The sequence below is a fragment of the Dendropsophus ebraccatus genome, chromosome 14, assembly GCF_027789765.1.
Source record: "Dendropsophus ebraccatus isolate aDenEbr1 chromosome 14, aDenEbr1.pat, whole genome shotgun sequence".
Lineage (NCBI taxonomy): Eukaryota > Metazoa > Chordata > Amphibia > Anura > Hylidae > Dendropsophus > Dendropsophus ebraccatus.
In genome coordinates, this window is record NC_091467.1 from 20,352,706 (window position 1) to 20,424,794 (window position 72,089).

A 72,089-nucleotide genomic window follows, 5' to 3' on the forward strand; every position below is an offset into this window, starting at 1 on the left:
AAGGGGGTGAGAAGTAAACCTTAAGTGGGTGAGTAGTTAACCTTAGAGGGTGAGTAGTTAACCTTAGGGGGGTGAGTAGTTAACCTTAGAGGGTGAGTAGTTAACCTTAGGGCGTGAGTAGTTAACCATAGGGGTGAGTAGTTAACCATAGGGGTGAGTAGTTGACCTTAAGCAGCCGGTGAGTATTTAACCTTAAGGAGGTTAGTAGTTGACCTTAAGGGGGATGAGTACTTGATCTAAGCGTCATCAGCCACAGACCATTTGTCCTGCATGGCAAAAATCAGGCACTATAATGGGGGTTCATCTTGATCTTTTTTATAAGGCTCTTCTATGTATACCACTGCATATGACCTATTACCTATTAGACACATGTATTATTTTTTTTTACACAGATTTCCAACACAAGGCTGGCCACATCGCAACTGGCTAGGCAGACATGGCACTCTCCATTGTTCATAGACATTCCAGTATTAGCGTCTTCACTACCATCAAATTTGTAACAGCATTTTTTGAGAGAGTGTTTTTGTGATTTTTTTTTATGTACATACAACCACAATGTTCTTTACAATGCAACAGTCTGAGTGCCAAAATATAAGAAAATTAAGGAAATGAGTATAGGGGTAGATGGTTGCTCTAGTGCAGGGATATGGAAACTTTGGCCCTATAGCTGTTGCAAAACTACAATTACCATCATGCTTGGACGGTCTAGCATAGGGTTCAAGGCATGATGGAAATTGTAGTTTTGCAACAGGTGAAGGGCTGAGGTTCCCCATCCCTTGTCTAGGACATTCTTGGTTGAGAACAGGATTTCTATCATCCAACTTGAGTAAAATGAATGTAAAAGAAAGTCCAGATGATGCTTGGTAAATATTAACCTAAAAGCCAAGTCTGATGGATACACATGAAACTATATGACCACTTCTTTGCTACATATCATAAAAGGATCATTGTAATTGAACAGCTCATTCCATTTTCTTGGTGGTTCATCGGGAATAAATCTTTGTCCCAAGCTCCATAAAAAAACATAGAGAAAATTAGAGAAGACCTGGACAAGAATGAGGAGCATTGGAATATGTATAATCAGACAGAGCACCTATTCACAAGAAATTGGGGTATGCCTATACATATCAGAATTGTATATTGTGTTTTCTACATGAAAGCAATCCCAGGCTTCTGGCAGAAGTACAGATTTGATTGACGCAGGTACAAGCCGGGGCTAATCCCCTGGATTTCCCATGCGGGATCTGAAGGAATAAATTGCATGTTACTTATTTTTGCAATAATGTTTGCACAAGGACATTTTCAGCAGAATGTGGACAAGATGAGAGCAAGCTCGAGTCTGATTGTTAAACATTTGACTGACGGTGGCTGAAGAAGAAGTTGGATGGAGCCCTAGGAGATCCGGGAAACAATGGATACAGTCTATGGCCTATAACTGTATCCATGTTTTCCAGGACTCCCTAGGGCTGCATCCAACTTCTGCAGCCACCGGTAATCAAATGCCGGACATTCAGACTCGAGCATGCTCCAGTTGTGCTTCTCTAATAGGATGCAAACGTACCTTTGTCTGGGATTTCATTGTAAAGTCTACAGTGTGTTATACTAAAATACCCCCAATTGCAAACCCTTAGGGTCCTATTACATGGACTGATGGGGGCCCAATGAATACTGGTAGATCGGCGCTCGTTTACTGGGCCTATTACACGGCCTGATAATCATTTAGCAAGGGCTGCATGGGCATCATTACCGATGTCCTTGCAGCCCTTGCCTGAAGCTGGTATCCAGTGCTACAAGAACATGGCCACTTTCTTTCCGAGACAATACGACTCTTGTCTCCAGTTCAGGTGCGATTTGCAATTAAGCTCCATTCACTTCAATGAAACTGAGTAGTTTAGGCTACATACAATAAACAATACACACTAGAAAGAAAACCAGGTGATCTAGTAACCGTCCATCTTAGATAACATGCAAAGAACACACACGTAAGGCAAGTCCTTCCATTTATAGGGTCATCAGGAAGCCTAGAAACAATGCTCTGTAAGTCCATGTGCCGTCGATATGTTGCCATACTCTATATAGATTTCCGTCTGACTCTAAAGTGATTTGTGTAGCTCTGGTTCTCTGGAGAAAAAATGCTGTCGGGAGAAGAGAAGCCGGTGTTGTCTCGGGTGCTCAGTGAAATTTCATCTATTTTGAACGAGATTGAGTTGTAATATACTGGGTTGGTGTGGCAGCTTAATGCCTCATGATGGGATATGGCTGGGCTGTCACAAAAAGGGGATCGATAGCACATACATGTGCAAAAAGATCCCGCTCTTGAGGTTGCATTGGAAGAACGGCGTCTTCCCCTATCGGGATCATCCTGCATGAGAGGTATGAGGTTAATCTGGCTTGTCCGATCTCCTATGGGAAGGTAAATAGAACTCCGACTGCGGGCGTCCATCTTGGACTGTAGAGAGAAGCTATTCTGCGCCCTTCGCAGAGAAGCCCTCTCTTCTGCATCTCTTCTTTCATCTTCAGAGTTCATGGTCAAGAAGCGGAGGACCACTAAGTTGAGAAAGGCTCCGATTACCGTCAGTCCCACCAGGATATACATAAAGCTAAAAGCAACATATGGCGGCTTCTTCTGCAAAGCTTCGTTTTTTTGAAGGGCAACAAAGTCTCCAAACCCTATGGTTGTAAGTGTGATAAAGCAGTAATAGTACGAGTGAAAGAAGGTCCAACCTTCGAAGTACGAGAAGGCAGCTGCGCCAATGCCCAGTGTGCCAATGCAAGATAAGAAACCCACTAACACCATATTCTCCATGGACACCTCCGTCTTCCTCATGCGGAAACATTTCTTCAGCTTTTTTAATAAGAACCTGACAAATGTGTTCATGCGTTCTCCCAGGCTTTGGAACATGACCAGGGTGAGAGGAATCCCAAGGACGGCGTAGAACATACAGAACACTTTCCCAGCATCGGTTCCTGGAGCAGCATGACCATAACCTGCAAGAGGAAACAGAAGGGTTAACAAGGGAATATTGTGGGAATACACCAAACATGGTCACCACGATTGGTCACTTGAGTAGGGATAAGCTGCAATACCCTCCACACACAACTCCCTAGGTGGCTGCAAACCTGCTGGTGCTGGTACTAGTGCCGGCTGTCTGGAGCAGTTATCGGTAAAGGGTGCTCGGGAACTGACAACTGCGGCAGGAGAGGTAAGTATACCTTACTTTCATGTCCCCCACAGCCCCAGCAGTAAGGCTAGTTAAGCATTTATCCCAGACAACCCCTTTAAGTTTTAGGTTTTCAAATTAACTTTTGTCTTTTTTTTTTTCTTCAGGCAATTTTTTTTTAACAAAGCAGAAAATAAACGTTTAAACAATAATGACATTTAATGTATAAAATGTAGTAAATGCATTTTTTTTTATAATTCTCACTTAAAGCGTAAAAACCCTAAAGTGATCCCATGATCTTTGAGCCCTATGTAGCCAGCGGATGTGCCACTGCCTCTATTGTTTTCACAGTCAGGATAAAATATAATGTCTACCTTCCTTCGTGGCATCTAGGCGCCTAACCCACAATGCCACAGTCTCTTGTGTGGCCATTATTTTTGAGATCAACATAAAAATGTGGGGCGCTAAAATAAAGGCCCTTTTAAAGGGGTTATTTAGGATTTAAAAAAAGTATAGTTGCTCTCTCCAAAAACAGCACCACCCTCAGGTTGTGTGTGGTATTGCAACTCGTCTTCATTCAATTTAGTAGAACTGAGCTACAACTTCACAGACAGAGGACAAGAGTAGTGCTATTTCTGAAAGAAATCAGCTATGTATTTCTAATTCTGGATAACCACTTTAACAACAGCTGTAAAAATATGTATTTGCTGTTATTATGTGTTTAAGGGAGTACTCCGGCAAAAATCTTTTTCTTTCAAATCAACTGGTTTCAGAAAGTTATACAGATTTGTAATTTATTTCTATTTCAAAATCTCCAGTCTTATCAGCTGCTGTATGTCCTGCAGGAAGTGGTGTATTCCAGTCTGACACAGTGCTCTCTGCTGCCACCTCTGTCCATGTCAGGAACTGTCCAGAGCAGTAGCAAATAGAAAACCTCTTCTGCTCTGGACAGCTCCTGACATGGACAGAGGTGGCAGACTGGAGAGAAAACACCTCTTCCTGCAGGACATACAGCAGCTGATTAGTACTGGAAGACTGGAGACTTTTAAATAGAAGTAAATTACAATTCTGTATAACTTTCTGAAACCAGTTGATTTGAAAGAAAAAAGATGTTCACTGGGGCATCCCCTTTAAGGTAAGCTCCATTTGGATGGAAGCTGGCTATACCTTTTTTTTACAGAGAAAATTTAGTATTACAAGCTGGCCATTGAAATAAATGGGTGGCTGTATAGAACATCCTCATGAGACAACCCCTTGTAAGTAAGGATCACAAACAGTCAAATAAAAGTAAAATCTGACCGTAAAATAGGTATAAAATGGAAACATGTCAGTCTGCGCATACAATGTAAAATGTGTATATTTTCTACAAGTTGTGCACAGACGGCTGTTTTCTCCATAGACTTTAATGTAATACAGGAGAAAACATCTCCCAGGTTATTGTGATCACAAAGCACAATGCATAATTTATTCAATGCAAAAAAAAAAGAAAAAAAAATTATACAATCTGCCAGGTAACATTTCAGACATACAATGCCTATGGATATCACAGATGCCCAAAATACACTGACTACACAGAAATAGCTCCAGCAAGGAAGCCACCATGTAACGTGTGAACACTTAGCTCTACACATTGATGCCACGTGCTTCCCTTTCCTTCCAGACTGAACGTTTGATGACACCTAATACAGGAGCTCATGTTGGTGCTATTTATGGAGCTCTAGTAGGTAGGTGTGAAACTAGTTTCTCAGATTCATTTGATGTGATCACCATGGCGTCGTGCCTCAAACTGCTACCTCCGTCAACAAGTTTCAAATACAAAAAGCGTTTTATAGCTATACACAGTTTTCCTACCTTACTTTATTATAGACTTCTTTATGCTTGGTCCAATGAAAAATGCTTTTTATTGTAGTGATTTGTGCCATCTGGGCGGGGCTTCAGGTCTGCAGTGCCACTTAGCCCCGCCCACATTGGTGGTGTAGGCCCTGTCCCTCTGTGACATCATCAGCGTCCACTCTGCGGCCATTGGAATGGGTTGACCTAGAGGCGGTGGGGCCTAGACCTCTAGGTCGCCCATTTCCAATGGCTGCCAAGGGGCCTAGACGCCAATGTGGGTGGGGCCAAGTGGTGCTGCGGGCGTGAAGCCCCACCCAGGTGGCACAAACCACCAATGATAAAAAGCATTTTTTACTGGACCAAGCACGAAGAAATCTATAATAAAGTAAGGTATGAAAACTGCAGCTCTACAGCTGTGTACAGAAGTCCTCATACATAAAGGGAGTGACAGTATCACTTTAAAGAGACTCTGTCAGTAGGTTTATGGGGGAGTTTTATCAAACATGGTGTAAAGTGAAACTGGCTCAGTTGCCCCTAGCAACCAATCAGATTCCACCTTTCATTTTCCAAAAAATCTTCTGATTGGTTGCTAGGGGCAACTGAGCCAGTTTCACTTTACATCATGTGTGATAAATCTCCCCCATGGTGTCCTATCTCAGGGAAGCATAAAATAGATACAGAGAAGCTGAACAGAATGAGGTATCACTTTCATTGTTCTCTGCAGCTAATTCACAGATCTCCTGAATAACATGGACAATAAGTAGTCCTCGCCATTATGTGCATGAGCTTAGTAGTTCTAGATATTCATGAGAAGCAGAAAACTCTGCCCACAAGCTGTTAATTGTCAGTTATTTATCCATGCTGTGCATAGACAGTGAGCTGTCAATCAGCAGCTGAAGGGCGGGGGAGGGGTGTGGCAAGAATCTGCCACTGCCCCAGGTCTGCAACCTCTCCTTCCTTCCTTCCCACCCTCCTCATCATTATGAACACCCCTAAGCAGGATTACTAATCATCGCTCGTCTGAGCTGCTGAGCTGTTCCTAATGATGAGAAGGGTAAATAGAGGCGTCACAGACCTAGGGCAAAGACATACCAGTTTGACACATCGCTGCAGATTTAGGCTGGGTTCACACACTGTATACTTCAGGCAGTATTTTGGCCTCAAGTCAGGTCCTCATAGCAACCAAAACCAGGAGTGGATTGAAAACACAGAAAGGCTCTGTTCACACAATGTTGAAATTGAGTGGATGGCCGTCATATAACGGTAAATAACTGCCATTATTTCAATATAACAGCCGTTGTTTTAAAATAACAGCAAAAATTTGCCATTAAATGACGGCCATCCACTCAATTACAACATTATGTGAACATAGCCTTTCTGTGTTTTCAATCCACTCCTGGTTTTGGTTGCTATACAGCCTCACAAATACAGCCTCAAATATACATAGTGTGAACCCAGCCTAAGGCTGGGTTCACACTACGTAAAAAACATGGCCGTATTTCATAACAAAGGCCGTAATTGCGCAAACAATGGCCGTTATTTGCAAAATAACAGCTGTTGTGTGTGCAAATACGGCCGTTGTTATGAAATACGGCCATGTTTTTTACATGTGAACATAGCCTAAATGATTATTTTTTTGTTCTATCTAAGGCACCAGGAACATTTTAAAAGACAACCAGTAAGGATTTACTCTCATCAAATGGATGGTACTAGCAGTTTGGTGGGGCGGGCTGGTGGATACAGAGTCACTTTAAGCTTAGTGAGACCAGGATGTAACAAGGAAGTAAGGGTGAGTCTTAGCTAGTGCTATGTGCCAGAGAGACAGCAACTAAGCCTGGACTGAGTAAGTGCTAGCAGAGCATGTCTGCCTCCTCCAGATGATCCTTGATGTGAATGAAAGGTAAATCAAGGCTTTCCTCTCATCTCTCACTACTCATAACTTGAGGACAGCTGTATGTGCTCTTACTATTGTATGTACACAGTGCTGCCTTCTAAATGTTTAGTGCTTAGTGTAACCCCTTCCTTGCCATGATGCTGCTGTTTCTTTCATTACCACTCACATACCAGTGCATCAGTAACCCTTTCTTCCTCCACAGGCCAATTATAGTAATGCACTGCAAATCATCCCCCAGTACATTTCAGTGCACATTTGCTATGAATTGCAGTAAGGAGTAAGTGCTGTGCTGTCAGTGGCCAGACAAGTATGGAAAAGGAGATTGTACTACTGGAAAACAGCCCAGCTCTGGTCTCGCCCTCTAAAATGTAGAAAATGATCAAACACATAAAGATTTAAAATATACAGTGGTGCCTTGGATTACGAGCATAATTCGTTTCGGGACTGTGCTTGTAATCCAAATCCACTCTTATACCAAAGCAAATTTTCCCATAAGAAATCATTGTAATGCAGACAACTGGTTCCAAACCCCCAAAATAATGATTTCTTTTCTGAATAACATGTAGAACAGATGAAACAAACATTTAGAAACAGCAGAATATGTGATATTATAAGTTACTGTACAGTATAGCAATCAGCATGGGGAGTATAATGGATAGTAAGTGAATAACCCTGAAAAAACATCAGCAGTTTGTAGATACAGGATGGAACCGCAGATCCCCATGATGCAGTAGTGTAGTACAACAGGCTAGAGAAGCAGGGCTGCTGTCAGAGGTCTGTGTGGTCACATGACAGCAATGGGGAAGGGGCGTGTGATCAGCATGGACCAATCCAGAAGTAAGAATCACAGAGCTGTGCAGGAGGACAGTGACAGAAACTTTATATACAGCAGTGTGAGTGGTTGAGTGTAAGTGCAGGCACATTATAGCAACAGTGTGAATGGCTGAGTGTGAGTGCAGGCACATTATAGAAGCAGTGTGAATGCAGGCACATGAGAAACACAAGGGATGACAGAGACTTCAGGGAGTATGAAGGAATGAGCAGGGCATACGTGGACACATACATGCAGCACTCTCTGTCCGGGGAGAGAGGGGTTACAGCTATGAAGAGATTACTTCCACAGTCCTGTCCCCTGATGAAAGCCCCAGCCTGAAGTGGATCTGCCATGATTTGGAAGGTGAGGGAGACTTCCTGGGTCAGAGTACAGTGCTGTAGACCACACTATGCAGACCATGCCCCTCCCCCACCCCCCTCCCACTCAGTACAGGGAGCTCTTAAACCAAAGCAATGCTCTTAAACTTAGTTACAATTTTGAGAAACTGTGAGCTCTTCTTGCAAAACGCTCTCAATTCACGTTACTCTTAAACCATGGTACCACTGTATATTTATATTTACAGATTTGTAGGGCTGCATCAAACATCTCCAGACGCCAGGATTCAAATGCTGAGGACAATAGTTGCAGACCCAAACGTTCGGCATATTCGCCTTGACACCCTTTTTGCTATTTAATGGAGTACATAGAAATTACAGATGAGCGAATCTGCTGAGGTTCGGGTTCGTATGAACCTGAACTCTCGGCTTCTGACTGCCGCTGTCTGCCTGTTCCGTGGAGAGGGTGGATACAGCCGGAGGACCGCCTGGAAAACTGGGATAAAGCCATAGCCATAGGCTGTATTCCAGTTTTCCAGGCGGTCCTCCGGCTGTATCCACGCTCTCCATGGAGCGGACAGTCAGAAGCCGAGAGTTCAGGTTCATACGAACCCGAACCTTGGCAGGTTCGCTCATCTCTAATAGAAATGCTGGCTATGTTAAAAAATCAGCTCCACCCTGTCAGCACTTTAGGTGATAGGATCCGCCCTATTGGCACTTGCCATATATATGAAAAAAATGGGGTGGTTCAGCCCCTTTCCAGTGGAGACCACTGTTTACGAATGTGGCTTTAGAATGATACTGCAGTATGGAAGTCATATTCAAGTTTTCCAACAAAAGACTTTGAGGACTTTATTCACTCCATAAACTACCCATAATCCTCATCACCGACAGTCATGATCATCCCTAGGTGTAAGAGGAAGCGTCTTTGTGCATACATGAGACGTGCCTATGGGGAATATGATGGAGCGCTCTGCCCCTGCTTAGTCTGAAGAGACATGACAAAGAGAGCTGACTCCTAACATGAAAGAGAACGTGGTTGAGTGCTAATTACCATTCTCCCGGACGTAGAATTACATTGTGAGTGCCATCGTCTGGCTTTATTATAAGTACTCGGCGTGAGCGCCAAGCAGAGGAGATAAGTGGCCTGTGTTTAGAGGAAATTATCTCTGCTTTTAACCTCCTATTACTTAAAATGCAAATGGGAAAACATTTCCTATAAATCTCTCGCAGAGCATTTCTGTTTAATGCATAATGAATGCCGTTGTTAAATATTACTGAAATATGTGAGCAGAGCTTCATTCATTATTTACAGGCAACTTTTTCTCCCAGTCAACATTTTTGAGGGTGCTCGAATCCTGGGAATTAAAAGGGAATATGGCAGTGAAAGTCAAAAATGGAGAGAACATAAGCTGGGCTGTTAAAGGAGAACTCCACTTTTATTAGAGGTTATATCCGATATGACTCTCTTTAAGTTTTGTATCTGAATAGGCCTTTATTGAAACCTAATAACCATAAGAAGTTAATGGCTCCTATCGATGATGATGAATCGCAACGTTAAAGGGAATCTGTCACTAGGTTTATGCTGCCTTAAATGAGGGCAGTATAAACTAGTGACAGAAATACTGAACAGATTGGTGTATTACTTACTTCATTCTGTTCAGCCGTTCTCCTAATATGCAGGAGGATAGGATTCTTGCCGCAACTCTACCTCTACTTACTTCATTCTGTTCAGCCGTTCTCCTAATATGCAGGAGAATAGGATTCTTGCCGCAACTCTACCTCTACTTACTTCATTCTGCTCAGCCGTTCTCCTAATATGCAGGAAAATATGATTCTTGCAGCAACTCTACCTCTTCCCTCCAGCTGCTGATTGGCAGGTGACTGCCTATACACAGCATCAATAGATAACTGCCAATCAGCAGCTAGTGGGCGGAGTTTTCTGCTTCTCATGAATATCCAGGACTACTGGGCTCATGCACATAAAGAAGAGGACTACTTATTGTCCAGGTTATTCTCTGGATCAGCTTCACAGAACAATGTAAGTTATACATCTTTCTCTACAGCTTCTCTGTAACCAGTTAATGCCACTCATTTATGGGACATCATAAATCTACTGACAGAGCCTAATGGCCCCTATCGGTGATGATGGATCAAAACATTAAGAATTCCTAGCAACGTCACCTTTGTTAGATGATGTAACTGTATGCTTCTTAATCCTACAGTATTGGTCTCTAGTTTCATAAAGCTGCTAGGCCTCATACCCACCAATGAAAATCCATCTTTTGACTTAATTACATTCAAAGTAAAATTAGGAATAGTCAGCCAAATGATATAATGATTAGGTCATAATGTTGAAAGAAAAAAAAAAAAAAAAAAGAGTTGCCCTTTTAAGTTTCATTTCACAGTTATGCAAAACCTTAGAGGGTCAATAACCTTTTAACAAACTTTACACTAATCAACAGTACAAGCGAATCTGAGAAATTTACCCATATATCCTATTAGAGAAAAAAGGCCTCATTCTGAACTTATCAGGCTCCTTCGCTATTAGGGGCCTATTCCACTGAGCGATAATCGGCCGAATCAGCCCGATTCGGCCGATTATCGCTCCGTAGAATAGAGAGAGCGATCAGCCGATGATCGTGTCATCGGCAGATCGTTCATTTAGGTTCAAACCTAAAATCATCGGTCACCACCTGCGCATCGCTACGTGGAATAGCGGTGCATGGCGGGCCACCGACGATTTCAAAACATCATACTTTACCTGTCCAGGCGCAGGTCTTCTCCTTCTCCCTGTACTGCACCGTAACAGCTTCGGAGCCGCCTGTCTGAGCTGAGTGATTGGCTGAGCGGTCTGTCAGTTCAGACAGGCCGCTCCTGAAGCTGCTGCGGCACGGGACCGGGAGAAGGAGAAGACCTGCGTCTGGACAGGTAAATTATGAAACTAGGGCTGCAAGGACATCGGTAACAATGTCCTTGCAACCCTCGCTAAATGATTGTCGGGCCGTGGAATAGGCCCAGTAAACGAGCGCCGATCGCTACAATACTAGCGAAGTGAAGCGCTTTCCTAGGCTTGGCGGTCGCCTTGTCAGCCGGCTGCCTTTGAACTCTGTGCCGCTCCATGCCACTCCTCTCCAGGTACCTGGAAAAGATGGATCCGGTCCTGGGAAACTGGGAGAAGTTCCCCAGAACTGGATCCAGCTTTTCCAGGCACCAGAAGCAGAGCAACATGGAGCGGCACAGAGTTTAAAGGCAGCCGGCTGACAAGCCGACCATCGAGCCTTCACTTTGTTAATACTGTAAATTCGCTCAGCCACAATTTTGACACTTTTTGGGCAGTGAATGGCCAAATCTGTCCCAATGGCTAGTAGTCGTTTTTGGTCTATGGTTTTTACTCAAAAAAAAAAAAAAGTTGGGAAAATATAACCATTAGAAATGAGTGCAACTCAAGCACGCTGGAGTACCATGGCTAAAGAAGTTAGATGCAGCCCTAGGAAGTTTGAGAAAAGATGGATACAGCCTAGGGCCTATGGCTGTATTCATGTTTTCCAGGACTCCCTAGGGCTGCATCCGACTTCTTCAGCCACAGGCAATCAAATGCCGAACGCCTGGACTCGATCATGCTACAGTTGCGCTCATCTCCAGTAACCACGATTATCATCAGTTCTGTCCTATACGGCAGCAGTCAACAGTCTGTGGCCTAAATAGTAATTTCTCATCGGCTTACACCCCGCACTGTACAGCGTTCCATCTCATACCGGAATCAGTACTGTTTGGTCTGTAGAATCTGTAAGGCAAGCAGAATTATTCTGTATTTGTAGACTCAGCCACAAGCTAAATATAGAGGCCAGCGGCTGAGATGTCAGATATGAATGTTATCGCTGTTATTCCTTTCATGCTTTTACTGGAAAGCTCCACGTTTCCACTCACTGATTCTGTTTATACTTTTGGCGTCAGGCTTCGGTTTCCTTGTGGAAATGTTAATATTGGGAGAAAGTTTTTATTTTTTCAGCAACAGGAAAGTAAAAATCCCACGTGAACTGGAAGCTGAACTGTGTACCTTTCTCTCCTCTCCATGCCTGTCACAGCCTATTTGCTTATTTCTCAAGTTATTTTGGTCTTTTAACTCAGTGAGCAATGGATGCAGGCAGAATATTGGGACAGGCTGTCCCGAAAAGGGATTAAAGGATCACTTAGGGATTGCTACAGTAAAATACATCAAATAAAATTTGAAAAAATAAAATGCCAATTTTTGCCAAATATTTAGCATGTTAAAAAACACCATGAATCTTATTTTCCCCTTTAGGAAAAAAAATCTTCAAAATTCACCAACCGCAGAATTATCTGGTTTTCTATGTAGGGAAAAAAGAAGAACAATGAAAGACCTACTACTTTTATTAGCATGAAACTAGATGCAATTTATTTAAAGGGGTCCTCCGGCGAAAACCTTTTTCTTTTAAATCAACTGCTTTCAGAAAATAATACAGATTTGTAATTTACTTCTATATAGAAAAAAAAAAATTATTGCCCCTGATGAGAACAGAGCAGGGTTCTTGTAGGCTCCTTTAAATTTTAGAGGAAAATGTTCAGCAAATGTCCCTTTAACTGCAAGCACTCTTGATGGGCGCTTGCAGTTATTACTAGACAAATAGCTTAGTGATCAGGAGGGAAGGGGGGCCCAATCAATAGTTTGCTATGGGGCCTAGCCATTTCTAGTTACGCTGCTGGCTATAGTAATGAAATTGTATCAGTCTGAGCAAGGATTGTATATACTACCAAAGACAGTCTTTAAATAAGTTATCTGGCATAAACCCATAATATGTTATGCTGTTGGGACATAACAGTGCAGTATACTTACCGGTCCTGCTTTGCCGCAGCTGCCAGTTCTCGGGCCTCCTGGTGTCCGCCACTATCATCCTGTTTCCCAACATTCTCTGCATAGAAAGCACTACACTGTGGTATGCACTTAGCTGAGTGGACATATACAGTGGGAGTGGCACATCGGCGGAAGTTGTGAAAACAATGACAGCAGGAGGCCCGGGAATCAGCAGCTGCGGTGGAGCAGGACAGGTAAGTATACTGCACTGTTATGTCCTCCGCAACTCCAACGGAAGCGTAGATTATATGTTTATACCGAACAACCAAAGGAGAGAGGTACTCTCATTTTGGAAAGATAACTTTCCAAGCTTTGCTTGTTAATGCTTGAAAGCCCCATAGAGAATGAAAGAAGCACTGCTGCTTTATTCAGAGTATAGTTGTTCTCTATACTCTGTATCATCGGGGTCCTAGCAGTTGGCCCTCATCAATGTATGTTATTCCCTATCCTGTGGAGAGGGGATAACTTAACGAAATAAGTTGTTTTTTTAAGAGAAACTTTTACTATTTCATATATATATATATATATATATATATATATATATATATATATATATATATATATATATATATATATATATATATATATATATATACAGTGTATGCTCTGTGATGTGGCCAAAAAATAAAATCTCTGAGGGAGAATCTTGACTGCAGCCACAAAAGTGACTGGCAGAGCAGACAGCAAATGGCTGCTTGCTATGACAGTCCACTGTTTTTACCTATAAGTGCCCATTAGGAGCCCTTATGGTTAAATACATAGGTGCAGGAGCAGACTACCTTCTGCTTATCCCCTTATGTACTGCAGTGTGCGAGTTACCCAATGTTCAGAAGAAAATGAGAGATCTTCTTTACTGCTCATGCCCGGTGCCCTGATAACCCATGACCTCTGCACGGAGCTCTGCACAATTTCCTACTTCATGTCGCAGCCGGAGAACAGAGGTCAGAGGTTATCAGAAGAGATCTCTGTCTTCTGCTTGTTAACCCTTTTTTTCTGTTGCAGCATGTAAGTAAACAGTGGGTCACTTACACACTGCAGTACATAAGGGGTTAAGCAGAAGGACACTCACTCTTACCTTCTCCCCCGGGCCCACCTACTCCCCCGGGCCCACCTACTGCATGGGCCCCATAGAAACTGCCTACCCTGCCTCTATGGTAGCTACGCCACTGCCCATGAGTACAATGTACTATGATTATATTTGAAGGAGTTAGGGTCACACTTCCCTCTGGTTCCGTTCAGGAAGCTCCATCGTACGTTCTGTTTAATGTGCAGCATCTGAACATTGAAGTCAATGGGATCTCTTTAGTATCCATTTGTATCAGTTAGTGTCAGTTCTTGAACAGACTGCCTGTCTCCGTTCGGTGGCTGCAAATGGACTCTCCAACGTAGGCTCTGTACAGAACCCCAGCAATAGTGTGAACTCCTAATGCCACCATTTTGATTCAATTGCAAATTTGCATAGTGAGCCTATTCGTAATTTATTTGTACTGCTTTACTATATTTTATTATTGATTCTTTTTAATATGCATATGTTTATTATTAGGGCCTTAGACAAACACTTGGTGTCTGGGCTTTCCGTTACAATTTTCTACTTTTTATGCTCTGTAATATTTTCTTGTGAGCCAAGAAAAAATCCACCAAGAGGGGAAGAGGACAAGGATACGGCAAGGATGAATATATAGGATTTATGAGAAGTGACAGTGTAGTTCATGAGGAAAGTGAATGCATACATCACACTGCTCAGTGGTGCCTGCTTCATGCTGCAAATGTCCAGGACAGGCCTCCGTGGTGCTGCTATAATGGAGATACTGGAAGATCAAGAAATAGAAAAACCGAGAACATTATATGGTTATTAATCTTTAATGAATCCTCCAGACTGTCTAATGAGGGTTATTTTTTATGTACTCTGTTTGTCAAGCGGCGCCCGAACATGTTCTATGTTCAAGTATTGCTGTTATCATTCTGAAGAAGTGCCATGCACTGAATATGTGCCAAGTGGGCAGCCATGGAGCGAGACCAGCGCTACAGCCAAAAATACAAGGTTTATATTTTTTTTCCATTTTTATTTTAAAAGACTGTTTGTTTTATAGTGGGCTAAGCTGAGGGTTACCAAGAGAGTATCTATTCAGTGCCTCAGCCATAGCAATATATGCCCTAACAGTGCACTGGCACAAAGTAAGATTCATCATATGCTGTCACTGTAGATAGTTAAAATGTAAAGACTAGGAATAGTGTTGGCGTGTTAAACATTACATTTTCATGCGTGTATATCATTTAAAGTTGAATAAGGCGATGGGTCCAAATGCCGCCAAACCCAGAGTTCTTAAAGAACTTGGATCTGTGATTGTTGCCCCCCCTGACAGATCTGTATAACCAATCCCTGCTAACAAGAGATGTTCCTGATGATTGGAGAACATCCAATGTTATACCGATCCACTAGAAGGGGAGTAGAATAGTAAAAATGATGTAAAGACTTCTAAAAAAGAAGATAATGGATTACATAAAAAACAACAATTTGTTGCGAAGTGGGAGTAACATTCAGTTCTGCTTCTATAACTTGTACATTTTTTTTTTGCTTTGTTTCTCACTACTTTATTTACCAGACTGTACTGTTGGTGAATTTCCTTTGTTGTAAAAAGTAAAAATTTTAATAAAAAATTTGTGGGGGGAAAAAAACCCAACAACTTGATGGATCCAAACCAGCATGCCTTTACTGCGGGCCGATCATGTCAGACTAATCTCATTGACTTCTTTGATTATGCCTCAAAAGTGCTGGATAAAGGTGGTGCTGTGAATATCGCCTATCTGGACTTCAGCAAATCTTTTGATACAGTTCCCCATAAAGAGGTCATAGAGAAGTTAGAGAAAATTGGACTTAATCCATGGATAGTTCAGTGGACTTGTGGTTAGCTGAAGGATAGATATCAGAGGGTTGTTGTTAATGGTGTATATTCCGAGCAGAGACTGGTTACAAGAGGTGGACGCAAGGATTTGTTCTGGGTCCTGTTCTTTTTAATATGTTTGTATGTAACATAGGAGAAGGTTTGGTAGGTAAGGATAGTGACATAGGAGAAGGTTTGGTAGGTAAGGATAGTGACATAGGAGAAGGTTTGATAGGTAACGTTAGTGACATAGGAGAAGGTTTGGTAGGTAAGGATAGTGACATAGGAGAAGGTTAGGTAGGGAAAGATAGTGACATAGGAGAAGGTTTGGTAGGTAAGGTTAGTAACATAGGAGAATGTTTGGTAGGTAAGGTTAGTGACATAGGAGAAGGTTTGGTAGGTAAGGATAGTGACATAGGAGAAGGTTTGGTAGGTAAGGATTGTGATATAGGAGAAGGTTTGGTAGGTAAGGATAGTGACATAGGAGAAGGTTTGGTAGGTAAGGATAGTGACATAGGAGAAGGTTTGGTAGGTAAGGATAGAGACATAGGAGTAGGTTTGGTAGGTAAGGTTAGTGACATAGTAGAAGGTTTGGTAGGTAAGGATAGTAATATAGGAGAAGGTTTGGTAGGTAAGGATAGTGACATAGGAGAAGGTTTGGTAGGTAAGGATGGTGACATAGGAGAAGGTTTGGTAGGTAAGAATAGTGACATAGGAGAAGGTTTGGTAGGTAAGGATAGTGACATAGGAGAAGGTTTGGTAGGTAAGGTTAGTGACATAGGAGAAGGTTTGGTAGGTAAGGTTAGTGACATAGGAGAAGGTTTGGCAGGTAAGGTTAGTGACATAAGAGAAGGTTTGGCAGGTAAGGATAGGGACATGGGAGAAGGTTTGGTAGGTAAGGTTAGTGACATAGGAGAAGGTTTGGTAGGTAAGGATAGGGACATGGGAGAAGGTTTGGTAGGTAAGGTTAGTGACATAGGAGAAGGTTTGGTAGGAAAGGTTTGTCTATTGCTAATGACACAAAAGTGTGCAATAGGGTTGATATTCCTGCAGGTGTCAGTAATATGGAAAATGGTTTAGCTTTACTCGATATGTGCTCCAAACAATAGAAACTGCAGTTCAATGTTTATAAATGTAAAATAATGCACTTGGTGAGTAGGAATCCTCTATCCGAGAATCATATCCACAGTTCAGTCTTAGAAAAGACTTCAGAAGAGAAGGATTTAGGGGCCGTGATTGCTCATGGCTTTAAAATCAGTCATCAGTGCAACCAGGCGGTAGGAAAAACTACTCATATGCTGGGCTGTATATATAATTATATGCTAGGCTGTGTAGCTAGCGGTATAACCGGTAGGAAGAGGGAGAGTGTGATCCTGTTGTATAGCGCTCTAGTGACACCACACTTTGTTCAGTTCAGGTGACCTCAGTGGTGTAATGAGCACACAGGGAATGGGGGTTGTGGGGCAGTTGACCCAGGAACAGAATCCTCAGGGGCAGGGGAGGTTAACTACAATACCAGGGGCATCCTGGCAGTGTGTGTGTGTGGGGGGGGGGGGGGGGTGTTGCAAATCCACATTATGCCACAGGGAGTCCTCACCTACAAAAAGATATTGGTCAACTAGAAAAGGTTCAAAGACTGGCTAAAAAATCAGGAAAGATCTAAGGATCTAAATCTTTATAGTCTGGAGAAAAGATTGGGGGGGGGGCATGATCAAAACCTTTACATATGTTAAAGGACTAAATAAGGTTCAAGAGGGAAATATTTTTAGTAAGAAACTGAGCACAAAAATGAGGGGACTTAATCTGACATTAGTTTGGGGAAAGATCTGACGCAACATGAGAAAATATTACTTTACTGAAAGAGTAGTAGATGCTTGGAACAAACTTCCAGCAGATGTGGTTGGTAAATTTACAATAACTGAATATAAACCTGTCTAGGATAAACACATATCTATCCTAAGATAATAATAAAGGAAATAATTAGGGTGTAGTAGATGGGCCAGATGGTCTTTTTCTGCCAACAATCTTCTATGTTTCTATATATATCACACTCTATATATAGCTATTAATCCTCCCACCATAGACACAATGTTAGATTCTGCAGTCTGTAGACTACAGACTGACTACATTTGTTGACTATAGGCTGAAACGTCATTCACAGAGGGAAGGTTTCAAATCTTTTTGAAGAAAGGTCAAAAGGTTCAGATCGAATATAATAGTCTTAAAATGTAATGTATTCACAATAAAAGGAACAACATAGATGATATATATATATTAGTGATGAGCGAATAGTGAGATATTCGAATATTCGATATTCGTACGAATATCCCGCGAATATTCGAATGCTCGATCGAATATTCGATCCCATTAAAGTCTATGGGAACAAGTATTCGATTAGTGAAAAACATCTATTTGACCATTTGGAGGGTGAAATCGAAAGCTGGGGGACTTAAACGCTTATCGAATATTTATCAAATATTCGTAGGATATTCATACGAATATCGAATATTCTAATATCTCACTATTCGATCGAATATCTATTCGATCGAACAGTATTCGCTCATCACTAATATATATAGATAGATAGATAGATAGATACACAAAAGGTTTGCAGTACCGCTGCAATTGATATAAATGGTTCAGTAGCAAAAATCAGAACTGGAAGAGATAACTAGTAGTGGCGCCCTATTGTGAACCATACTTTGTAAGCAGGGCACCTGTCTGGAAAAAGATGACCCTGTACAGCATCCAATCTATAACGCACCTTCCAAAATATACCTAACCTGTCCTAGGGGTTTGATCATAGAAGGGTATTTATAGTGTGCCAGGGAGTACAGTAAGCCCTGTAGGGCCAGTGTTCACATTGACCATGTAACACTGATGTCACTCCACCCCAGCACGCCCAGCATTATACAGTACCAGGTTATCAGTAACATACATGTATGATGTACGGTGTATGGGTAATACCTAGCATCGATTTATATAAAAGGTGACACTAACATAAAAACATAAAAGATTTAGCAGTGTAACCCATGAGTACCATTGTTCCCGAATGTCACGCCAGCACCTGTAGAGCCAAGCGACTGACATTCAGGGAACACAGCAGCCACTGTACAAATTAACTGTGTCTTTAAAAGAAATGTGGGCGGCTTTAATAAGCATGTACAAGCCAAGCAAACTAAGTGCTTTTACGTGTCGAAACTACAAACACTTTCAGCTCCTTGTGTACACAGCCAAAAACTGTTTACATGTGTCAGCTTAAAGGGACATTACTCATGTAGATGCCAGCTGTGGACGTCACCCGCCTATTTTAATGCTGGAGCCGCACATTTGCTGCCTTTTCATACGAGAAAAGTTCAGTCGTGGCCGGCGCACATGTCACCAAGTGATGGACGATGGAACATAAAACGTTAGTAATGAGAGTAAATAGGAAGCAGGGAGAGTCTCAGTGATGCACGGACGACAATGGGGTTAATAATGAGGAGTCTGGCACACTTTTTTGGCTTACTGTTGGGCCTTTTTCATGCGTCCTTTAAAATTGCCTGTGATCGCGGGTCCATGACCTAGAACAGTTTTAGGGGACATTGAATCCTATGATTTTATTCACACGATCCATGCCGCGATCTGCGCCACAAAAAAATAGGGCATGTCCTAGTGCACTGACAGATTAGTCTATGGTCTATGGGATCTATATAGGTCTATGGGATCCGTGTTTTTCACTAAATCTACGGATGCCACATCCGTGGAATCCTAGAAAAACATGGATCCTATGACACCTGTTACCCCAGTATGGAAGCGTACACACCCTAGCCCCCCCTCCTCGCAGAGAACATCACTGGTAGTGCATCCCCAACACCCCTGGGGCCAGCATACTCACATATTGCTGCCTACAAAAACATGGCCCACAGCAGGCCCAACCCTCATCCAGGGCTTAATAGATGCCATCCAGGACGTGGTGGGCAGACAACAGAAGAACTGTAGAGGAGACCTGGAAACTGATGGTCAAAGTGATAAGAGGAGGGCGTCATGTGGGTGTCACAGTGCCCGCTCAGGTGCCCAAGACACTGTGTGGGATCTCCTGCCTCTTCTCCCTCGCACTAGTAAACTTTATTAACTGTTGTGCTGCCAGGACACTGCCTGCCTCCCCATATCCTACTGTTTGTGTCATACAGGCCTGGCGGGTTTGGGAGGTGTACTTGCTGGGGTGATGTGTTGTCAAGGTGCCCGATCTAATGCATATTAAACACTGCTGTCCAGCTGCAAGGTCCGGGGGGTGGTACCAGCTTCAGGGGGGCTATTTTGAAGACGACTAGTGGAACACAGTGGGGTGATGTGATTGGTGGAAAACACACACACAGAAGTAAAAACGGATGCAATGACGGATGGTTTTCTACAGATCACGGATCTAGCTGGCGGGACTAAATCATGGTCCTTAAAATAGCAAATACTAAGCCACGAGGAGGAAAGAACTGCCTGTAGAGCTCAGAGACAGGCTTACATGGAGGCACATATCTGGAGAAGGGGATGAAAATTCTGCTGCACTGAAAGGTCCCAAGAGCACAGTGGCCTCCATAAATCTAATGTGGAAGAATTGTGCCACAACCAGACCTCTTTCTACAACTGCTAGCCCCACCCAACTAAGTAATTGAGGGACAGGTAAGAGAAGTGCCTCTTACTCTGTGAGGAACAAGATTCTCTGGTCTGATGAAACCAATATTGGACTTTCTGGCCTCAACTTTAAGCATCCAGTGGGGGGCAACATAATCAAGAGATACTTGAGCACAGTGTGTGGTCCCGCAGGACCGCCGCTCACTGTCTCCCTCCCTCCTGTATCTCCTGTTTCCTGCATCGAAGAGAATAACTTCATTATTATCTTTCCTCCACCTCTAGCCCTCCATGGATTTTATATGTTTGGCCAGGGTATCCCTTTAAAGAAAACCTGATCCAGAGAGCTCTGGAGGGGCTGGGCTGAAGGTTACAAGACAATGACCCTAAGTGCTGAGTAAAGGCTCTGAATACTTCACCACGATATTTGTTTTTTCTTTTAATAAAGTAGCGAAGAATTTTTACATTTTGATTTGCACCTTTTCATTATGGGGTACTGCGTGCAGAATGATCAGGGAAAGCTGAATTTCTTCTTCTATTCTAGCAAGAGACAGCAGCATAACAATATGTAAAAAAAAAAAAAAGGGGGAAAATGTCTGAATACTGCAAATGCTCTGCATATGTAGGCCTTCTGATGATGGAATGTCTGTAGATGTTGAGGCAAGGAGGTATAGAGCAGGTTTAAAAAGGCTTGATCCTTGATTTCCATTGGACATTCCAGGTCCAGGTCCATTTCCCTGTAATATAAACATGGGTGTTCAGCTGACTATGTTCACTGGCTGTGTAAAGTCTATGGCCACCTAATGGATTATTGGTGGAATAACCCAAACCATTTGCATCTATAGGCAGACTGACATGTGGTTGGCTTCTACCATCAAAAGGGCCTCTATTGGGGGGCCCTTGGGGATTGGTCCTGTGACATTGAGGTTGCAGGGCCGTTCTATGGCCTCCCTTCCCTGTTTGTACTTGCTTTGCGGGGTTGCCAGTCGCTGACTGACACAGTGGTGACTTATGTGAACCAGGGGACCTGCACGTGGTACATGGGGCAATATGGTTTGATCAAATTATATACCAACATCCTGGCGTTGATTTTTAAAAGTAGCCGGTAGGCATTAGTGTCAGCCATAGGGGTGATGTGCAGCAGCTCCTTTCTCTCCTTGTCCGTATTTCACCTAATGGATTATTGGTGGAATAACCCAAACCATTTGGATCTATAGGCAGACTGACTGACCCTCTCCAGCTGTTTAGCACATTTACCCCCACAGTAGTCTCCATAGTCAATGGCTGACTGTCGGAATGACTGATGTTGCGGGATCCAAGTTGAGTTTTCTAGCGTGCAAACATTAGTTTTTTATTTTATGATAAATAAATTTATTTATGGCCTCCTCCACATTCCCGCAGCTCCTTTATTGGTTCCGAACAGATAATATTGAGGGAAATCACCATCCGACCAGTCTGAGGCTAAGGTGCCAATGCATATTAGAATTATGGCCATTGGTGGGAACAGTCCACTATCTAATGTGTATAGCGATATCCTGACTCTCCCATGACTGCAGATGTCAGAAGGATTGTACATGCTTGATTTTAACATGTCCAATCTTTTTCTTTTCATAAAGCCTTCTGCCAGAGGGGTCCTGGAGGGCCTAAAGGGCTTATTCCCCCCTAATACCCCCTGCACCCTCAGCCAACCAACCGTGTGCATAGGGGAGTTTGGAAGAATAGCAATAGACCACATGTAGCTGTCAAAGACGTATAGGAACCTTTACAGCAATAATAGTCACCATGACTACCATCAGGTTCCAGATTAAAAATAGGATGTCGGGGCTGGATATGGCTATTTGCAGACAGGCTGTCCCTTTCTCACTTTAAGTCTACTTTTATTATTATGGTCCTGCCTCTCCTGGTAACTCTATGCACTGCAACTACTTGCTGTTTCACCCCTATTGCTCTCAGGATCCTGTACAATTCTATGTATGTTTCTGCGTGTATAACTATGTACAGTGGTATGCAGAGGCTGGTGATCACGTGACCGTGCCCCGTAACCATGGTTCCTCCAATGGCCGTCGAGCTTTGGCCAGGGGTTACCATGTGACTTCCCCTTATTGGGGCTGTTCTGTCCTCTACCTCAGGAAGGACGGAGGTGTTCCTGCAGCCCCTCTTCACCTTTAGAAGTGGGGCTGGTGCATTGCTGTTGCAGTTATCGGCTGTCCGCCTGCTCAAGTGCCAGGAGTATCCTCTCATCTAGGTGTCGTTCCGGTTCTCCTCATCAACTTAAGATATTCACCGCAAGTACTCTAAACCACCCAGCCTCTCTATTCCTCTATAAGAGAAACATATTGCTGAACTCAGGGAGACCAGCCAAACGACAACACTGCCGGCTGCTAGTGAAAGCGCTCAATGCAGTGAAGTCCTAGGTGCATTGCCCCCTGGGAAACATGAGTAAGCAAAAGAGGAGCCCGTGGAGCCTCATTGAAGAGTCTCAAAACGCAGGACTAACCAGATATCCCTCCGGGAAGGACCCAGCCAAGGGGCAGCTCCTGTTAGGAAACCACCAAATCCACCATATTAAGTGGCCCTATAAGTCAGTGTAATGACAAGGGGTAAACCAAGGCTAGGTAACCATCCACATACAGCTGTTTCGGGGTGTTGCCAGTGTGGAGCAGGAATCTGGCTAGGTGGGAGCAATGCCTAGTAGAGCCATAAGAGAAACAGATTGCTGAACTCAGGGAGACCAGCCAAACGACAACACTGCCGGCTGCTAGTGAAAGCGCTCAATGCAGTGAAGTCCTGCAGTGAAGCCAGATTCCTGCTCCACACTGATGAGGGGCAACACCCCGAAACAGCTGTATGTGGATGATTACCTAGCCTTGGTTTACTCCTTGTCATTACACTGACTTATAGGGCCACTTAATATGGTGGATTTGGTGGTTTCCTAACAGTAGCTGCCCCTTGGCTGGGTCCTTCCCGGAGAGATATCTGGCTAGTCCTGTGTTTTGAGACTCTTCAATGAGGCTCCACGGGCTCCTCTTTTGCATACTCATGTTTCCCAGAGGGCAATGCACCTAGGACTTCACTGCATTGAGCGCTTTCACTAGCAGCCGGCAGTGTTGTCGTTTGGCTGGTCTCCCTGAGTTCAGCAATCTGTTTCCCTTATGGCTCTACTAGGCATTGCTCCCACCTAGCCAGATTCCTGCTCCACACTGATGAGGGGCAACACCCTGAAACAGCTGTATGTGGATGGTTACCTAGCCTTGGTTTACCCCTTGTCATTACACTGACTTATAGGGCCACTTAATATGGTGGATTTGGTGGTTTCCTAACAGGAGCTGCCCCTCAGCTGGGTCCTTCCCGGAGGGATATCTGGCTAGTCCTGTGTTTTGAGACTTCAATGAGGCTCAACGGGCTCCTCTTTTGCATTCTCTATTCCTCTATCACTACTACTCCCATCATCCGGCACGTTTCACTCTCAGCCTATGCAGCACCACCCTTGCTCTGCTTGTACAAGTCTGCTATATACCCGGTTGCATCCGGATGAGACTGTTGCTACCAGTTACCTCATTTACAATAAAATTGTAACCACCGTTGTTACTGAACCCTGGCATTGGTGTCTAATATCTGGTGCCTTGACTAGGTACAACGAAGAATCGCATGCCCAGTGTCCCACATAGTACCACAGACCGGCCTCCAGCTGTGACACCCTTGTGCCGTAACCGTGACCACTCTACATCCCATAGCTGCCTCGGTTACTGCCTGCAATACCATCCGCACTGCGAAGTGACTCCCTTGTGTCAGGGCATCGCATTTTGGGCGTCACGAACAGGATCCTCACACCACACGGTGTTCATAATCAGCTATCCATCAGTACCCCCCCCCCCCCCCCCCCCCGAGGTTCCACCAGACTCAGTATGGGCGTAATTGAGACGTTTAAGGCCCTGTACTATGCACAAGATGGCCGTTTCTTCCTCTTATTTGTGCCTGCGCTATCCCCCAGTGAGGAGGGGGTTAATCACCATGCTGCCGAGGAGCGGGAACCGCTTGGCGCCATAGACAATGACTGGGACCTATCTGATTGGCCGGCTGACTCCGATGACTTCACTGTTGCCGGGCAGACTCTGGAACCTGACCCTCCAGCCCTATGCTCCTCCCCTTCCTGCTACAAGATCCAGTCGGAGAGTAGCAAGATGGCGATTCGCATGGAGGACACATGTGCTGCTGTGCTAACGGAGTTCCCGAGTCACATTGCCGAGCTGGACCCAGCCTGCCTGCTGGTCCCGCTTCCATCAGATGACGACAGCTGGGGGTCCGTCAATTCCGACGCTGCCGAATCCAGTCGGCCCGCTAGCCCGGCAGTCAGTCACCAGGAGCCGGACTCGCTCTCAGACCGCAGCCTATCGCCGGTACCAGTTCGCTCGAGTGAATCTGACCTGGCGTTCTCTACCGGAGGGTCGACCTCGCCTGACTGGGATGTGGCTGTGAGTACCAGGGTTCCGGAGGCCCCTCTCCCCGTCCCTAGCAAGAGGAAAGATCCCAAGGCCCCGTGCTTCGCCAGCCCCCTGGAGGCTCCCTGGGCCTGAGACACCTCCCTTACCCCAGTGGGTGTTCAGGGACGAACCGGCCATTCTGAAGCTGGTCGAGGAGATTAAGCAGGCTCTATCCTTGTTACCCCCGGTGACCAAGACCGCGCCCACGATGGCTACCACCATGACTTCAACCACCACTACTGTCCAGTCACCCCTACTCTCTCTGCTACCGGGGTTAACCAGTCCACCAAGCCTGGCCTAATGCCGGAGGTCCGTCCAGCTGTTCCATATCCAGCATATGCTCCCCTGTGGGGTCACCCTCACACCCCCCTGGGCCGAATCCAATGTGGAAACTGAACGCTTGTTTATACGTAAGCTGGAGAAGCCCCGTTCTGGGGAAGTGCCGCTAGAAAGGCGAAGAGGGACGGTCACCAAGTTTGACCAAAAACGCGGCTATGGCCTTATTATGGACGCTTACAATGGTCTCCTAGTGCTGGTGAATCGAAGACCTGTCACCCGGGATTACCAGCCCGCCTACCAGAACAAACTGACTGCCGGAGAGGTGGTGGAATATACTGTGGTGGGGTCGCAGAAGGGACCTTGGGCCGCAGCCGTGACCCAGCCTTGCAACCCGGTGCAGAGGCCTTTCCTATCTACCCCTTCTGAAGACTGGGACGAGGACTGGGTGGATTTCCGACCCGTGGGTTCTATCCGGGTTTCACCACGGCCGATGGGATCGACTGCTCCGGGGACCTCCGCCACGTCTGCAACCTACCACGTGGCCCCCATTATATCTCCCATCACCACTGTAACCCCCAGTATTGTGGTCACCACTGCATCCAGTGATGCTCCCCCTCCAGCACCTCCTCGCTACAGATACCCTTGGGTAGCGGAAGGGGGAAGCTGCTGAGGGTTGCCCTGCCTGCTATTGAGGGTCCGCTACAGAGATCAGAGCCCTTAGAGGGTTAAACTGTTTGTTTGTTCCTGTTTTGTTTTGTGTGAGTTCAGCAAGTTCCTGCAACGTTCAAGGTTCGCACCTGGTCCTCCTGACCAAGCTCCCTGCACTATCCAGCTATGTGCTGATGGCAGGGCCGGGACAAGGAGTTTTGGTGCCCTAGGCAGAAAAGACATATGGCGCCCCTCCCCTCCACCCCCACCCCCCAGTATAGACTGTACACTATGCGGGGACAGCCAGGAGGCTATACTGTATGTGGGGATCATGTATACTGTACACGCTGACTGTAACAGGACCATGTATACTGTACCCCCTGAGTGTAACAGACCCATGTATACTGTACCCACTGACTGTAACAGGACCATGTATACTGTACCCCCTGAATGTAACAGGACCATGTATACTGTACCCCCTGAATATAACAGGACCGTGTAAACTGTACCCCCTGACTGTAACAGGACCGTGTATACTGTACCCCCTGAATGTAACAGGACCATGTATACTGTACCCCCTGACTGTAACAGGACCATGTATACTGTACCCCCTGACTGTAACAGGACCGTGTATACTGTACCCCCTGAATGTAACACACCATGCCACCTGAATGTAGTAGTGTCACACATGGCATCCTGAGAATATAGGTGTCACACACCAGGCCCCTCGGGTATAATGATGGCACACATTGTGCTATAGGTATAACAGGAATATACAGCGTTACAGACTTCAGGAACAGAGAAAACTATGCAGCACAGGAGCCTCCCCTATACCATGATAGCACAGTCACAGCGCCATATACACATCATATACTGATCCTGCCACATACACCTCCCCTATACCATGACAGCACAGCGCCATATACACATCATATACTGATCCTACCACATACACCTCCCCTATACCATGACAGCACAGTCACAGCGCCATATACACATCATATACTGATCCTGCCTGACCCAGTACAAGGACCCAATACAATAAGGATATAAAGCACCAGTGTCAGGAGAATTAGCCTGTACATAATAAACACATAAGTGTTCACCAACCTGTGGGTCCCGAGCTGTGGCAGGACTACAACTCCTATCATGCTGTGACTGTTGTAGTTTTGGAGCAGCTGCTGACCCACAGGTTGGGGAATAATATGGGAAGTGCTGTGTATAGAGGAGCAGTGCAGGGATATGGGGCAGTGTTATATGGGGCAGCCCTGTGACCTAGGTGACCTCCCTCTCCCAGCACTCCCAGCCTCCCTACACCTACAGGATGATGAGAGTCAGTCAGTGAACTCACCAGACAGCAGCCCAGCAGTCGGCACGGCCTCCAGCAATCAGAAAGTGAGGAGATCACATGGTGGGGGGGGGGCTGAGCCTCTGTAGTCCGAGTGAAAGGTCCTAGCAGGTCATCTTAGCAGGTCCTAGCAGGCCATCTTCAGGGCAGAGCAATGATCCTGCTCGGGGTGAGGGGATATTCACACTGTCTGCCCAGGAGGGGGAGAGAGAGGGAGCACATGAGGATGCTGAAGGTGAGCAGGGAGGGACAGCACTCTGAGGCCACCAGGAGTACAGGAGCCTGTAGTAAAAAAAATTTTTGGGGGAGATTGAAATTGCGCCCCCTGTAACTCACCACTAGATGGCGCCCTAGGCCATCGCCTACCCTGGCCTACCCTTTGTCCCGGCCCTGGCTGATGGACACTTACATTGACCGAACTGTTCTCTAGTGCCTGTCCCAGAGCCTTTTACATGGACGAAGGTTTCAATTGCCTAAAAGAGACTCTACCTAACAGAGACACTTATCCAGTTCTTCCTAAATCATTTTTCATGATTATGTGATTGTCAGAAGTTTATTATTGCACTTCATTATTGCACTTATTCTAGTGATACACCTATTTCTATGTTGCACTTCAAGTAGTATCAAGGTTATTTGTGTATTTCCTCCTCTGAGTAAGAAAAAGGTCACTGAGATAGCCTCAGAGTAGAGTGCCTCTTTTGAAAGAAACAGTATATTTTCTCTTGAATTAGAGTCAGATAGTTTCTCCTCCTCTGAGTAAAAGAAGTCAGCCTACATCCCTCCGAGAAAGTATAGTTTATACAGGAATGTATTTTTCTATAAAGTATTCTATTTTTCATTGCAGTATTATTATATCTACAACTGGAAAGTTTAGTTGAGACAGTTTTCTTCAGATTTCTTCAGATCTATTTGAGCCAGTTCACCTCAAGACCTCGAGGTATTTGTTGTCTTTTGTGTTTCCCTTCCTTGTGTCTCCAGTGTTTGTTCACCTCTGTCTTGTCCCAACATAGTAGTTGTTACACATAGTCATACTCAACATTTACATTTGTCTATACACATTGCACCCTGGATACCTTTTCGTGTGTTCGGCCTATGGAGTGCTTGTGTGGTATGATTGAGTGGTGTGTATGAGGGTACCCAGATGTATGTTTGCTTTTATTATTTTCTTCTTTCTCTTTCAATATTCTGGCTGGAATATTGAGGGTCACCCACCAGCAGTTAAGTTGTCCTGGCTTACATGTCAGATGGTTCACGCACTAACTACCTGTAACCAGAGTACGTTAGGCACCCCTAGGTGAAGTCCTGCCACTTGGGTTTTCTTCTTCTTCACTCTCTCTGTTGTCACCTGTGCCTTGAGCGTGGGAAACATACACTTCAACACTTACAGTCACCATTCATTCCTGTTGTCTAATTGTCCAGTCCATTTATGTTTTGATACCCCTTGAGATTCGCCGAGGTCGGCTCACTTTTACTAGGGAGGTATGCAGTGTCCCAGACAGGCTGTCCCTTTCTCACTTTAAGTCTACTTTTATTATTATGGTCCTGCCTCTCCTGGTAACTCTATGCACTGCAACTACTTGCTGTTTCACCCCTATTGCTCTCAGGATCCTGTACAATTCTATGTATGTTTCTATGTGTATAACTATGTACAGTGGTATGCAGAGGCTGGTGATCACGTGACCGTGCCCCGTAACCATGGTTCCTCCAATGGCCGTCGAGCTTTGGCCAGGGGTTACCATGTGACTTCCCCTTATTGGGGCAGTTCTGTCCTTTACCTCAGAAAGGACGGAGGTGTTCCTGCAGCCCCTCTTCATCTTTAGAAGTGGGGCTGGTGCGTTGCTGTTGCAGTTATCGGCTGTCCGCCTGCTCAAGTGCCAGGAGTATCCTCTCATCTGGGTGTCGTTCCGGTTCTCTACCATCTTATCAACTCAAGATATTCACCGCAAGTACTCTAATCCACCCAGCCTCTCTATTCCTCTATCACTACTACTCCCATCATCCGGCACGTTTCACTCTCAGCCTATGCAGCACCACCTTTGCTCTGCTTGTACAAGTCTGCTATATACCCGGTTGCATCCGGATGAGACTGTTGCTACCAGTTACCTCAGTTACAATAAAATTGTAACCACCGTTGTTACTGAACCCTGGCATTGGTGTCTAATATCTGGTGCCCCGACTAGGTACAGCGAAGAATCGCATGCCCAGTGTCCCGCATAGCACCGCAGACCGGGCTACAGCTGTGCCACCCTCGTGCCCTAACCGTGACCACTCTACATCCCACAGCTGCACCGGTTACTGCCGGCAATACCATCCGCACTGCGGAGTGACCCCCTCGGGTCAGGGCATGGCATATTTATTTCTGACAAGATATGAGAATGGTCAATGTAACGAGAGTTCGTCAGTATCCAAATCACTAAGGCTCTTCATTGGTAACCATAAATACTAACACCATGTATTGACCCACCCAGGGGTCTTTCACAAATGCACACTTAAGTAAGACTTCTGTGCAAGATGATAGATGATGTCACTATGTATGGGTGCTAATAAAGATCTTAATGGATACCTATAATTTTCCCAAACTTCTGACACACCACAAATTTAGATCCGTGGCCATCCAGGTGCTGAGACTCCGAGGGAGGACTAGCTGATCTGAAATGAAGGGGCATAGCACTCAGCTTACTGCTTTTGCCCCTTCAGTGATTGGGGGGGGTCTTGGCACCTGGACCGGCACATAGCAAAACTTTGGATAACTCACTATGACATGTAAGAAGCTTAGGAAAATGCTTTAATTAATTCAATGAACTTTCTTTACTCTCTACTGTTTGTAGTCTGGGTGAAAACTGGACTGTCTGACCACCCCCAATCATCACTTTCAGGCTGGGTTCACACTATGTATATTTGAGGCTGTATTTGGTCCTCATGTCAGGTCCTCATAGCAACCAAAACCAGGAGTGGATTGAAAACACAGAAAGGATCTGTTCACACAATGTTGAAATTGAGTGGATGGCCGCCATATAACAGTAAATAACGGCCATTATTTCAATACCACAGCCGTTGTTTTAAAATAACAGCAAATATTTGCCATTAAATGATGGCCATCCACTCAATTACAACATTATGTGAACAGAGCCTTTCTGTGTTTTCAATCCACTCCTGGTTTTGGTTGCTATACAGCCTCACAAATACAGCCTCAAATATACATAGTGTGAACCCAGCCTGAGTCATACTGCATAAACCACAATTCATCAGGGTGGTTGCTGGTGTCTTCTGCCGTCCAACCTTGATTAATAAACCTCTCCTTAAAGGGGTACTCCGGAGAAAACACAATGGGGGAGATTTATCAAACATGGTGTAAAGTGAAACTGGCTTGGTTGTCCCAAAGAGCCTGCGAGAAATGAAAGGTGGAATCTGATTGGTTGCTAGGGGCAACTGAGCCAGTTTCACTTTACACCATGTTTGATAAATCTCCCCCAATTTTTTAAATCAACTGGTGCCAGAAAGGTATACAGATTTATAATTTACTTCTATATAAGATTCTTAAGTCTTTAAGTACTTATCAGCTTCTGTATGCCCTGCAGGAAGGGGTGTTTTTTTCTCAGTGCTCTCTGCTGCCACCTCTGTCTATGTCAGGAACTGTCCAGAGCAACAGCAAATTCTCATAGACAACCTCTCCTGCTCTGGACAGTTCCTGGCATAGACAGAGGTGGCAGCAGAGAGTACTGTCAGATTGGGAAGAATACACTGCTAAAAGGGATTGTACAGCGAGCAGCCTTTAAAAATATATTGTTACTGTTGCATATAAAACAATAACCATGTTATCCTTACCTGTCCGTGCTCCCTCCTAGCCTTCTCTGGTGTGGCCAGTATCCCCCACTGACTGCAGAGCCTCCACTTCTGCAAACTTATCTGAGGAGTGACAGCCCGCTCAGCCAATTACTGACAGTGATTGGCTGAGCGGGCTGTCAATCTTGAGACAATTTTATCTTGGAAGTGGAGGCTCTGCAGTAAGCGGGGGCAGGGGCGAATTAACTTTACCATAGGCCCCGGGCTGTTGACCAAGCCTGGGCCCCCCACCCCACTGTAACTATGGCAGCACTAGCCTGTCGTTCATAGTACAGGACAGATAATGTCATGATGTCCTGATTTGTGCAAAATTGCCATTAAAAAAAACTGTGATTTTTTGCAAATCATGGCGGAAGTGTAGCCAGGAGACAGTACACCACTGAAAGTATGAGTCTTTTTGGGTGGTTATGGGCCCCCCAGGAGCTCAGGGCCCCGGGCTGCCGCCCAAAACGCCCCTATTATAATCCACTACTGAGCGGGAGACACCGGCAACACCAGAGGAGGACACTGAGGGAGCGCGGACAGGCAAGGATAACATGGTTATTGTTTTATATGCACCAGCAGCAATATATTAAAGGGCTACTCCGGCCCAGCCGTATTTTCCAGATATGGGGTGGTTATGGATGCCGGAGGTCACTTACCTCCCCGGTTCCAGCACCAGGTCCCGGATCGCGGCGCCCCGTACCCCAGTCCCACGGCTGCTTCCTGGTCTGAGCTGCCACAGGGAGACATGACGTCTCCAGGCAGCTCAGCCATTCAGCAGCCGAGACGGGACTTCCCTACGGCCGTCGAATGGCTGAGCTGCCTGGAGTCGATCTACGTCAGCTGAGACCGCAAGAGGAGCCCTGCAGCCTGGACAGGTAATGTATAAAGTAAAAGCAAGGGCTTCATGGACATCGGTAACGATGTCCCTGCAGCCCTTGTTAAACGATAATCGGGCCGTGTAATAGGCCCAGTAAATGAGCGCCGATCTAGCAGTTATTATAGGCCGTCATCTGCCCGTGTAATAACACCCTAATACCCATCCGGACTTCAAAGACTGAACACAGCAGTGGGCAGGGGATACAATAGGGTCCGGGTTCTATCATGACCCAGTAGCAGCGCACACTCTGCATGCTCTCATATGCACTTGCATGTGTCATAATTGTAGATTCTGTCATCTGAAATCACTTCTGTGAAGTCCGTGCACCAAACAGCCGGCTCAACGCATAAATATAACCTCCAGATCTGATTCCAGGGTGACTCACCATTTTATCATAGGGACGGCTAATGCATCTGGCTGCTGACAAGGGTCCTTCGCTAATATGGTGTCAAGTTCTCCTATTCATGCTTGATATCAGCTAACATCATACTAAGTGACATGTGTTACATTCTGCAGAATGTGATGCCCTATTAAAACGATCATATACAAGAGAACTATGAGAAGATGTTCAAAGAAATCCCAGCGCATTCATTTGCCTCGACACGGGGGTCAGAGACATTGCTTAGATTACTCAAGGCATAAAACCCATTTGAAGATTTGCTTCTTACCAGGCCTGACTGAATCAAAGGCAAAGCTATGCTTGGGTATTAAGAAACTACATATAAAAAATCTGAAGTCTTTCAGTACTTATCAGATGCTGTATGTCCTGCAGAAAGTGGTGTATTCTTTCCAGTCCAGAGAGCCGGAGAGGTTTTCTATTGGGATTTGCTGCTGATCTTGACAGTTCCTGACATGGACAGTGGTAGCAGCAGAGAGCAGTGTGTCAGACTGGAGAGAATACACCACTTCCTGCAGGACATACAGCAGCTGATAAGTACTAGAAGATTGGACGTAAATTAGAAATCTCTGTCCCTTTCTGACACCACTTTAAGGCCGGGTTCACACTACGTATAACACTGGCCGTTTTGTGACCTTTATCCCGGATGATCTTCATGCGCCCGCATCTCGATTCACTGCTGCACACAATGGAGCATGCGGCCGTTTTTCGTGTGGCCGTATGCTATGTGTATATGCTCCGGCCAGGATTCCATTCATTCCAATACAATGTATGTTTAGCATAAATCACAGCAAGATTTATGTTAAACATATGTTGTATGAACATAGCCTTAAGGGGTTATGCAAGATCAGAAAAATGTAGCTCCTTTCTTCCAAAAACAGCAGCACACTAGTCCTCAGGTTGTGTATGTTATTACAATTTAGCTCCTTTCACTTCAATAAAAATTAATTGCAATACCACACACAAACTGAGGGCAAGGGTAGTGCTCTTTCTTGGGGGGTTGGAGGAATCTACTATGTTTTTTAACAGCTCTTTTCACAATAAATATCCACAAACTTTAGCTAGCCCATTCATGTATTCATGTAACTGGTAAAGCTTTCATTTCATATAGAAGCTGAACACTTATTACCCCTGCAGTGGTGCCACAGGGGAAATACTACATTACATGGCACCCAATTAAATTAGTGGGCCAAATATATAATACCTAGACAAGCCAGGTTCCCCATAGGCACAGCCCTGATTCCCCGTAGGCACAGCCCTGGGCTGTTCTATGATACTCTCAGGTCTTGAGCATAAAAAAAAGTCCGCTGTGAGCACAGAACACATAGTTTGTAAGCTCTATGCTTCTGCTGAGAATAAAAATTAAAAAACACACACAACCCAGCCCCCCATCACACAATGACATTTTATGCAGATTTCAGCATGAAATCTGAACATACTCTCCTTTGAAATCTGGGTAAATTCGACTAAAAACCACATCCCCTTATTTTCTGTAGGAATCCATGCCGTAGTTTATGCAGCGCAAACTGAAAACGTGACACAATGCCAGTCCCATTTAAAACCATGTTGGGTTGCCAGGATAATACAATGGGGCTAATCCTCCAAAAGCGAAGCTAAAACCTGCAGCGTTTAGAGTGAAAATCAACATCCAAAATTTTTGGCGTAAATCAGTAACACATTTTTTCCATACATGAAGAAAATAATTTTTATGCAATCCTACTGATTACTAAGATGTAAAATTCCACAAAAATTAAAGGGGTATTCTGCATAACTTTTTATATCCTGCTGCCCATGGTGAGACTGACAATTCCATCCATACTTGTTATTATCTATTCAGTCTCCTTCCCCCAGTTCTGAGCCGCTGCTCTCTGCTGAAGACACAAAAAACTGTGTGTGAGCTTTTCTCTCAGTCTCCCACTCCTCCCCCTTCCCTTCCGAGATTGCTGATGTAAACAAGTCTATGTTTGCAACTTGGTAGCAACTTTGTACTGCCAAAAGGGTTAATCACAGTGCTTTCACCAGCAACTTGACCTTAGATTTGACCCTCCCAGCATTACAAAGAAGCTACAATGTTGAAGAGAAGAACTTGTTTACATCACCTGTCTCAGAAAGGAGGGGGGAGAAGGGGGAGACATTGAGAACAGCTCAGACACAGATCTTTGTATCTTCAGCAGAAAGCAGCATCTCAAAACTGGGGGAAGGAGACTGAATAGATAATAACAAGTATGGAAGGATTTGTTAGTTTCACCATATGAAAAGTTATGTTTAAGCGGAATACCCCTTTAATAGATTTCATGCATAAGGGTGCCTGCAAATGGCAGGAGGAAACAGAGCTGGGGCTTATTCCTCTTTCCCCATTGGAAAACATATGCACAGTGAATTGTTATAGCATCAGTAGGTATATTGCTATTGTGCACCTATCACCAGCCGTATCTCAGCACCACTAACTAGCATGCACTAGGATGGTCACTCTAAGTACAAGAGAGAAGCTTGCAATTTTCTAGCTATAATATCCAGGTCACCGATGCAAAACACAATATATAGCCCAATACAGATTCTTCCTCGGGGGGGGGATCTCCTTATGTAGCTTACTTGAGCATTTTAAGGGTTGCCCTGCCTCTTTTTCCTTCAAATCTAAGTCCCCACATTCCATCTTTCACAGCAGCCAAAGGACATTGAGTCTTATAGTCCGGGTGTCGACAGGAAAAAAAATGCAGCAATAACGGTTTTATGAGCGTCCCGGTGCCCATCGGAGCAAAATGAGACTTTCAGCAATTCTACAATATTTTGTATGGCCAAAAATAGGTCTGCCGTTACCCTCTGACATCCCCTCCCAGCAATAGACATAGCAGCACGTAGGATGATTGGTCCACCTCACTGAGGCTTTCTGAGGTTATGTCAAGTACAGAAAGAAATTAAGCAGATGGGACCATAAAAGGATATTTTGGGAGTAAGAAAAAAATGGACAAGCAAGATAAAAAGATAAGACTTCGAGTAAAATATTACCCAAATGAGTCTGTGTCTGCACAGAGGAGACAAGATGTCACTATACCGGCAGGAAAGAAAACCGCGGCCCGTGTCTATCTAATCTAGTCCTGTCTACAACCTTGCTCTTTTTTCACGTTTCACATAGTTTGTGTCGCAATAGTCAAAGTCACCAAAAAGGAGGAAGTAGAAAAAAAATCGCTTTCATTAAACTTTATTACAATCAATTATCAAGCACATTAACGGAATGCATTACTATTCAACTCCATGTGTAAGGGAGTTCTCCGCTCTGGACTAGGCCTAATTGTTAGGGCCCTATGGAGCGATAAGTCGCCAAATCAATTAGGCCGATTATCGCTCTGTGTAATAAAGACAACGATCAGCTGATGAAACGATCATTGTTGTTAATTCCAGACTAAAAATCGTTGGCCGTCGACCTTGCATCACTACATGTTATAGCGATGCACAGCCGACAGGTGAAGACTGTGTAAAAAAACACAAAAAACGTTATACATACCTGTCCACGTTCCATGGTGTCCGTCTCGCTTCTGCACACTTCCCGCAGCTGCCAATGGAACTTCTGAGCCAGTCTCTTAAATGACAGGCAGCTCAGCCAATCACTGGAAGAGACAGGACCAGTGGCCAGTGATTTGCTGAGCAGCCTGTCACTTCAGAGACCGTCCCAGAAGCTCCAGCAGCGGCTGCGGGCAGAGGCGGGAAGTGAGGACACCAGGGATCGTGGCCAGGTATGTATAAGGTTTATTATTTTACACTAGGGCAGGGGCTTCACGGACACTACTAACAATAATAATAATACGCTTGGTAAGCGAATGCTGATCTAGTAGAACGGCGCTGGTTTACATTAGTGATTGGACCATGTAATACGGTCCTTAGGGTCTCATTTTCTACGAAAAACCATTGCAAACGAGTACTTTGGCAAACGACCTGAAATCATTCTCCATAATACACGGGAACATAGCAATTATGAGTGTTCCTATACTCTAGTATAAGAATGGTCGTAATAGCGATTAACAATGATTTTATGGTCAGCTCAAAAGATGTGATCAGTGACATACCAAAAATTTTTGTAAGTTGTTTGACCATTGCCTGCATACACACAGATTAACGCTTAAATTTCAAACAATATAACAATTTTCCGTACGATAATCTTTCTATGTAATATCCCCTGTCAGATTTCAAAGTGTCTTCCCATCCCCCAGCAAATAGCTGAACAATATGCGAAAACAAGAAAGTAACTGGTTAATTCCCCTGCAGCGCCAACTCAGGAGAAACAAGGCATTACACAATTCTAGCTCATATCCATGAGTTCTCTGTGTAAAGCAGGACAGGTCAAGTCCTCCAGAGCAAGAGACACTCTTTATAACACTCTCCACTGTGACCATGATAATGAAACTATGACAATCTATAAGATGTAGATGTGTGCTCCCTTTCTAAGGTCTGCAAGCATTGAAACTTGCACAGTAAGAAGTTGAGGTACACAGTCAGCTTGCACCCAAAGTGACATTGTCACTGAAGGGTGCGGTATGGGATTTACCATAAGTTCAGCCCCCTAGACCCCCAGCAAACAGCTATTGTCGTGTCCCAGCACAGGTGTGCCACTAAGTTTCTTATGCACCTCTGCAATGTAACTCACTCAGGTTCTCACAGTAGGATGAAGGGCAAGTGTATTGTTTGTTTTCTCCACTAGGTGTCACTACTGTTCTTCTTATATGCCTTGTATTGTGCACAGCTAAAGGAAGCAATGGGTTAACTTGTTTTATGTCACATGTGTGTTTTCAGCCTATTACAGGTGCAGGTGTTTTCCCTCCTTTCTTTCTCCTATCCTAGCTCTCCTCTCTCTACCCCACACAGCCCCACCAATCACCAGTAAGTTTGGTTTGCCCCTATAAAAGGGAGGTTAGTTCCTGTTGGGAGGAGTTCTCTAGTCAGTTCAGTGAGAGAGCGCAACACAGAGAGACAGTTCCTGCTGCAGTGAAGCCAGGGCCTGGCTCAGACCAGGACCTTTGTCAGGGACCAAGAAACAGATTTCTTCTTTAACAAGTAACTACAGCTAGCACGCAGTTCTAGACCCCTCAGGAGGAAGGACCTGAGGACCACCTTGTCCACACCAGGGATACCATCTACACTACACAGGGCAGTACACTTGAGGCTAGGTACTGAGCCCCAGTTGGACAAAGTTGCAGTTAAAATTTCCTACTGCAACGGCCATTCTGAGAAACCCTGGGAAGTCTGCTCAACCCAGTAGGAAAGAAGTGAACATGTATGCAATTTATAGTTCAGTTTTTAATAATTGTAATTAAAGGGGTACTCCAGCCGAACATCATACAGCTTTTACTAGGTTGCCTCTAGCTGGTATGCCATTTAGTTATATTAATGCCTAGTCTGGGGTAGTTTTCTTTAAAAAGATGTCTTTTTTTGGTCATGGTTCTTCTACAACAGGTTGTATTCTCTGTAAGAGGGGGATGCTACAAGGGGTGAATAATGGAGCAGGTCTTGCTGACATTACTGTAACAGGATAGGTAATAATTGTCAATTGTGGAGACACAGTGGAGCATGAAACAGCAGCAATCAGATTGGGGTGGGCTGTAAAATAGTATCATTCCAGCTAGAAACAACATTTTCCGCTTTCCCTTTAAGGCTCTTGTACAATAGTAACTGGCTAATGTGCTTGGCATTTATAAAAATAAGAAAAAATGACCTTTCAGATTTTGCTAAATATTTAATATTAATGAACGTCTTTTATGAAGTGAATAAACCGGCGTCCTCCTCCGCATCTCTCGTACATCCCACCCACTCAGCCACATTACTGTCACCCCCACACACACTAGCTTTTCTTCTCTATACATCCAGCATTGTAAAGAACAATAACAATAATAATAAGGAACCAGGTCGTTCTAACTTTCATCCTTATGCAGATTTTTTTAATTGTATTTTATTATTTAACAACCTAGGAAATGTTCATGTCCCGGGCGTTACTAAATAGGACCCCCAATGTTGTGTATGCACATGGGCTACCAAGATTAAGAACTATTGATAAGGTATAAACAGCTACAGATTTTTCATACATGGTGTAAAGTGAAACTGGCTCAGTCGCCCCTAGCAACCAATCAGATTCCACCTTTCTTTCCTCACAGACTCTTTGGAAAATGAAAGATGGAATCTGATTGGTTGCTAGGGGCAACTGAGCCAGTTTCACTTTACACCAAGTTTGATAAATCTCCCTCTATGTTTGATAAATCTCTGTGTGTGTGTGTGAGAGAGAGAGACTGGGTATTTAAAGGGATTTTTTTTTACTTTAGTGTTTTTTTTCCAGTTTATTTGCCCTTAATATGAATGTAGAGATATTTGAGCGGTGCTCTCTAAATGAGTGTATGTCTACTTTCATTCCAAGACATTTATCACTATCTCCACTGAAGCCTTTTTTAGGCTCTAATCACTTGTATAGCGTATTATGTCTACATTTTTGCACCTGTGTTAGGTCCATGTGTCCAGGTCAGGGTTTAAAGGGGTTGTTCGCCCCCCCAAAAAAATTTTAAATCAACTAGTGCCAGAAAGTGTCAGATATTCGTAATTTACTTCCATTAAAAAATCTTGAGTCTTCCAGTACTTATCAGCTGCTGTATGTCCTGCAGGAAGTGGTGTATTCTCTCCAGTCTGACACAGTGCTCTCTGCTGCCACCTCTGTCCATGTCAGGAACTGTCCAGAGCAGCAGCAAATCCCCATAGAAAAACCCCTCCTGCTCTCCAGACTGGAAAGACTGCACCACTTTCTGCACGACATACAGCAGCTGATAAGTACTGGAAGACTGGAGGTAAATTACAAATCTCTAGCACTTTCTGGCACCAGTTCATTTCAAAGAATTTATTTTAGAACATGATGGGAATCGGCGTTCTGGAGGACCGCGGGTTAAACTCTATAGGCCGACACAGAATTGGTAAAGCCAGTCGCGGATACATTTACCACATAAAGCTAATAAATGCTCCACCATTCCGAGGTTACAATAACAGAGGAGCCAGCTTACTGGACTTTAAAGAAACCGTCTGTTTCCATGGTCACCTTGATTTTATCCTACTAAAAAATGTGAACATCATTTTCATCCATTTTTTTTTTTTTTTTTTTTTTTTTTTTACATTTTCTGCTCTGCTGAACAAAACGTGATGGTTAAGAGGAACGCGTATGGATTTCTCAATGACATATTAATGAAGTCTCTATAACTTCTTATGATCCGTAACATTGTCTTAGTACAAGTGGTCAGGGCTTCGGTGTTATCTGTAGGTGGCTTTAAAGGGGTTATCCAGCGCTTCAAAACATAGCCACTTTTCCCCCTCTCTTGTCTCCAGTTCAGGTGTGGTTTGCAATTAAAGGGGTTATCCAGAGCTACAAAAACATGGCTACTTTTCCCCCTACTGTTGTCTCCAGTTCAGGTGCAGTTTGCAATTAAGCTCCATTTAGTTCAATGGAACTGAGTTTCAAAACCCCACCCAAACTGGAGACAACAGTAGGGGGAAAGTGGCCATGTTTTTGTAGCGCTGGATAACCCCTTTAAGCTCTATTTACTTCAATGGAACTGAGTTTCAAACCCCACTCAATCTTGAGACAAGAGAGGGGAAAAGTGGCCATGTTTTTGTAGTGCTGGATAACCCCTTTAAGGCAGGAAAGAGGAACCTCTGCCCCCCCAGCTGTTGTAAGACTATAATTCCCATCATGCCTGGACGGCCACAGCTATGGCTGACACATTATGGCACCACCCCAACAAGCACATCACCTGCAATTACCCTATGTTATAAGGCCAGTCCAGGTATCATCAGGGTTGTAGTTTATAGGGGTACAGTGCCTGAGGGACCCTTTAAGAAGATAATAGGTAGGGGGGCCATGCTGTAGATTTGTTATTAGAGGCCGCACAATGTAACACCCACATTATTAAAGGGGTACTCTGGTAAAAAAATAAATAAATCTTTCACGTCAACTGGTGTCAGAAAGTTATTATGGCTGTATCCTGTGTCCCAGGCGGTCCTCAGGGTTGTAGCCACCCTCTCCACGGAGCGGGCAGACAGCGGGAATCCGAAGCCAATAGTTCAGGTTCATATGAACCCGAACCTCGTCCGCATCGCTCATCCTTAAAAGTTTTATAGGTTTGTAATTTACTTCTGTTTAAAGATCTCAAGTCTTCCAGTACTTATCAGCTGCTGTATGTCCTGCAGGAAGTGGTGTATTCTTTCCAGTCTGACACAGTGCTCTCTGCTGCCACCTCTGTCCATGTCAGGAACTGTCCAGAGCAGTAGAAGTTTTCTATGGGGATTTGCTACTGCCCTGGACAGAGGTGGCAGCAGAGAGCACTGAGTCAGACTGGAAAGAATACACCACTTCCTGCAGGACATACAGCAGCTGATAAGCACAGGAAGATTTGAGATTTTTAAATTGAAGTAAATTACAAATCTATATTACTTTCAACAGAGTACCCCTTTAAGGCCTTGTTCACACAGATATTTACTAAACAAAATCAATAGTGATTCCCTAATATTGTTTTAATATCGGGAATGACTCAGATATGCAATGAACCCCGAGGCTACCTTGCGTGTCATTAGAGGAATTACTATTCCGTCAATTTCCTAACATATTATTACCAGGATTAGGTCCTAGCTAAGCTCTACAGTTTATTTCATGGGGCTATATGATTTAGGAAATACACCGAATAGCGTATTGACTCCTCCTGTGTTATAACCTCCTGAAATACCTATAAAGGCTACAATCACAAATCATTTTGTGGGCTTTCAATTCCGAAGGCTTCATCAGGTAAAAGCTTTCTTCAGGATGAAAAGCGAAATGTGTATTATGTAATTCTGCGCACAATCTGCTTGAAAGGCCGAGAATTTTTCTCTTCAAAGTGTAATGCAACATTTATTACTCTGAAAGAGGATGTAGAAAATATAGAATTATATAAATATATATATTTATACAGAGTGGTCCAAAAGTAGGTGGACAGTATGTGTAATAGGGTTATGAAGGAGAGATTTATCAAACATGGTGTAAAGTGAAACTGGCTCAGTTGCCCCTAGCAACCAATCAGATTCCACCTTTTATTCCTCACAGACTCTTTGGAAAATGAAAGGTGGAATCTGATTGGTTGCTAGGGGCAACTGAGCCAGTTTCACTTTACACCATGTTTGATAAATCTCCCCCCTCATAACCCTATTAAACATACTGTCCACCTACTTTTGGACCACTATATATATATATATACAGTATATATATATTTCTATATAAGGGATCCCAAAAAAGTTTTGCTAGACAATAAATAATGTATCACAATAAATCTTTATTATTACACAGTTAAAAAATTACATTAAAAATAGGAGACAAAGAAACAGTATCATACACCAAAAATTGGGGAGGGGACATACATCAAATTTACATATCCTTATATAATAGTATATTGCACATATTCATGATAAATATATAAATATATATGTATGTACGTGTACATACAAGCAAATACCAGTAAGTGACTTAATAAAACCAAGTGTATTATAAGTGTATAAAATTCTATATTATAAAACAATACAAAAAATGTGGATATGGTCCAAAGTATACTTTTAGATGTGCTAAAAATAATATAGTAACAGACCCAATAAAAGGGTTCAACCTAATATAAATTAGTGTGCAGCAAATCCACAAAAACAATAATAAATACAGAAAAATATATACATAAACATATATCTACCACTGGTAAATGCATATACACATGATGCCCCCTCTACCTACTCACCCTACGCACGTTTCGCGTTCGCTTTATCAAGGAATGTAGCATAAAAGTATACTTTGGACCATATCCACATTTTTTGTATTGTTTTATAATATAGAATTTTATACACTTATAATACACTTGGTTTTATTAAGTCACTTACTGGTATTTGCTTGTATGTACACGTACATATATATATATTTATATATTTATCATGAATATGTGCAATATACTATTATATAAGGATATGTAAATTTGATGTATGTCCCCTCTCCCCAATTTTTGGTGTATGATACTGTTTCTTTGTCTCCTATTTTTAATGTAATTTTTTAACTGTGTAGTAATAAAGATTTATTGTGATACATTATTTATTGTCTAGCAAAACTTTTTTGGGATCCCTTGTGTGGATTTCCTTTCTGTATGCTAATCTTCTACATCCTGTTGCATTACACTTTGAGGCCATGTTCACAAATCAGACGTTTCGTACTAATCATGGCGTTGTTTCAACGGCCGTGATTAGTACGGAACCTACGTTGTGCTGCAGGCCGAGCGAATCCCGTCCGGAGTGTATACACAGGGTATACAGTCCGGCTGAGATCCCTAACGGCGACGTAGAAAACTGTCATGTCAATGAATAGCGCCCACAGAAAACCCTGTCAGTGCACACAGTGGAGCCAGCGGCTCCGGATGCACACAGATGCGCCCACATCAGAACTCAGCGGCGCTAGAGATCATCCAGCCGGGGATGATCTTTTCTGAGACCGGCCGTTCCGTGACCCGGCCGAGTCACAGAATGGCCGGTCTCATACTATGTGTGAACATAGTCTGAACCATCCTGTATATATATATATATATATATATTAGAGATGAGCGGACCGTCGTACTTTTGGTCCGATGGCATCAGCGCTCTCTCGTCATTCCTGTGATCACGGCCGCATAGTTGCGATCCCGGGAATATGCGGCCAGGATATTCCAGGGATTTCAACATCGATTCCCTGGAATATCCTGGTCGCATATTCCCGAGATCGCAACTATACGGCCGTGATCACAGGCATGACGAGAGAGCGAACTGCTTTCGGACCAAAAGTCCGAACAGTTCACTCATCTCCAATATATATACAGTGGTGCCTTGAATTACGAGTATAATTCATTCTGGTGCCGGTGCTTGTAATCCAAATCCACTCTTAAACCAAAGCAAATTTTTCCATAAGAAATCATGTAAATGCACACAATTGGTTCCACACCCCAAAAATAATGATGTAAAATAATATAAACAAACATTTAGAAAGCTGAATAAGTCCTATTATAAGTTATAGCAATCAGCATGTGGAGTATAATGTATAGTAAGGGCATAAACCTGAAAATACAGCCACAGTTTGTAGATACAGAATGGAACTGCAGATCCCCATAATGCAGTAGCGTAGTACAACAGGCTAGAAATACCTCCACAGTACAGGCAGCATGTTATAGAGCAGAAGGGGCTGAGCAGATTGATATATAGTTTTGTGGGAAAAGTTCCAGAATAACTTGTATATTCTTGTAAATCTCTGTGGTGGTCACCTGGGCAGTCCTATTTAGTGATTGACAGATATCTCTGTATGCTTATTTCTCCTCAGTGATTCGGCTATCTGTGCATGACCAACCACTTGACTATTTAGCCCAGAATTAGCAAAGATTGGAAGTTCCAGGATAATTTAGCAGCTGTCAATTGCTAAGTAGGACCGCCCACCTGGCGATTTAACACAGATGGATGACCATTGCTGATTAGGACCACCCACTTGACTACTTAGCTGAGAATGAACCACAATAATTTACATGAAAAAATGCTAAGTTATATAGTTGTGTGGGTCCAGTTCCAGGATAACGTGCCGTAAACCTTGGTTCGTTCTTAGCTAAGTAGTCAAGTGGGTTGTCCTAATCAGCAACTGTCTTCTGTGCTAAATCATCGGGTGGGTGGTCCTAGTTAGTAACTGACAGCTGTTAGGTTATCCTGGAACTTTTTCCACAAAGTATATAATTTGTAATCTCTGCTCATACTGGGCTAAATAGTCAAGTGGGCGGTCATACGCAGATAGGGCAGTCACTGAGTAGAAATAGTACAGATACACAGATAGATGACAGCTGCTGAATAGGACCACCCATCTGACTACCTAGCTGAAAATGAACCATGGTTTGTGACATGTTATCCTGGAACTCACACAACTATATAACGTGTCATTTATTTATGTAAACCTTGGTTCATTCTCAGCTAAGTAGTCAAGTGGGTGGTCCTAATCAGCAACTGTCATCTATGTGAGCTAAATCATCAGCTGGGCAGTCCTACTTAGTAATTGACAGCTGTTAAAGAGAATCTGTCACTAGGTTTATTCCACCTTAAAGTGTCACTGTAGTTTAATTCTTTTTTTTTGCAGAAATCAACTTTGTAATTGGGTTTATTAGCTGAAAAATGCATTTTTATCTTGAAAAAGCAGTTTGAAGCTCCCCCCCCCCCCTGTCTTCATTGTTCTCTATGGAGAGAGGAGGGGTGGAGGGAGATGAGGCACCAAAACAGGACATGAAAGAGTTAATTTACAGCTACATCACCAGGCTATCTCCTCTTAGGTAAGAACTGACCTCTGAATATCTGCTTTCACACAGTTCCTGCTGTGTAATCCTTTGTTCTCTGCTCTCTGCTGCAGACTAATCTCCCTCATCCCCCCTCCCGTCTCCATAGGTTACACAGGGCACGACTGATGTAAAAGAGCCGAGATTTCCTGATAATGAGCAGTGGATGAGAGAGAGGAGGGAGGGGGGGGAGTCATTTTGAATGCAGATAATGGCATATTTGCCTAATAAACCCAATTAAAAAGTTTCTGAAAATCGCCTGTACTATTGAGTTCTGCAAAAAAAAATTAAATGACAGTGACACTTTAAATGAGGGCAGCATAAACTAGTGATATAAGTGCTAAACAGATAGCTGTATTACTTACATCATTTTTTTTTTGCCGTTCTTCTAATATGCAGGAGAATTGGATTCTTGCCACACCCCTCTCCCCGCCCTCCAGCTTCTGATTGACAGTTGGCTGCCTATACACAGCTGTGATAGATAACTGCCAATCAGCAGCTTATGGGCGGAGTTTTCTGCTTCTCATGAATATATATACTATAGGTATATAGAATTATCCAATAACTTTTCCCATATATTAATTTGCTCTGCCCTCCTGCTCTATAACATGCTGCCTGTAGATTTGACTGCACTTTCACCAAATGAAATGGTTAAAGGACATATTCGGCTCTGCTACATCTGACTGCTGTGCTCCTGAAAGAGCTCACGCGAATGCATGGCAAACACCAACTCTTACCTATGGTCGTAATGACTGTAATAGCGAAATAAAAGGAGCCAGCAAATTTCCACTGCTTGCCTGCTCGGTGGGGCTCGGACTGCAGCACCACCCGCTCTATCTCCCGGTAGTCCTCCTCTGTAAAATGATACTTCTTTTTCAGATCAGTCCTTTTTTCTTCCAGGATTCTCTTTCTGGAACTTTCCGATTCTGATTCCAGGGCATCAAAAACTGCAGCTCCCACCAGGAGATAGGAGAACATGCAGAGGATGAGAGACAGAGTCCGTATATTCTGTTTCTTCATTTTGTGTAAGAAGAGTGAAAATCCGGACTTGAACATCAAACTAGACATTCGTTCACAGGATGACCTGCGACTGATCACATCTTACTGCCAGCGGCCGCACGGACATCAGACCATTCCACAAGCTATAGGGGGCACCTGAAAGAAAAGGCAACTGTGAAGGTCTTCCTTGGAGAAATTGGAGGGGGGCAGGAAGATAATACTTAAATAATATGGATGCGAACAATGTAGCAATGTAACATTATGTGGATACAGGTAACAAACTTAGCTCTGCTACATTTAAAGGCTAAAACACACACACATCATATTGGACATCATATCCTATGATTACATATCACTTCATAGAGAATTTATAGTATATGGGAATTACATACAAAGCATTGCCCTCCATAGTATTATCGCTACTCGGTCCCTGCTGTGCTGGACAATTTTCCATATGGATGAGCAATATACCTGGATATATACCATGATAAGGATGGAAACAACTTGGGTCACAGCTTATATTACAATTCTCTATATGCACTTGTATAGCTATAGTGAGGGGTGCTGGGATTTGTAGTACAACAGAAAGGGATCAATATGAAACTTTGGGGGAATTGTCTAATGTGTTTTTCACCATAGATATATGCCGAATCTATTCTATAATCATAAGGACCAGCAGTGAGTCCTGGCATAGCACGTCAAACAAGTGGTTGGCACAGTGATGTGACTTTGGGCTCACCACCAAGAGTTAAAAGGGGCAAAACTTTAGCATCAGATGGCATAAACCTAACAAGTGCATCACCTGCAGGGGTCACAGCTAGCACTGGCATGACCCTAACAAGTGCCTCACCTGCAATTACATACAGAGCACACGCATGAATCACAACTGGCTTAGGATGGCAAGATGCCAACAAGTGCAATTACATACAGGGCACAGGCAAGATCCTAACATATACATCACTTGGCAGTAAACTATCCTTAGGGCACATACATGGGTGACAGCTGCCATTGGATGGCATTATGCCAACAAGCAAATCTCCTGCATTGATCACAGCTGGCATAGCATGGTATTAGCCAAACAAGTGTATCACCTGCAATTACATACTGGGCACAAGCATGGATCACAGCTGGCACAGGATGGCATGATCCCAGCAAGTGCATCACCTACATGGATCACAGTTGGCACAGGATGGCAAGATCCCAACAAGTACATCACTCACCACTACACTATCCCATAGGACACATGCATGGATCCCAGCTGGCACAGGATGGCAGGACCCCTATGTGCAACAAGTGCATCACCTGTAGGAAACCCAGCTGGCACGGGCATGCATTTTATTGGGGAGGGGGGCAATGTATACAGGTCTGGGGCAGCTCACCTGTGCCAGCTTCTGGATGCCCTTGTAGTCTGAACCCCCTGCAGCCACCACCCTCCTCAGCACCCTACAAGTGACGAACGGATGAAGCCTCCATAGTCCTGGCTGAGTGCGGGTCATACCATTGTCGCGTCCACCCCCTTCTGGATGGCCGAAGCCTCTGTGCCCGGCCGGCCGGGAGGGGGCGCCCCCTGTGCCGCTAGCGGAGGCAGCGCTGACTGCTCTCCATCACTCCCCAGTGCCTTTTGAACTGGCCCGCGACAGGCTGCTGTCTCAGCACTGGAGACGACACTGCGCATGTGCGGCTCTTTAACCCTTGCCTAGAGGACAGGGAGGGAGGTGGGGGGTGCAGCATCCCCTTGGAGATGTGCCATAGCAACAGAGATAGAAGAATTTAAGATTTACTCCCACTTAGCAACATATATACCTACTGAGGAGAAGCACTGTGCTAGAGAGCTGCCCAGGGCACTGACACTCTCTGATAGATGGCACTGAGGGCTGCTGGGGATGTCAGGTGCCATAACTGCTCCCTGACCAATGATATCATTTCCCTTTCATTTCAGTAACAACCAACTGTTGCTGAACTACAACCCCCATCATGCACTGAAAGCTGCTCTTGCAAAACTATAACTCCCATCATGCCCCGACAGATGAATGAGGAAGCCCCGTAATGTCCCGCAGGGTTAATGGAGGGAGCTCATGACAAGGGGAGGATGCAGAAGTAGCTGGTTAGGAATGTAAAGGGTTAAGGCTTTAGCAAGAGGGAGGGGGTGGAGTACTTGCAGCGTGAGGTAACAGAGGGGGAGGGGCAGCAGTGCACAGTCAGTTCAGTTTGGGAGCAGGAGAGTGGTGGTATATGTGCAGACTTACCTCTCCTGTCCTGCTGTCCACCGGAGAAGTACTGAAGCAGGTGCGTGAGCTGGCAGCCCAGGGCCCCGGCTGGAGCAACAGCTTCTGGGGGCTTCTTCTGCTCCTAGCACCCCTGAGACTCTGCCAGGCAGGAGAACAAGCGCACAATGGTCCAGACCCCCTGAGCGGCTGAGCCCTTACACAACCCTGTGCTCCTGGCGCCACCGGAGGAGCCCCCCTAGGGACCCTCCTCCCCTGTCCAGTCCCCCTCTGATCCTGGGGTGAGGGAGGACAGGAATCCTGTGCAGTGGCAGGGTATGACGGGCCAGGTGAGACCCCTGCCTCCAGCAAATGGCGCTGGACATGGTGAGTCGGGTGAGTGTACCACCAATGCACCACATGTGGGGTCTGGGGGGGGACATTATACTTAATTTGGTGGGTGTTCAGGCTCGAGCAAGGCCCCAGCGGGGGCTGATAAGGCTGGGGAGGAGGTGCACCTGGCGGACTCTATGTGTGCTTCGAGGGTCCCCTGGGGGCTCATTTGAAGCCAGCGGCCCAGGAACATATTTGGAAAGGGGAATATGTTTTCTCCTTGCTTCCCCTGGAGATCGGGTTAAGCCCTATGAAAGCAAGAAGGAAGAAGGAGGCGCGTCGGCGGTATAGGCTTATCCCGCATAATTTTTCCAACTGGCTTCAGGCCTTTGCTATACAGGCCAGTGTGGTGGGTGAGAAGGCTCCAGAACACCGTTCTGGGATCTTCTGCTATTTGGACTCCATAGGTGAGGCGTATTGGGTGTACGGGGGGAATGCGTGGCTCAGGTATGATGAGCAGTTTCACCCATCGTTACACTGGGACAATAAGGATATTAGCTTATGGATGAGGTTGATGGCGGCGCCGAAAGGTCTGGGTCAGGGCCAGTCCTTTCAGGATGGAGCCAGCGGCTCCGGAACCTCTTTGTTGGGAAGGGCTGTTGCTGGCAGTTTAACGAAGGGCATTGTAAATTTGCCTCTGACTGCTACAAGCACAAGTACTCCGGCTGTGGGGGGGCACATAGTCTGGCCAGATGTTTCAAAAAAGGCTAAGGGACGAGGGGGTAAAGCTGACTAGAAGAGGGGCGACGCCGGTGAGGGTGGAAAGGATGCTGCCCTATCTCGAGCGCTACCTAAATAGGGTGGCGGCGTGCTTGTTGCGGGAGGGGTTTAGTGTCGGTTTTTGGATTCTGGGGCCATCGGGGGGCCTAGTGTGGCAGAGCGGAATCTGGTGTTGATGCTGGCGCGGCCAGAAGTGGTTACCAATAAGTTGCTGCGGGAAGTTCAGCTGGGACGGATGGCGGGTCCTTTTGATAAGTGCCCGCTGCCTGGGTTGTGGGTTTCTCCGTTTGGTCTAGCACCTAAAAAAGAGCCGAATAAATCAACTTTCGCACCCGGCTGGGGCATCAGTGAATGACGGCATAGGCCCAGAGTTGTGTGCTGTGTCCTATACTTCCTTTGATGCGGCGCTGCGTTGGGTGCGCCGGTACGGGAAAGAGGCGTTGCTTGCTAAGACGGACATTGAGGCAGCGTTTCGCCTGTTGCCGATGCATTCGGCGAGTTTTCGTTTCTGGGGGTGTTGTTGACAGGGGCAGTTTTTTGTTGACAAATGTCTCCTGATAGGGTATTCCATCTCTTGTGCCTTTTTCGAGGCCTTTAGCACCTTTTTGGAGTGGGCGGTGCAGCAGGAGACCCAAGTGGCCTCCGTGCTGCACTACCTTGATGACTTTCTGTATGTAGGGCCCGGGGGGTCGCAGGTTTGCAGGTGATTGAAAGGTGGATGCACTGTTTTGGGGTCCCGCTTGCTTATAATTGGTCTTCGTGGGCAGGGTCCCCGGGGGAAGGTTGATGGTCTCCCAGTGGGTGCCTTTGAGTCAGGTGCGGACGGCTAAAGGTAAAGTGGAGATCTGGTAAAAATTATTGGGATGCCTTCAAGAATCCCTCTCACCTTTACTGTTATGAATATGTTAAAAAGTATTTATGCAATACAGAGAATGTTATTTTTTTGTTAAATAAATGGGGCTACTGTGGCCTCTCCTTACTACGAGGTGTTGTGTCATTATTGGGAAAAAGAGGAGGGGAAGGTATATTGGAGGGTACGGATAGCTAGACTATCCCTTAGTCATGGATTTACAGCTGTTTGGAGCGGGCATGATGGGAGTTGTAGTTTTCCATCAATGGTTGGGTAACTGAGGGCGGGGGGCTTTTAGGGCATAATGGGAGTTGTAGTTTTGCAGCCATCAGGGAACAGTGTTCTAGCAAATAATTGCAAACTTTTTGAGAATTGCTATCCTGAACTATCTGGGAACAGCAAAATAAGCGGCATTGAAGACCATCCCCATATACTGACCACATCTAACCCCATCTGTCTTAGGTGTTGCCCCCTCCCCCAGGATCACTAGGGATGACTTGAGCTTTGAATACCCCTGTGGTAGCAAATACAGAGCCCCCAATGTTTGAGATAAAGTTTAGTCGCCTGGCCTCTAACCTTAGCATCTCCATATCTTTCAGCTTCTTCAATGACTCCCACAATATACACTCATCACCCGCTACTGCTCTTGACTCTACTGTCTCAATGTGCATCCTTAGACAGAAGATAGTACTGCAGTATCTGAGATGGCACTGATGCTGGAGTGGTTGAAGAGCCATCATGGAGAAGAGCTTGTGAGCTATTATATGATGTAGAAAGCATAATGCTTCTGGAAATCACCTGCAACACAATAGTGTACACCTAATATAGTGCCTCAAAAGTATTGGAAGGCAACCTCACTTAGAGCTGACGTTGAAACTATACATGGGATTCATTTCAGGTCCGATTTGGCACATCCAACTGGATTTGTAAGTGTCGCCTCTGTTGGCCCAGCAATTTCCCATGCAAAGTATGTACAGGAGCAGGGACACCTGTCAAAGGCAGAAGTCCCTGCTCCTGTACAAATACACTGAGCAGCTGGGCTGGGTGCGGAGCTCCTGGCTCATTGAATGCAGTGAGTGGAAGCAGAGATCTCGACAGCATCACCACTTAAAGAGAATGTGGCACCAACATTTTCTTTTACTGATTAGAGTTAGAGACAGAAAAATGTTCTTTTATTCTAATCTGTTTTTATTTTCTGACAGTATTTTTTATTTTTTTTTATTTTCTGTAAATTGTTATGGGGGCTGACATATTGCCTAGACTGTTTCTAACAGCATTTAGTGACATGCTTTACAACAAGCCTCATGGACATAGACAACAATAGACAGAGTCTGTTTTCTTGAGATGAATGGGAACCATTACTGAGCGCGCTCTGTGACCATTGAAGAGGTCATTTCACAGGGAGCTGCTATTGTTTCCTCTAGCTACTGGTGTTACCTGACGTTGCACTGCTGTACAGATCACTTTACAGCAGCTTCTTCTTATTATCACAGACACAAAAGGAAGTCTCAGCTTTGTTGTAGCCCCAGTGGAGAGAATGAATTCTCAGGATTATTTTATAATATAGATCGAAAAATTGAAAATTTATAATAAAGGTCACCAAAAATCCTTTAAAAATATGTTTAACATAAAAACTTTATTTAAAAAAAAACAAGACATTTTCTGATGGCCCATTCCCTTTAACTCTAGACCACTCCATGTATAGCATCAGGAATAAAACAGATTTTTCTTTTTAGAATTAGGACCAAATCCTGATTGATGTTGATATGATTCACTTATCTCTTTTTAAAACCAGTTACCAACCTATTAAACGCTGGGGGGCTACTAGTTACCATAAATTCAAAGCTATGTTCACACACAGCATTTTGCAGCTGTGGCCATTCCCAGGGCCCATGTTAAAGTAGCACAGGTAGGCAGCATTTTGGACATTCTCTCTTATATCATTCTATTTATTCTTTAAATGGTAAATCAATAGCATTATTGGTCCTATGAGATATACTGTACAGTACTTTAAGAGTAATATAAAAACACACATCCACCACCTCAACAAGTAATCCGCCATGTTATTTCCCAGTCTTCTATAGCAATGTTTTTCTCCAATATTTCCCTCCTTAAAGGGGTTGTCCAGGCAAAAAAAAAACATGGCCAATTTCTTCCAGAAACAGCACCTGTCATCCTCAGTTTAAAGCAAAAAAAACCTTTCAAATCAACTGATGACAGAAAGTGCCAGAATTTTCTAAATTACTTAATCTCCAGTCTTCCGGAACTTATGTCCTGCAGGAAGGGGTGTATTCTTTCCAGTCTGACACAGTGCTCTCTGCTGCCACCTCTGGCCATGTCAGGAACTGTCTGGAGCAGTAGCAAATCCCCATAGAAAAACCTCTCCTGCTCTTCAAATTGGAAATCATACACCACCTCCTACAGGACATACAGCAGCTGATAAGTACCAGAAGAATGGAGATTTTTTTTTTTTTAATATAAGTAAATGACAACTCTTTGGCACTTTCTGGCACCAGTTGATTTAAAAGATTTCTTTGCTGAACTACCTTTTTAAGTTCTGCAGCTCAGTTCCATTTAAGTAAATGGAGTATAATTGTAATACCACACACAACCTGAGGACAGAGGTGGCGCTGTTTTTGCATGAAAGTAGCTGTGTTTTTTTCTAATTCTGGATAACCCTTTTAAGTATGGGTGACTGTTTAATTTTTAGGCTATGGCCACACATGGCAGCTTCGCTGCAGACCTTTATTTCTTGAGCAAAATCTGCAACGTTTAAAGTAGAAAAGTGGATGAGATTTCCTTGTATTTCCAGAGTCAATGATCCACCCCTGGTCTTCGAAATATTTATGCAAAATACTGACCTAAATACTGCCGTATGATGTTGGCCCAAGACTCTGGCGCTAAGACTCAGCAGCGGTGCTGTCCAAGGTGCTGGAATAATTTAGGATGTGAAATCTGTGAAAGTAACCACTAAAAGGAGTAGGAAGAAAACAGCTATGTCCAGCTCACCTGACGTCCGACCTTATGCCGGATAGAACGTCCAGCATCTAAACTTTATTTCAAATTCATAAAAGCCATACAGCCATCACAGATAGGTAAAGGGACCCTATAGCAAAAATGTAAATGCCCACCCCTATTCTGCTACATGATTATGAAAAGTCTGGGGGGGACATTTATCAAACTGGTATAAGGTAGAATTGTCTTAGTTGCCCCTAGCAACCAATCAGATTCCACCTTTCATTTTTCAAAGAATCTGTGAGGAATGTAAGGTGGAATCTGGTTGCTAGGGGCTACTAAGACAATTCTACTTTACACCAGTTTGATAAATCCCTCCCCCCTGGTGTCTGCTTTCTCATTCATTCCCTTACTATCAATCTTGGGTTCATCCCCGCCGGTCTAGCACAGATACAAATGGATGCCCCCCCCCCCCCCTTCCCCCATAGTACTGGCGTGAAACTGGCTCAGTTGCCCCTAGCAACCAATCAGATTCCACCTTTCATTCCTCACAGACTCTTTGGAAAATGAAAGGGGGAATCTGATTGGTTGCTAGGGGAAACTGAGCCAGTTTCACTTTACGCCATGTTTGATAAATCTCCCCCTGTATGTCTATTTCTGAAGCATGATGACAGCTGTTATTTATCTGTAATATGCATACATTAGCATTTCTATATATGAATCAGATATTTTATTAATGTCTGTTTCACAAAAAGATGATTCTTTTTTCACTCTGATATTTAAAGGAAAAAAAAAAAAAAACTACAACATACCCTTTCAGCCTCCTCCAAAATTATATGGTTTTCATAATCAGGAATGTAAATTAATAGTTTCTTTTTTTGATAACTTGGACATCATGGTTTTTTTCGCTGTTTATAAGGTGGTCAGTAAATGGAAACCTGTAGCGCTGACGGACGAGACTCACCAGTGGTGGCGCCATCCTGTTTAGTCCTCTGCTGTGCTCCATGCTCCTCCTGGGGCTGCTCATGTCTTCCGACATCTTCTTCCTCCTTTAGCTACAATGACACCCCTGGCCATTAGGATGTGAAGGCAACCAACTGCTCTGGATTTATAGAGGCAGCTTGTCTCCACCCAGGGCCACTTTAACCAGAGGGCACATGGTGCACGTGCACCGGGCCCACTGGTTAAAGGGGCCTCCCCGAGCAGGCCGGCCGTTGCTATGTGCGACCAGTGCGGTCGCACAGGGCTCCGGCCACCAGCCTGTCAGGGGGGAGCGCCATGGATGGGTAATCTACTTACCCCTCCATGGCGCCCCCTGCAGAGCCCCCCCGTCAGCCGCTGCCCCCGCCCGCCTGCTGCCGCTGCGGCGCTTCAGCGCTTCAGCGGCAGCGATACTGACAGAGAGAGAGCCATTGGCTCCCTCCCTGTCAGTCACTCTTGTGGCCACACTTCCTGCGGTCACAAGAGGCCGCACTCTCCCTCTAGCGCCCAACGTCACTGGAGCGTCGGCGCGAGGGTAAGGGGAGTGCAGCCTCTTGTGACCGCAGGAAGTGCGGCCACAAGAGGGAAGAGAAGAGGAACGTGTGGACCTAGGTGAGTAAAAGTGTTTGTTTTTTTCAATGTTATATGGGAGGGGGAGCACATATACTATTGGGGAGCACAGGGGGCTATATACTATGGGGGAGCACAGGGGGCTATATACTATGGGGGAGCACAGGGGAGCTATATACTATGGGGGAGCACAGGGGGCTATATACTATGGGGGAGCACAGGGGAGCTATATACTATGGGGGAGCACAGGGGGCTATATACTATGGGGGAGCACAGGGGGCTATATACTATGGGGGAGCACTGGGGAGCTATATACTATTGGGGAGCACAGGGGGCTATATACTATGGGGGAGCACAGGGGGCTATATACTATGGGGGAGCACAGGGGAGCTATATACTATGGGGGAGCACAGGGGGCTATATACTATGGGGGAGCACAGGGGAGCTATATACTATGGGGGAGCACAGGGGGGCTATATACTATGGGGGAGCACAGGGGAGCTATATACTATGGGGGAGCACAGGGGGCTATATACTATGGGGGAGCACGGGGGGCTATATACTATGGGGGAGCACAGGGGAGCTATATACTATGGGGGAGCTATATACTATGGGGGAGCACAGGGGGCTATATACTATGGGGGAGCACAGGGGAGCTATATACTATGGGGGAGCACAGGGGGCTATATACTATGGGGGAGCACAGGGGAGCTATATACTATGGGGGAGCACAGGGGGCTATATACTATGGGGGAGCACAGGGGGCTATATACTATGGGGGAGCACTGGGGAGCTATATACTATTGGGGAGCACAGGGGGCTATATACTATGGGGGAGCACAGGGGGCTATATACTATGGGGGAGCACAGGGGAGCTATATACTATGGGGGAGCACAGGGGGCTATATACTATGGGGGAGCACAGGGGAGCTATATACTATGGGGGAGCACAGGGGGGCTATATACTATGGGGGAGCACAGGGGAGCTATATACTATGGGGGAGCACAGGGGGCTATATACTATGGGGGAGCACGGGGGGCTATATACTATGGGGGAGCACAGGGGAGCTATATACTATGGGGGAGCTATATACTATGGGGGAGCACAGGGGGCTATATACTATGGGGGAGCACAGGGGTCTACATACTATGGGGGAGCACAGGGGAGCTATATACTATGGGGAGCACAGGGGGCTATATACTATGGGGAGCACAGGGGAGCTATATACTATGGGGGAGCACAGGGGGGCTATATACTATGGGGGAGCTATATACTATGGGGGAGCACAGGGGGCTATATACTATTGGGGAGCACAGGGGAGCTATATACTATTGGGGAGCACAGGGGAGCTATATACTATGGGGAGCACAGGGGGCTATATACTATGGGGGAGCACAGGGGAGCTATATACTATTGGGGAGCACAGGGGGCTATATACTATTGGGGAGCACAGGGGTCTATATACTATGGGGGAGAGCACAGGGGGGCTATATATTGGGGAGAGCACAGGGGGGCTATATACTATTGGGGAGAGCACAGGGGGGCTATATACTATTGGGGGAGAGTACAGGGGGGCTATATACTATTGTGGGAGAGCACAGGGGGGCTATATACTACTGGGGGAGAGCACAGGGGGGCTATATACTATTGTGGGAGAGCACAGGGGGGCTATATACTACTGGGGAGAGTGCACAGGGGGGCTATATACTAATGGGGAGAGCACACAGGGGGGCTATATACTACTGGGGAGAGTGCACAGGGGGCTATATACTAATGGGGGAGTGCACAGGAGGGCTGTATATAACTGGAGGAGCACATGAGGGTCTATATACTACAGGGACACCTTAAAACTATGGAGGCACAGAGGGGTGTAACTATGTAGGGGTACAGAGGGGTGTAACTACTGTATAGGGGTACAAGGGACCTAACTACTGTGTGTGTTGGAGCCTTAAATATTTGTCTGGCAGATTCTGGAGAGAAGATTCACAGCCAGGAGAAGGTGGCCCAGGCTGGATGGAGAGAAAAAGAAAAGGTGACAGACTCTGATCGGAGAAGACGCCCCCGGTGAGTCACTGGATGTAACTGCACTCTGTTGTAGTGTTAGGGCGGTATTATGTAATGGTATCATTGATGATAGCTTTCTGTTTTGTTTAGTGCAGTTTTTATGTAATATGTAATCACTGTATGGTGGAAATAGTGTTATAAGGTAACTACTGTATGTATTGGGGCTCTTGATACAGTGTGGGGGCAAATTCAGTACATTATACAATAAGCCAAAAGGGAAGGGCGGGGGGGCCCACTCTTGAGGGCTGTGCACTGGGCCCACCAATGTATTAAAACGGCCCTGTCTCCACCTGCTTCTGCCAATCCAGGGCCGCCTGCACCTGTTTATACTTACTCCAGCAGCCCCCCCCCCTGTCTGAGCATTGTTAGATTCTAGCATTGCAAGCTAAGATCTGTCTGCTGTTCCTGCTACTTGTTTTTTAGATTATACTTTCTGCCTGAATCTCATCTGTACTGCCTGCCTCTCTGGTTGCCAACTCAGATTAGCTGACCTGCCTGTGAAGCCGCCTGCCCTGACTCTTCGCCTGTAGGACTACAGTACCCATCTTATTCTTGGTACTTTGCTTACTCTCCTGTTGATGTGATATTATAAGTTACTGTACAGTAATGGAGAGGATGGGAAACACAAGGACTGATAGAGACTGCGGGGAGCATGAAGGAATGAGCAGGGCAGATGTCAGCACAAACATGCAGCACTCTCTGTCATACCCCTCCTCCACTCCCCCTCCACCCAGTACAGGGAGCTCTTAAACCAAAGCAATGCTCTTAAACCAAGTCAACATTTTGAAAAACTGTGAGCTCTTAAACCAAAACGTTCTTAAACCAAGTTAACTGAAAATTGTCCCAGTCATTTAGGTAATTTTAAGGCTGCGTGTGTCATTAAGGGGTTAATACTATTACACGGAGTGACGGCAGCATATCGTTGCTATCTAAGTCACTTGTCTTTCAACATGTTGAAAGACAAACGACTGTAACGATTAATCAACATCGTTCATGTCGGCTGATAGATGTCTTCTATTACACAAGACGATTATCACATTTTGTGTAATAGGGCCTTTAGGCTATATTCACACGCCAGTATATTTTCAAGGATGAAATTCGTGATCATATTTTTTTTTCTCTGCAATCTACAAAATATCATCCGTATTTTGCAGATCTGCAAAAAAAAAGTTGGGGGGGGTTTGGGGTGGCATAAAATGATGTCACTAGCTTTCCCAACCAGCCAGGAGAAGCTTAAAGAGGACCGGGGCAGAGTCTGCCAGATCCCCCCGGTGGAGCCCTGAATACTTACCGCTTCCTGGAAGTCCCGCTCCTGGACCCAGTCCCGGCGCAGAGAAATCGCCGCCCTAAGCTGTGCTAAAGATGAGTCCGACGTCCATAGTAAATTACTGCTCCAGTCATTTTCTATGGACTCATCTCTAGTGATTGGTATAACGCACACAAACAGCTTTGGTCGGCAATCTCTGCGCGCCGGGGCCGGGTCCAGGAGCAGAACTTCCAGGTAAGGGTAAGTATCCAGAGCTCCACCTGGGGGTCGCGCGGGCTCTGCCCCAGTAGCCGGGGTCACAGGTTCCCTTTAAATAGTGATGTCACAGAATCGCGGAGTGCTTAGGTGTTCTCAGCAAAATGCAGAGGTCCCATAGACGTCTATTGGAGTGTCCTTACCACAATTGCGGACCACATTGCAACCTGTCCTATTTTTTTCCGTCATGTATGGTGGATCCGGATGATTATAGGGTGTATCAATAGCACCATAGAAATAAATGGGTTGCAAAGGATTCAGTATTTGCTAATGAAAAATACTGATGTGTGTATGAGGCCTTACACCAAATAGTATCCGGATATATGCATAGCTTGTGTAAAGGTGTAAATATAATATAGGCTGTTGTGCCACCACAGGCAGCTCCCCTCAGCTCAGCAGCGTGGGGTATTGGGCGTACACTCTGCCATTTCTCCATGTTACATGATACATAGAGCAGCATGTTACTTCTACAATATAATGAAATCTAACAATACGCCTTATCTCTATAACTGAATTAAGAAACCAACCTCATGTCCCCCACACTGTAATGCAATAAACAATCACATGTAACACAATTAACACAAGTCAATGTACTGCACTAATCCATAGAGTCACCAGGGATCTTATTAAATCCACATATACAGGAGAGGTGTAACCATTTAATTGCTGGCAGAATCTGAACACAGCAAGATCAATGTAATGTAATGTAATAATTTTTTTGTAGGAACAATTGCTTTGTTTATTGAGTCCCCATTAAAGGTAATAGCACTGATCTACAATACCTAACACAGGTCATAGACGAGTCATAATCCAAGGAACTGTCCAGAGCAGTAGCAAATCCCCATTTGCTCTGGACACTTCCTGTCACAGACAGAGGTGGCAGCAGAGAGCACTGTGTCAGACTGAAAAGAAAACACCACTTCCTGCAGGACATACAGCAGCTGATAAGTACTATTCAAATTTTTGAATAGAAGTAAATCACAAATCTATATAGCCTTCTAAAATCTATATAACCTTCTAAAAGAAGTAAAGGCTTTTCACTGGAGCACCCCTTTAAGACTAGGTTCTTATCTGCCTACAGGTTCTGTCCAAAACAACAGCCAACAGTGTAGCATCTTAAATTATAGACACTACATGGATAAAGAGAAAGACAAAGAGACCCCTTTAAAGTCAATGAAGTCAGGCAATGCAGAGGAGCTGACAGCTTTTTTTTTTTTTTTAAATGATGGCAAAAATAATAAAAACAAAGCGGATGTGAACCTAGACTAAAGGGATTTTCCAGACATAAGAAAAAATTGCCCAAGGAATGGGGACAATATAAAAATAAAACCACTAACACTCACTCATCCGCTTGCTCCCAGTCTAGCAATGCCACCGATGTCGTCATTGGTGGTCTTGCCTAGCTGTAGTCTGTGTACTGAACCTCTAAGGTCAATGATTGCCCTAAATCTCCCATGCACGTACAGGGGCACTTCCACCAGGGACTTTGGAGTGGCAGTGGTGCTGTGTGGTATCCCACTACTGGTGTTTTTGTCTCTCCTGTGCACCTGTCAAAAAGCCTTTTCTCTCAGGTTGAAGTGGTAATGAGGTATTCTAAAGTTTCACCACTAGGCGTCAGTATTTTCTTACTTATATGCACAACTGAAGTCAGTATTGGGTTAATGTTTCTGTTGTACAATGTGTTTGTTGCTTTTTCTGCCTATCCCTGCTCTCCACACACTCACCCCCTGTAGGAGGAGTTAGTTAGCTCCGTGTGGGGGGAACTGTGCAGTGCAGTTGAATCTAGTCACGGAAGTGTACAGATGCAGTTAGAGACAAACAGTTCTTTCACTACTACTACTTTATCTATTATGAAGTGCTAAGCACCTTAAAGGGAGAGGTCTGCAAGGAACACCCTGACCCACACCGAGTACATGTCAGAACAGAGCAGGGCAGTATCCTGATAACAGAGGAACTAGCTTCAATAGGACAAAGTTATCGTAAAGCAGGTCAACGTATCCTATTGCGCAGTGCAGGTAACTGAGACACCTCAGACACCTAGCTACACCTAGATAACCACGGCTGGGGCTTGTACTACCCTACTGGGATGGGTTCGACGATACCAGGGGACAGAAGGTGGTCAGACCAAAATCTATACACAAGTATAAGTAAGTCTTCACTACAAAGATATATTCAGGTTCCGGGAGAGTACATTGCTACACTGGGTTGGGGCTCCTCTGGCCAACTTGTCTCCTCTACACTACCTTACTCTATTCCACTCTAACCTACAAGCACCGCTACAACTACCTCTCTTATTTCTTCTCAAACACCTCCTTAAGCACAAAAGGTCAAGCACTAAAGTCTTTGTAAAGTATATTGTGTATTGTTATATTGCAAAGCCTGACAGTATAGCTGTTCTATTTTTTATACTACCGGGACTCAGTCATCTTCTATCCACACCGACACCTATACACACAGCACCGTACACCTTGGGTCATATTCCCCTTTCTGTGGGTGGCGATACCAATAGTCCGGGTGGGTCAGTTGCCACACAGGACTGCCGTGACAAGAGCCCAAAGGGACCTGCAACAACCCGGCAGGTTACCGACCATTTTGGGAACACATCCAGCCACATAAACAAGCAGGTACCAACATCGCACCTGTGTACTGGACTAGCACTGGCGTCACAACATTAACACCACCGACTGAGCTGACACAGGTAAACACCTGCGCTACCACAGCTGGATCAGGGGAGAGTGAAAGAATTCAGCTTAAGGCTATGTTCACACAACGTATAAGACCGGCCATTCCGTGACCCCGGCCGGGTCACCGAACGGCCGGTCTCTGGCTGGATCATCTTGGCCGGTACCTAAGTATCGGCCGGGTGATCTTTCTGGCCGCAGAGCTCTGATGCGGGCGCATCAGCGCTGCGCCCGCATCAGAGCTTGCCATAGCACACAGTGAAGCAAGCGGATGGAGCCGCTCGCTTCACTGTGTGCACTGACAGGTCTTTCTGCGGCCGCAATTCACTGAATTCCGGCCGCAGAAAACTGACCTGTCAGTTTTTTCCGGCACCGCATGGGATCCCGGCGGGAGCGTATACGATGTGTGTACGCTCCGGACGGGATCCCATTGAAGATAAGCTATGTTCCACAGCGCAAAACTACGGCTGTAGTCCTGCGGCGAGAACTACGGCCATAGTTTTACACAGTGTGAACATAGCCTAAGGCTGAATAGGATAAAACTGTGCTGTGAGATGGAAAGTAGCTTGGCTTCAGTCAGCGCACATTGTTTTTGTTTGTCACCGTAGATCAGCAAACCTCCAGCACACTAGTCCATTCCCGAACTCTTAACATTAGATTAACGGTGGCTGAAGAAGTTGGATGCAGCGCCAGCGATTCTGGAAAAGCATGGATACAGCCTATGACCTATACCTGTCTCCACGTTTTCCAGGAAACCTTAGGGCTGCATCCAACTTCTTCAGCCCTTGGTAATCAAATGTTGAGAGTTCGGGTTTGGACTATCCTCAACATACTCGAGGTTCACTCATCTCTTTTTGTCACAGCAGTATTTCAGAGACTTTTTTATTGCTAACCTATCCTCAGGATAGCCTGTAAATACATAAATGGTGAGGTTCTGAAACCCAGCACCCCTGAGGATCACCTGTTTTCCAGAAAAGCAGCACAGTGGACTTAGCCAGAAGCAACAGCTCCATACATTTTGTAGTGGCTGTGCCAGGTTACTGCAGCCATAAAGTGCTTTGCTGCAGTAACCCAACACAGCCACTGCACAATGTATGGAGCTGTTGCTTCTGTCACTTTTTACTGTGTATACAAAATAGGTGAGGGTGTCAAGCCCCACTGATCAGGTATTGATGGCTGATCCTGACCATAGGCCCCCACTCAAAAGGTCCTAGATAAACGCAGTGTTTGGGATTTTTTTTATGTAGAAAGATTTATTTTTCAAAATACGAAAATGAGACCAAAAGACATATACAGTACTCTAATAGTCTGTCTGTGTCCTCCTAATATTCCTCTCCATAACACTGAGCTGTATTTCATTTATTCCTACTTTCCCCTATCTTGTATAGGAGGATACAGACACCATGTACCGCTGTGAAGACCATGAACCCTGCTGTCCTAGTTTTTCCCTCATCTGGGTAATAAATAGTACATGCCATGTTTGAAAGAACAACATATCCATCTGCATGAAAAATACATGGACAAAATCAATTGTTTCCTCCCGGCCAAATTCAATAAAGCTGTTTTCAATATATCGACAAGTCTCGGGGATGAAGCTGTGATGCTGAGCTTGAGGAGACATCAGATCTCTCACAGTAACGGTGAATCATCAATATGCTAAACTTAGCCGGCGGATCAGAGGAGACGGAGAACACAGCTGACCATAGGAAAGGCAGAGACTGACTGGCCAAAGTCATCCAAATATATATCAATGTATCTATTAGATTTATATATATATATATATATATATATATATATATATATATATATATATAGATATAGAATTGCCTTGGATTACGAACATAATTCATTCCGGGACCGTGCTTGTAATCCAAATGCACCCTTAAAGCAAAGCTAATTTTCCCATAAGAAATCACTAATAGGCTATGTTCACATAACGCCAAAAATATTGAAAAGGCGGACAATTTTGCTATTTGAAATAATATCCATGACTGTGGCGGGCGTCGAGGATGCCAAACACTTTTAGCTGAAAGTTTTTGGCGTCCTCGCCGCCTGCCATAGTCATGTGAACTGAAGCCTACATCACAATAAAGATCATTGCACAGAACGGTGAGTGCCCTTGTATTTTTTTTTTAAATGAAAGGGGTTACATCACATGGAACCAGGAAAATCAGCAGGGGGTAATAATGAGCACAGAATATTCTTTTTGTATATTTACCATCGGTTCTGGTAATGTACTGTATAGATCATCTCAAAGCGAGTGCTGATAGGGATATTCATGTCTAAGTGCCATTAATTGGGTTACAATTAATTTTCCATGAATGACTTCTCAACCATGAAAGCTACAGGCGCTCCCCGCTATCACACAACAAGCAACGACCATGCAGATAATGAGAGGCTCCAGCTCCAGAATTCTCAGTTCTTACAGAATCTTCCTCTAGGCACATTACAAATGTCACTCAGATTTTTGCTAAGGTTTCGAGGAGACTCAAGCTTGAACTTGTATTACATTACACATCCAGCTTACTCGATCATCCAGATACCAGTAATATGTGTGTCTGTATAATTTATTAGATGATAAATGTCTTAGCATTTTATTATAATGTTGTGTAGGACGTACCTTCCTATACTGTGCCCGGATGTTTACTGGGTTGTGTTCATGTGGAGTCTACACAGTAACACTACATCAGTGTCATTGTAAACTATGGTCATTTATTTGCCCTGGAATAGGTGATGGGTGAAATAGATGCTCACCAAATGGGCTTCATTGGCTTTTCAATGGGATTCACCTGTACTAGTGTTGAGCGGAGAGGCCGAACTGTTCTGGTTTGGCAACGTTCTCTGAACCCAAGCGCTTGGCATTTGACTCCTGGTAGCTGCTGCGGTTGGGAGTCCTGGAAAACATGGATATAGCCATAGGCCATAGACTGTATCCATGTTTTCCCAGACTCCCTAGGGCTGCATCCAACTTCTTCAAAGAGCAGTAATTAAATGCCTGACGATCGGACTCTCGAGGAATGATCGAGTTGCACTAGTCTCTATTGTTTTCTTTTGTAACAACAAGGGTTTGGGGCTGTGTCGTGCATAATATACACAGGTGCAGCTACCATCTCTGCACCCCCTATAGCTTTGCCAAATCCTAACATTGCACCTTCTTCTCGCCAGATAGTTTTAAACACACTGCTGAATAAATACAATTTCTTCTACTTCTTATTCTTAGGGCCCTACTCCACCGGACGATTATCGTTCGCATAATCGTTACCGATTGACGATCTCAAACGACCGCTATTGCGAAAGGCCTGAAAACATTCACTCATTTCCATGGAACTATAATCGTTACTTATGATCGTATTTGTGATCGTTATTTCTTCGCCATTGAGTTCATATCTACTGCGAACGACGTCTTATTCAATGCGAACGATTTGCGAACGAGCAACGATAAAAATAGGTCCAGGTCTTATAACGCGATCAACGATTTCTCGTTCGGTCGTTAATCGTTAACTGCTATTCAAACGAACGATTATCGTTTAGATTCGAACGATTTAAAGATAATCTGAACGATAATCGTCCGGTGGAATAGGGCCCTTACTCTTTTACTTCTTCAACTCTCCCCTTCTTCCTCCTCCTCCTCCTCCTCTTCTTCTTCCATTTCTTCTTCCTCCTCCTATTCTTCTTCCTCAACTTCTTCCTCTCCGCCTAATTCTTCTTCCTCCTCATATTCTTTTTTCCATTTTCTTCTCCTCTTCCTATTCTCCTTCCTCTTCTTTCTCTTTTTTATCATCTTTTTCCTTCTTTTAAAGGGGAACTATAAGCAAGTTAGATGACTCCAACCTGCTGATAGCTCCCTAATGCACACAGGATGCCGAAGAGGGAGGTATGTCTCCTACCTTCCTCCTCTGCGCCACTCCTGGGCAGTTAGTAGTTGACACTGCCCCTCCCCCATCGCACTGAGCCAGCTCACTCCTTCTAATGATAATCAATGGAGTGAGCAGGCCCAATCGGCACAATGAGGGTGGGGCAGTGCTCCTAACAGTGCTCCAGGCCGTGGATTCAACTACTAACTGCACGGGAACGTCGCTGAGGAGGAAGGTAAGAGACATAGCTTCCTCCTCAGCGTCCCTGTGTGCATTAGGGGGCTATGAGCAGGTTAGATTTGTTTAACCTGCTAATAGTTCCCTTTAAAGGTGTTTTCCAGTACTACAAAAACATGGCCACTTTTCCCCCTCTCGTCTCCAGTTCAGGTGTAGTTTGCCGTTAAGCTCCATTTACTTCAATGGAACTGAGTTTGAAACCCCACCCAATCTGGAGACAAGAGAGAGGGGGGAAAAGTGGCCATGTTTTTGTAGCACTGGATAACCCCTTTAATGCAGCAATCCAAAATGCCTTACTGTACACTACAAATATTCTGTCTGAATACATGTTTGCATATGTAAACTACTTACATGGTACAGTCCACAGCCACATGGGCAACTCAGGACAGTCTATCCAGAACGATGGCCTTTTGTAACAATTTACAATCCCAATAGGGGATCTCCTTGCTATAGGGACAATGCTTTGGTTCTTTCCCATACTCATGGCCTTGCATTTGCTCCTTCTGATGCCCATTGCTCAGCCTCAGTTGGCAGTACTGTCAACCCACATGGGCCCTGCACACCACCAAGCATTAGTCCTGCTTGTAGCTCCAGCTGCCTTGGTCTTGTCTGGTGGAGAGGGAGATCTCCTCTTTCACCAGCATGGCTACAGCTGCCACTTTCCATCCCCACTCGGGATTATCCACTTTAACTGGAAGAGGAAGAAGAATCCATTCAGTACTTCTAACTGGCCTTTTTTGCATCATGTACAGTACATGTGTTTTTGCAATCCCCCATGCAGATAGATTGGACAGTCACAGAAGTTTCTTCAATAAGACCTATGCTTGCCTCGCCCATCAGGTGAACACGATGCATGCCAGCAAAAGGGTGCAGATTTTTGTGCCAACCGGGCAGTTTGCCCAAAAGTCTGTGATGTTTTTGCAGGCGTGCCCAGGGGACATAGGATTGATCAAGAATAAAGCATTTTCCACAATGTGACCACTTACTAGAGAAAGACAAATCATTTCATCCAAACAATATGACTCCTCTTAGTTGTAATTGTATACAGGCAGTTTGTACATTGACAGACAGTGCCACCTGCTGGACAGATTAAGCACTTCAGGGAAAATCTTGCAAAACAGTTTCCCCATTGTGAGCTACAAATAACAGGTGCCCACTCCATATCTGCAAATTACATGGTGAAGGGCAGGGGCCTGGCTAATGTCTCTTGGGCCCTGGTGCAAGAGGTCAACTTGGGCCCCCCCTTACCACATACTGACTAATAACACCACATACTGACTAATAACAACACATACTAACTAACACCACTGCTGCTACTGATTAACACTACCACATACTGACTAACACCACCACTGCTACTGAATATAATCCTCTGTACATAGACTAATATCACTTCATACAGTCATATAGAGGTGGCCCCAGCTCTACACAGGCTCTATACACCATATACATTACAGTGCAGTTATATCAGCTGACTCACAGGGGACGTCTTCTCTGATCGGAGTTATTCCCTTTTCATCTTCTCCATCTGCCCTGGGCCATTATGAGAACTTCTCCGAACCATGAATCCACATAATCTGCCAGAGAAACATATTAGGCTCCTCGCTCCTCACCATCCTCATCCCTCTACAAACTGCACATCTGTATTGGCCCCTTTACACCCTCATTTAGTAGGTAACCCTGAGACTATGTGATCCCCCTTATAGTACATATCCCCCTATTGTATACACCCCCCCGTGTAGTCCACCTTATAGATGGCCCCCCAATGTTTCCCCCTTATAGATGGCCCCCTGTGTTGTCCATATTGTAGATGGCCCCCATGTTATCCCCCATATAAATGGCCCCCATGTTATCAACCATATAGATGGCCCCCATGTTATCAACCATATAGATGGCCCCCATTTTATCCCCCTTACAGATGCCCCCCATGTTGTCCCCTCCTCCTGCCCCTCCATCATCATACTACTACCCCTTTCATCCTCCTGCCCCTCCATCATCATACTACTACCCCTTTCATCCTCCTGCCCCTCTATCATCATACTACTACCCCTTTCATCCCCCTGCCCCTCTATCATCATACTACTACCCCTTTCATCCTCCTGCCCCTCTATCATCATACTGCAACCACCTCCATCATAATACTACTATTCCTTCATCCTCCTGCCCTTTCATCATCATACCACTACACCCCTCATCATCCTCTTGTTCCTTCATCATCATACCACTACTCCCCTCATCATCCTCTTGTTCCATCATCATACCACTACTCCCCTCATCATCCTCTTGTTCCATCATCATACCACTACACCCCCATCATCCTCTTGTTCCATCATACCACTACACCCCCCATCATCCTCTTGTTCCATCATCATACCACTACACCCCCCATCATCCCCTTTAAAACAAAAAAAATCTATACTCACCTGAATGGTTTCTCTAGTCTCCTTGTCACACGCGCTGGCGGGCTTCCCACGGAGGGGGCGGAGCTTCGCGGGACCTGTTTTTTGGGGTTTTTTTCAATACGATGCTCCCTGCACCGGAGGTAGTTCCCTCCCGGCGCACACAGAGCTCTGTGGGCAGCCACAAGACAGCCAGGGGCCCGTCCCAGCCTGCCTCTTCTGATCGCAAGCAAAACATTGCTTGCGGTCACAAGAGGGAGTGAGAGGCGGGCAGTGCAGTGGCAAGGGGGGGCCTCGCGGGCTCCCCCTTGGTAGCGGCCGGGTCGCAGTGGCGACCGTTGCGACCACAGTCGCTACACCACTGGTGAAGGGGGTCTTACCTGTATGTCACCCTTACCTAAATCTTCATCAGCACCCAGGGTTTACTGAGAGGCGCATCTGAAGCAAATCTGAGGCTGCCATGCAGAAGTGTCAGAAATCTAAACTATTTTTGCAGTTTGGCAATGTAAAGAAAACATCCAGCTCCCAGGATACCAGTATAAAATTCTTCTTTATTAAAATCAGAACATAAGTGCAGAAGATAAAAAGCAACAGGTTGACGCATTTCGGCAAACACCTTGATCACAACCTCTGTTTGCAAAGTGAAATATTCCCACTATATAAAGGGTAGCTCCTCCCACAAAAGTGGTCACATGACATAATTAAAAAGGAAAACATCACACATGTGCAAACTATAAACACATAGGGGGAGATTTATCAAACATGGTGTAAAGTGAAACTGGCTCAGTTGCCCCTAGCAACCAATCAGATTCCACCTTTCATTCCTCACAGACTCTTTGGAAAATGAAAGGTGGAATCTGATTGGTTGCTAGGGGCAACTGAGCCAGTTTCACTTTACACCATGTTTGATAAATCTCGACCAGTGTCTGTAGTGTCTAGCCTAATAAGCAATATGTCACAATATGTCCAACACAATGAGACAAGAAAAAGAGGAGACATTTACAGCTGAATTACTTATATCAGATTAATGTCTTCCAATTCTTACTTTCAGCGGGGTTGAAGTGCAGCATATATATTCACTAGTATTACAGTTTATATAACTTTTAAAGAGGATGTACCATCAGGTACATCATCTTTAATATGACCCACGGATAGATCGGTGCCATCACGGGGAAGCCGGTGCCGCAATCCATTTTTTGAACCGCGGCCCGGTTTCCGTGTATGGCGCCGTTCTATCCACGGGTACCAGGCCAGGGCTGAAGCACAGGAGGTGGGCCGGGCCGCCCCCACTGGGAGGGAATTCCCTCCCCTCTATGAAGCGGCTTCTTTAGAATCAATGGAGCTGCATCTTAGAGGGGAGGGAATTCCCTCCCACTGGGGGCGGCCCGGCCCGTCTCCTGTCCTTCAGCCCTGGCCCAGTACCCGTGGATAGAATGGCGCCGTACACGGGAACTTGGCCGCAGTTCAAAAAATGGACCGCAGCCCCAGCTTCCCTGTGACGGCGCCGTTCTATCTCTGGGTAATATTAAAGAGGATGTACCTGATGGTACATCCTCTATAAGTTAGTTTTGGAGCTGGTGTGGATTCTTGCTGTGATTTATACCTGCCCATCAAGGGAGCAGGGTGTACGTCAGCAAAAAGTCACCTTTTTTACATAAACTAGGTGGCTTTTTGCCTAAATACAACAGCTATGGGGGTCTCAACTATGGGATTGGAAAAGTTCATGGTTTTCACTACTAAAGTTTGTAGGAGTTGCATATTAGAATATACAGTACACTTTGGGAAGCTGTCTGTGTCAGTAGACATGCAGGTAGCAGCAGCCTGTAGCAAAGCAAATGGCAATAACTGTCAATCACCACTCTCACTTTGCTACAGGCCGCCATGCCTGCTATGCTAGTGACACGGACTGCTTTCCCAAGTGCATCGTCTATTCTATTGCTAACATACATCAGACCAGACATCAGGGGAGGTTCAATATCACTAATGCTGCATGCAACTGTGCTAGTGATATGTAACTGTGTCAAGATCAGAGCTTGAGCAGCCCTGCAGTTCCCAACACAGCCATTGGTGGTAGCTCTGTGTCACCTCTTGCTGCAGCTGCTACTAAATGTAAAAAATCTAAAAGTTATATTACAAGGTTATACAATGTAATTAAAGAAATATATAAAAAAATATATGTTTAAGACCACTTCTCCATTAGTTTTCCCCACTCACACGAGACTTCCATAATCACCAAAAAGTCCACCAAAAGTTTATAGAAAAACTCTATCGCTAGATACGCCTCAATGTAATGTTTGTTGTTCCACGATATAGCCATGTACATAAAGTATAAGGAATTTTCACTCCTAAGCCTCCATTTTAACAACAATGACACTGAATAGAAGGATATTGTTCTGGGTGTATTCTCGCCATTGACGTCAATAGAGAAGGTGTAGCACTTACTTTGTAACTCCCATAGACCTCAGTCATGCCGCTGGCTTGAATCTTGTGACCCTCTTTTTTTCCAAATAGATAAAGGTTCTAAAAATGGGACCCATAATGTTTAATAATTTAAGGCCTACCCTGTTGATACGCTATAAAAAGGGAATACCCCTTTAAGAAATACATTAATGGTCGCCCTTCTACAGAACTGTGAGGAAGAGCTTCACATTGAGTCTTACACATATTACTGAATCTTGAGATGTTGGAGGAGTCAGTACATGGAGTAACCATGTAACCAAACACAAATTAAATGAATTGTATCCGTTGACCCGTTAAGCTAATCAGCTCCAGAGTAATTGAAATCCCCCTTTGTAAAACTTCCTATTTGCAGTAAAACTGAGCTTCATCCACTGGGCTAATAAGGTGCCAGGAATATTTATTATGCCGTATGTGTCTCTTTCTGTTATATCTAACTTTTTCTGCTCACATTTCTTTGGGTTTAAAGGAAGAATGTATTGGTAGTTATTAAATGGGAACAAGAATGACTTGTGTATATTAAAGGGGCACTCCGAGCATTCATATTTTTCCCATAGTGCAGAGAAAACAATAAACACTGTAATCTTAGTCTTATAAAGCAGCACACCGAGTGTTCACCATATGAATCCATGAGAACTTCACAACACAGGAATAGTACACACAGTGATGTCCGTTTTCCATCTGCTTCTCTTCTGTGTTGTGCGGTGCCATGTGGCGGCCATCATTGCTCTGGCTGTGGGGTGTCTGTGGAGTGGTATGGCCCAAAGCCCAGAGGGGCTATATCTGGCAGCAGTGGGGTTGCGAGACAATTGGGCCGCTCCCTCCTCGTTGTTGTGGTGATGGTGGTTGCCGTGTGGCGCTGCGCCATTGAGGTTAGAGACCCACACGAATCAGGAACTGTGTGGGCTTATACACTTTGATCAAATTGTAAACTAACTCCTGATGTTAGTATTGACTGATAAGTTCATGGATGTGCGGCCATCTCTGTTTTTTTTTTCTCATAGAATTACTCTAATATAACATTGATCTTAAACACAGTGATTTCTCAGTACAGGGAAATTTAAAGCGTCACTGTCACTTCAGAAAACTTTTAACACGTCATAGAGGCATGTCAAAAGTTTTGAGCGGTACCGATCGGCGTAGAGCTGGGAGAAGACGCGATGCAGTGCAAGCAAGACACCCATCATCAATAGTAAGTATATGCACCAGTGTGCAGCAGGGGGGAGGAATAAAAAAAAACATGTTGAATGCTTCTTTAAGTGGATAAAAAATACACCCCTTAAAGGGGAACTCCAGGTAGAGGTAAAAAAAAAAACTTCTACAGAAGCATGAAGCATTACTTACCTATCTATCCCAGTTTTAAAACTTTGTACTTCCTGGTTGAGCAGTTCCCAGAATGCAGTACTGAGTGCAATGCTTTCCCTCAGCTGTTTATCACAGTCCTCCACCCTGCCCATTCCCCACCCAAATCTGTTGCAGAACATCTAGGCGGTGTTCACTCATTGCAGTTTCATTGTGTTACTGAATTATTTGCAGTACTTTATAATTTCATTATGGTCCCACCCACACAGCACACTGTATTCTCTACCTGTAACACCACACAGCACACTGTACTCTCTACCTGTAACACCACACAGCACGCTGTATTCTCTACCTGTAACACCACACAGCATGCTTTATTCTCCACCTGTAATACCACACAGCACTCTGTATTCTCTACCTGTAACACCACACAGCACACTGTATTCTCTACCTGTAACACCATACAGCGCTGTATTCTCCACCTGTAACACAACACAGCGCTGTGTTCTCCACCTGTAACACCACACAGCGCGCTGTATTCTCTACCTGTAACACCACACAGCGCGCTGTACTCTCCACCTGTAACACCACACAGCACACTGTATTCTCTACCTGTACCACCACACAGCACGCTGTATTTTCTACCTGTATCCCCACACAGAGCTGTATTCTCTACCTGTAACACCACACAGCACGCTGTATTTTCTACCTGTAACACCACACAGCACACTGTATTCTCTACCTGTAACACCACACAGCACATTGTATTCTCTACCTGTAACACCACACAGCACACTGTATTCTTGACCTGTAACAGCACGCTGTATTCTCTACCTATAACACCACACAGCACGCTATATTCTCTACCTGTAACACCACACAGCACACTGTATTCTGTAGCTGTAACACCACACAGCACAATGTATTCTCTACCTGTAACACCACACAGCACACTGTATTCTTTACCTGTAACACCACACAGCACACTGTATTCTCTACCTGTAACACCACACAGCACACTGTATTCTCTACCTGTAACACCACACAGCACACTGTATTCTCTACCTGTAACACCACACAGCACGCTGTATTCTCTACCTGTAACACCACACAGCACACTGTATTCTCTACCTGTAACACCACACAGCACACTGTATTCTCTACCTGTAACAGCACGCTGTATTCTCTACCTGTAACACCACACAGCACGCTATATTCTCTACCTGTAACACCACACAGCACACTGTATTCTCTACCTGTAACACCACACAGAACACTGTATTCTCTAC

At 44.8% G+C, this 72,089-nt stretch overlaps 1 protein-coding gene across 1 annotated transcript; it reads right to left on the reverse strand.

The window, feature by feature from the left end:
* Positions 1–1,898: 1,898 nt before the first annotated feature.
* Positions 1,899–45,634, reverse strand: LOC138772549 (potassium channel subfamily K member 9-like). Its single transcript, XM_069953023.1, has 2 exons — positions 45,349–45,634; positions 1,899–2,988 (listed from the first exon to the last, which is right to left on the reverse strand). The coding sequence occupies exons 1-2, from the start codon at positions 45,629–45,631 to the stop codon at positions 2,072–2,074; spliced, it is 1,200 nt and encodes a 399-aa protein (XP_069809124.1). The 5' UTR covers positions 45,632–45,634; the 3' UTR covers positions 1,899–2,071.
* Between the last annotated feature and the right edge of the window lie 26,455 nt (positions 45,635–72,089).

Coding starts and splice junctions, on each gene's coding strand:
- LOC138772549 (XM_069953023.1), bottom strand. CDS start 45,631: ATGAAGAAACAGAATATACGGACTCTGTCTCTCATCCTCTGCATGTTC. Junction 2,989..45,348: donor TACAGTCATTACGACCATAG/GTAAGAGTTGGT, acceptor TTCCTCTTGCAG/GTTATGGTCATGCTGCTCCA.